This window comes from Zingiber officinale, chromosome 4B, assembly GCF_018446385.1.
Source record: "Zingiber officinale cultivar Zhangliang chromosome 4B, Zo_v1.1, whole genome shotgun sequence".
Lineage (NCBI taxonomy): Eukaryota > Viridiplantae > Streptophyta > Magnoliopsida > Zingiberales > Zingiberaceae > Zingiber > Zingiber officinale.
In genome coordinates this window covers 2,263,377-2,333,294 of record NC_055993.1, presented here as the reverse complement: position 1 = coordinate 2,333,294, position 69,918 = coordinate 2,263,377, and the positions used below count along the sequence as shown (strand labels likewise).

Sequence of the window (69,918 nt, the reverse complement as noted above, 5' to 3'; positions counted from 1 at the left end):
CCATTTATCACATGATTAGGCAAAATATCAATCAATATAGATATTACCTTTGAATTTGCCTCCGATCGTGAGGTTTGCTCTTCCGTCCAACGTCGTGGTTGGAGTCTTTTTCCTTTCTTGTCTTTCGGGACTTCAAACGGTTCTTTGATCACCATCATGGTGTCCCAATCCGTGTTGAAGAAAACCTCCATCCTCATTATCCAATACGTGATGTCCCCAAGGCTTCCTCCTTCAAATTTTAGAGGGACAATCAACCCGGCCATCTTCTTATATGTGTTGCTCTTCTCGGCGGTTAGTCCGGTGAAGTGCATCCTCGCTCTGATACCACTTGTTGGAGGATCGGTCGGCCGGCTTGAAGGGGGGTTGGATAGACGGCACCCCCAAGTAATCGCTTTCTACACTATTGTTAGTATGCGCAGCGGAAATCTAATACTAACTACAAATATGAGTACAAGGAAACCTTAAGACAAGAATAAGAAATGCAAACCAAGCTAACACGTTCGATGTAACGTGGTTCGGAGATGATACTCCTACTCCACGGCTGTCCGTAAGGTGGACGATCCCGATCCTTCGGTGGATTAGCCCCCGGCAAACTCCGGCTACTCCTTGTGGGTGGAGAAACCTCACCACAACACAAACCAAGAACACTTGGACACAAGAGACCTTGAGCACTTTGGTGACTACTAATTAGGCTTTAACCAAGTCTAATTTCGTCGCCTTGGCCGGCCATACCAAGCTCCTTCTTATAGAGCTTGGGGAAATCAGCCTTGCTGATTTGCCCGTTACCAGTCGACTGGTCCATGCACCAGTCGACTGGTGCCAACCCAACGGCACTCCAACGGCTATCTATCAGTCGACTGGTCCCATGACCAGTCGACTGATCCCAGCCATTTCGGGCACAGAATGCTTCTGTGCTCACCACCAGTCGACTGGTCCCAGTACCAGTCGACTAGTACAACCCTAAACTTAGGGTTTCCCATCCCGACTACATTTCACTCGCACTCGGACCCTCACGACTCACTTGACTCTTCTTTGCAGCCTTGACCTCTTGCCTTCAAGCCTACTTCCTTTGGCTCTCATCCCTCGAATGCATCCAAGCCCGCGGCTTGTCTCCAATGCCATCCTTCGCGTATGCCTTTAAGTCGCTTCCCTCAGCCCTTGTCCTTGCTGCCTTGTCCACGATCCCTCAGATGCATTCAAGCCCGCGGCTTGTCCTCAATGCCATCCTTCATCGGACCCGAAGCCATCAAACTGAGTCACATGTGTCACCTGCAGTCCTGCACAACTCAAGTACACATATCAAATAACAAGGGTAAACTTAACTTAAACCCTTTGCCCAAACACCCAAAACACATGGTCCCGCGGACCATTGGGATTGCTCCAACAGTATCTTCCATCGGCCGTAATGAAGCTGACATTCTCTTGGTCCTCTCGGGTTAGCGACACTTGATGGTATCCTTGATGTGCGTCGAGCATGCAGATCAACTCGTAGCCTACCGTCAAGTCCACCAGTTGATCTATCCTAGGCAGCGGATAGAAATCCTTCGGGCATGCCTTGTTTAAGTCACGGAAGTTGATGCAGACCCATCATTTGTTGCTTGGCTTGGAGACTAGCACCACATCGGCGAGCCAGCTCAGGAATTAAACTTCCCTGATGTGGCCGGCCTCCAACAACTTTTCTATCTCCACCTGGATGATCATGTTCTGCTCGACGTTGAAATCCCTTTTCCTTTGCTTGACCGGTCGAGCATCCGGTCGAACATGCAACTCATGCTGGGCCACGCTTTGGGAGATGTCGGATAGTTCATGTGTCGACCATGCAAACACGTCATGATTTTTCTTAAGGCAGAGGATAAATTCCGCCTTCTGCTTCTCCTCCACATCGGCAACCACGAAAGACGTGTCTTCCGACCGGCTTGGGTGGATATGTACCTCTTCCTTTTCTTCATATATCAAGGTAGGAGATTTTTCAGTAATAGCGTTTACCTCTAGCCGTGGAGCCTTTCGTGCTGCTTTGGCCTCGGCCTTGACCATCTCCACGTAATATCGCCGAGCGGCCAGTTGATCGCCCTTGACCTCACCCACCTAGTCATCTCCTGGGAACTTTATCTTCTAGTAGTAAGTGGATACTACCGTACGGAATTCATTGAGGGTCGGTCGGCCCAAAATGACGTTGTAGGCCGTTGGTGCGTCCACAACTATGAAGTTTGTGGTCCGGGTCCTCCTCAATGGCTCTTCTCCCAGCGAGATGGCCAGTCTTGCTTGGCCAATGGGAAAAACTTCATTGCCCGTGAACCTGTAGAGCGGGGTCGCCATGGGCAGTAGTTCGCTGCGATCGATCTGCAGTTGATCGAACACCTTCTTAAAGATGATGTTCATCGAACTCCCCGTGTTGACGAAGGTCCGGTGAATGGTATAATTGGCGATCATCGCTCGGATGATCAAAGCATCATCGTGAGGGATTTTGACCCCTTCTAGATCGCTGGGGCCAAAACTAATCTGAGGCCCTTCGGCCTTTTCCTTGTTGCATTCGACAGCATGGATCTCCAACCGCAGGGCGTACGATTTCCTGGCCCAGTTGGAGTCTTTGTCGGTCGGCCCTCCAACGATCATGTCAGTCTCTCCTGGGGAAACATTATTTCCGTTTTCCTCTTCCCGGGCAAACGACCAATTCCGTTCAGACAAGATTCTGGAGGGATTGGTTTCCTCCCTTTACTAATGGTGATGGCACTTGGGCTCCCTTCTCTCTTCTCACCGCTCGGTCGAGCGACGGCGATCCCGTCGATCGGGAGATGGAGAGCGATGACGATATCCCTTGGGGGCCGATCAGCTGACGATCGGCGTCAGTCCCCGACAGTCCTGTATGTTGTGCGTTGCTGACTGGTGAAACGAACAAAATATAGACATCCATACCTTGCCCTTAGACGCCTTGGTCTGACCAGACGCTACGTGTTGCACGACGTGTGCTCTGGTCTCTTGATGCAGCCATGATCCTTCAGCCCTTGATCCTTTGGGCGGCATATGGCTGCCAGTCGGTCGACGTTCGGTCGACGCCGAATGCTCGGTCAACACCGAATGCTCGGTCAACACCTCTTTCCTTCTGGATGCTTGGGCCTCTTCCACGTTGATGTATTCGTTGGCCTTTTTCAACATGTAGTCGAAGTCCCGAGGTGGCTTCCGTATGAGCGACCGAAAGAAGTCTTCTTCGGTGAGTCCCTGGGTGAAGGCATTCATCATGGTCTCGGACGAGACTGAGGGGATATCCATGGCCACCTGGTTGAAGCGCTGGATGTACGCTCGGAGCGCTTCCTTGGACCCTTGTTTCAGGGCAAAGAGGTTGACACTTGTCTTTTGGTAGTGTCGGCTGCTGGCGAAGTGGTGCTGGAAGGCGCCTCGAAAATCTTTTAAACTTCGTATCGAGCCGTCCGACAGTCTTCTGAACCAGCGTCGCGCCGATCCGGAGAGAGTCGTGAGAAAGACTCTGCATTTTACTCCGTCTGTGTACTGGTGCAACGTAGCCTCATTGTCGAACCGATCCAGATGATCATCTGGGTCGGTCATCTCGTTGTACATCTCGATCGTCAATGGGGTGTAATGTCGAGGCAGCCTTCTGAACCATCGCTGCATCGATCCGGAAAGAGTCGTGAGAAAGACTCTGAACTTTACTCCGTCTGTGTACTGGTGCAGCGTGGCTTCGTTGTCGAATCGAACCAGATGATCAACTTGGTCGGTCGCCCCGTTGTACGCCCCAATCGCCAACAGCGTGTAGTGCCGAGGCAGAGAGTCTTGTAAGATCTCCTCCGAGAACTGCCTGTTGATATGTTCGGGGGAAGCGGCGCTTTGGGGTGCTTTTCCTTTCCTCGCATCCCGAACAGGCGCCTCGTCAGAACATGATACCTGCTCTTGATGGACTTGGGCTATCTCCGAGGGGGTTTGGAATAGAGCTCGATGGAAGGGGATCGACGCGGGCAGTGCTTTCCCTTGGGTGTAGGTTGGCCTTCAGTTCTGCCCCCATACGGAGAGTTGCTCTGCTCGGTTTTCTTGCCCCGCTCGCCTATCAGCCACCGAGGTCACCGGTTGCGGTGTAGGCCAATCGGCTATGGCATGTTGTTGTTGCTGCTCCATCATTTTTGCAGCTCGTGCTTGCACGAGCATCTCCAACTCCTCTTGTGTGAGCGTCACGGTGGTTAGCCGTCCAACGTCTTCCATTTCCTCGGCTCCGATTCAGGTGAAGTTCCTATAGACGACGCCAAATATGATCCTGTCCGAAAGTTGAGGAGGTGGATGCTAGGGACGTGACACTCCTACTGACCTCTGAGGGACTTCGCACCTGCCTGCAACATAAGCAGCGTCAGTGCCGAGCCAGGGAAGGGGTCGCCGACGATGACCCTCCGACGCTCAAGTCAGTCTCCGATGAAGCAAGAAGCAAAGGGAACTGTAGCACAACTCTAGAGATCGCGAGAAAAGCATACCTCCGTCGATGCCTGGACCCCCCTTTATATAGGGCTCTTGTAGTGTGTGTGCACGCTTCTTAAAGCGGGCAAGTTGTCCCAAGCTTTCCTTGAGGGGGCATGTCAGTAAAGTGTCCCTAACAAAGCACCTTAACGAGTCGAACATATCTCTGAAGTGATAGTGGAAGCTTTCACCGTACGATCTTCTGGCTGACCATGCCGCCTATCGGCGACACTAATTCCCAAAAGGATGTTGAAGGATATCCCGCTATATCTATTGCTTGCCGAACGGAACGGCCGCTTGGCTAAGAGTCCCCCGTGCTGTCGTCCGTTGCGGACCGAGTGGGATGACCGCTCAACAAGGATCCCACTGTCGCACCGAGCGGGAGAGCCGCTCGGCTAATTGGCCTTCATCCATGTCGTCCGTCTTTGTGCTGAATGGAAGAGTCGCTCGGCTCGGCTTCTCGGTGTCCCTTGAGCGTCGATTTTACTCCATGCCAGGGACGGCGGGTCGACGCTTAACTCCCGGTCGGGTTATGTCCCACCCGACCAGCAAAGACCCTCCATCCGTCGACTATCTTGACTCTGACCTTCGTTGACCTCCACTGTGACAACGAGGCGGGGCCCCTCCTTATCGCCGCATCACATCCCATTTTCAAAGAATGACACAAAACTCAAACTCATTGAAAACTTCAATATTTTTCTCAAGTTTGTATATAACTATTCAACGGTGATTACTTTCAACAAATAGTCTTCACTAAAGTTTTTCGAAGTATATTTAAAATCATTTTCAAAATCAATTTCCAACCATGATCTTTAGGCTAAATGCATATGATTTGTACACTTGCTTTCCCCGTGATTGGATAACACATAATCTATGTGTTTTGGTGAAATTAAAAATAAAAAAGATACACTAAATTAACATCTTGAGTTTTATTCATCCTCCTAGCATCTCACTTATATCTAATGTATATTCAAATACATACAAGTAAACTTATAGTCCTTGTGAGATGTAGATATTGATTTTTCCTAATCTAATGTATATACATATATATATATCTAGATATTTTAAGTTTTGATTATCCACTTATGATGTCATTGAATAATTAATGTCATTGTCCTTAATTACAAGAAATTTAAAATAATGTATGATAATTTTTAACATACATTAAAATGAATAATTTAAAAAATATACTATAACTATAAGATGTATGTATTGTAGGACCGTTGCGGCCGACTAGAAGGGGGGGTTGGATAGCCTACAAATTCAAAAATAAAACCAACCCTTCTTGAACTCTTAAATTAACACTTGCATAAAATAAAAGCAATAAATAAAATCAGAAAAGTAAAAGGCGCACGAGATTTACTTGGTTACAACCGGGGAGGTTGTTAATCCAAGAAAGCGTAGCACTAGTGTCTCCTTCAGGCGGAGAAGCCTTTTACAGCAATGAAGCGCACAACAGAAGCTAAACTACAGAAAAGCGTACAAGTGTAGAAAGAATGCTTGAGTTCTGAATTAATTTGAAGCTTCTGGACCAAGGTTATATTTATAGCCTTGGTCGGGGCGCCTGGAAGGGTTCCAGGTGCCCTAGGGGGGATACAAATTTATCCCCAACGTTCAGATCGAGTCAAACCTCGATCTGGTAAAAAACCAGACTTCGGGCGCTCGAAATGGTTCCGAGCGCCCGGATGGTCCGGGCGCCCGGAATGCATCCGGGCGCCCGGACTGCATCCGGGCGCCCGGACCATTAAAGTCAACATTATTGACTTTTTGGTCCGGGCTCTCGGCTCCGGTTCAGCTCGTCTTTGGTCCGGGTCTTCTACTCCGGATCCGCTCATTTGGGTGATCTCTGCCATCTGGAATAGGGCCACCCGAACTCAACTTCCGGTCTTCTCGAGCGGGCTTCCCTCCGGATTCTCGTCCCTCGGAATTGCCGTGTGTTTCCTTCTCGTCCGCCGGCGTACTCATCCGTAGCCTTCGTCGCTTGGACGCACTGCGTGTCGTCCTTCTTGCTAGCTACGTCTCTTGCTCCCCGAGCAATCTTTCACTCCGGATTTCGTTCCTCAGAACCACCGCACGCTTCCTTCTCGTCCGTCGGTGTACTTTTCCGCAGCACCTCGTCCCTCGGACACACCGCGTGCCGTCCTTCTCGTTAGCTGCATCTTCCGCTCTAGTACTTGTGCTCCTAAGATCATGCACACTTAGACACAAGGTTAGAAACACACAAGACCTAACTTAACTTGTTGATCACACCAAAACAACCTTGGGGTTCCAACATGTATGATATGACATATGATATCCTCATAACAATATGAATGTAAAATATGATGTCATGATATATGATGGGCAAGCAACACAAAGCATGACAACTTTAGCATAAATAAAATACCTAGATTATCTTCTAAGTGATTCTATCCCTAAACCATTTGCTAAGCCAAAAATAATCTTAGATTGCCCTCATCTCATAAGAAAATATCAAAAATCATAACTTGACATTTCTTTGATTTATCCTATTTGTGCCAATTTTAATTAAGTCCAAATCTTCAAATTTTAACACATTTTACTCTTTCAAAGAGTAAACATTAACCTCTCATTTTCAAGGAGTAGCAATACCTTTAAAATGCCCTCAAAGTGTCAACTTCATTAATAATTGGATTAACTACCATTCCAATTAGAGTTGATAGTCTTGAAACAAATATGGGGTGCATAGAACATACTCTTATGAACCCAAAACCTATCGGTGCTCCTCGGGTGCTCTAGGTACTCATTAGGGATAACTTTTCTTAATACCTTCCTAATGACTTTCTTAGATTTCTTAGAAACTTTGGTCACACTAGACTCCTCATGGCCAACTCTAGGAATGACTTCCCTTGTGATCTTCTTAGTGACTTTCTTAGGCTTCTTAGAAGTCTTAGTCACACTAGTTTTTTCAAGATTAATTTTAAGGATGACCTACCTTGTAATCTTGGCTTGACTCCTAGACGTAGGGTCGATTCCATAACTATATGAAACCCTATGATATGAAGTCGCATCCTTCATGGCTTTAAGCTTGTATCCCAAAGCTCTGCTACCATGTGATGGCTCTTGTCTTCCTAAATCTAAGCTTGAATTCTTTGACCCTTTTACACTAATTGCCATTTTCTCTAGGGTCCTCTCCAATTTTTCATGTCTTTATCTCAAAACTTATTTTTCACTCCTTAAGTCCTCAAATTTTGATTTTTGATTAAATCCTTCATATTTCCTTTTCTTAGACGTACATCTAATTACCTTAGAATTCTTGCCTAAATTATTTTCTACCATTATATTTCTAGGTGAGGTAATTCTAGCATGAAATGAAACATATTTTTCTTTAAACCTATCATTCTTATTTTTATGATAAATGATATTAAAATGATAGATATTAGACCTATCATGCTTTTTATTATAAACAATAGAAATGTCATTAACTAATGGTACCTTAAGGTTATTCTTGGAAGTTCCCCCTTGATTTGAGCTTCCTCCTTTGACCTTATTCGGTTTCTTTCCCTTAAGACATTGACTCCGATAATATCCTCTTTTTTTACAAGAAAAGTACATAATGTGCTCATTGCCTTTTCGTACAACAAGGCCGACTTCCTTGGGGTTCTCCTTGCCCTTAGGTGTCAATTAACTCTTCTTCTTGATTAAATTAATGCACTTGTTTTTATAGTGTCCGCTTTTCCTACACTCAAAGCAAATGATGTGATCTTTATTTTTACAAATTAAATTTTTTTATACCTTTACTTGTAGGGATGCCACTTTCTAGTTTTGATCCGGATGTAGAGGCTTCTCCTTGATCTGACTTTAATGATCTACACTCCACCTAAATCCTTTAGGTGGATGCCTCTTCATCTTTATCCTCAGATATTGAGCATTCCTCAACCTTCGAATCCACGTGCACATCAAACAAGGAGTATGCCCCTTTGTCTTTGTCTTTGCACTCTTTTGAGGATCGATCTTCTTAAATTTTCTCCTTGGATGTTGAGCATCTCTCAACCTCCGAATTCTCTTCCTCTTGGTCCATTGAATTTTCCTCTTTGGATTCTTCTTGATTTGGTACAGTGGAGGGATTTTCATGAATCTTTGTTAATTTACTCCAAAGATCCTTGGCATCTTTATGCTCTCCAATTTGACTCAATATGTTGCTAGGCACTAGATTGACTAATAATTTGGTCACTTTGTCATTAACCTCGCTTCTCTTGATTTGTTCCTTGCTCCATTTGCTCTTCTTTATGAGCTTACCTTTGTCATTTGTTGGAGCTTGAAAGCCTTGTATTAAAAAAAATCATTGCTCTATCTCTATCATGAGGAAATTTTCGATCCTTGATTTTCAAAGATCGAAACTCCCAAATGCATATGGTGGAGGTGCTCGTGTATCAAATCTGAGTCTATCTCAAAAATCCATCTTGAAGTTGAGCTTTTTAATAAAGTCTTTGACTTTGTTGACTTTAGGCTTCAACTTCTTCTTCTTCCTCTTGCTTTTTACCCTTCTTTATGATGAGTCTGGTGAAGATCAACCTTGCTCTAATACCACCTGTTGGGATAATTTGGGAGCTAGAGGGGGAGGGTGAATAGCTCGCTCGCTTCGTCGATGATGATCTTGCAGTGAAAAACTGAAAAGAATACCCACCAATGCTAACACAAAGGATTTACTTGGTATACACCTCAACAAGGTGACTAATCTAATGATTCACATATGAGAACGCTCTCCACTATCAAAAACACTCCTTCTTGAAAACACTCCGGAGATAGAGAAATCTCGTACAACACTCTCAACACACTCAATAAGAATACAATACAATGCAAGAAGCAAATACAAGATTACAAATGAAAGATCTCTTCTTGCTTAGTCTCTTGTTGATGTAGAAGCCTTTTGTAAGTTTGGAAATGCAGCAGCATGATAACTAGCATTTTTATGTAATATTTTAGCTCTCGTACTTAGCATTTTATTCCTCTTATTCACTTAAATCTTGCTTAATATTATAATTCATGAGTTAGGATATATTTGTGAGTTTTTTATACTCTTTCCCTAATTTTGCTATTATTTCATGATTTTTATAGGGAATTAAAGAGGAGCCATAGATATGAGTTGAGTCAAATTAATTGGACCCCATGCTAAGTTGAGCATGAACCAATTTGAAGAGCTTGATTCATTTCAAGCGAATTTGGATCAAGCAATAAGAGTCCAATCCAATTACAACAATCCACTTATCTAAAAGCCCAACTCATGAAAGAAGCAACTTCTTTAATTAGATCCAGATCTTTTCCCTTAACACAAACCTCAACTCCACAACCCGATCCACTAAAAAACCTAACCTCCTCTCATTTCACACGAACGACATAGTGCCCAGGACATCATCTCTACTCGTGATTTCTGGGGTTAGGGCATGTGACACATCCCTGGCTAGCGGCCACTCTTCCCTTACCTTTACTGTCGCCGGTCGACCAACCCTTTACACCTTCTCTTCTTGATTCCAGCGGCGACGACAGAAGCACACTCGGCAGGCGGCAGCAAGCTTTAACATCAGACTCCGACCAACTTCACCTCGCCGGAGGGGTTCTAAAGTATGATCTCTATCGTCCGATTCCTTCTGGCAGCTTCACCACCTGGGGTTCAGGCGGCAGAGCAAGGAGGCAGCGACGGTGGTTCATTCCATTTCACAGCATCTCCATTTTCGGTCAACTTCCAGCGAGGGGGTTCTTCAGTGGAAGATTCATTCATCACATCATTGTTGTCGAAGCGTGCAGCAACCGACAGTGAGCTGCTGTTCACCAGCTTTGGGGGTTCCGGAGCTGGGTCCTCGTGTGATGGAGAAAGGTAGTCCTTGGTAATTGAGAGTGGATGTGTGAATTGTGATTGGATTAGCTTAGTTTTATTGATGTTTGTTAATTTAGATTGAATGCTTGTATTAAGTTTAATTCCATGTTTGAATTGCACTAATTTTGCTTAATTTATTTCATGCATAGTAGGTATTCGGTGAAATGTCTCTTTAAATAGTTAGGTTCAATTTGATGCATTCTACTTTATTTAATTCTTGCTTGTCTTGCTCTTCCAATTTCTTTAAGTTCCAGTTTTTCATTTGAATGCAATTAGGATAGATTAGCTTAGGTTTCATTTCATGTTTTATGTTTCGTTTTATGCTTTACTTTATATTGTCTTTTATTTTCTGCAATTATAGTTAGGTTAGACTTAGCTTTTATTACTTGCATTGTTTTTCATTTACTAGATTAGGTTTCATTTAATGCTTTGTCATTTCATTCCTTAATTTAATTGTGTTAATAGTTTATCCATAGCGTAGTGTGACAATACGTTGTGGATTAATTATTCGCACTTAGTTAGATTTCATTCCAGCATTAGATTAGTTTCGTACTTACTTTACTTTTCATTTGTTATGTTTAGAATTAAAATCCAAAACTCTCATTTCTATATTAAAAATCTCAAAAATATGAATAACAAATAATCCTAGATTACCATCCTATTGTCACTTTCGTTGGGAGACGACCTGAGTCGTTTCTATACTTCATTAGTATAGTTAGAGGGGGTCCAGAACTTAAAAATTCTTTTTGATATCGTTTTCACGGTGATATCACAACACTTCCACCCTAAGCTCCCAAGAACTGGTGATGAGTTGTTGTGAAAAAATGGAGAGAAGGACTCCTTAAGAACAGTCACAAAAAACCCTTTTCTAGGACTTCTTTGGGTGTCGTAATCGATTAGGCATTCTCCTAATCGCTTACCAAGTTATTATCTCAATATGAACCTACAGAACGACTATGTTTTCGAACCTTAAATGATTACTTCAATCACTTAAGCAAGGCATAATCGATTACGTCTCTTTTTGTTCTATTGCAAAAGAGTCGTAAGCGATTAAACTTTCCTACTTAATCACTTACCAACCTTTTTATTTCTTACAAAAAGGGCCTTAAGCGATCAAGATGATCGCTTAAGACATCCTGAATCGCTTAGTCTAAGCGATTCAGGTTGCTTTTGTGGTCGCGATTTTTGAGCCTTAAGCAATTAAGTTGGAGTTTAATAGCTTAAGCTCTTCCAAATCAATTGTCCCAATTGATTTGGAAATCCTAGCTCTTAAACCCGAGCCCTAGGGTTCCTTACCTAACATCCAGTCAACCGTGACCTATTGAGACTCCTCATTGCCTAACATTCGATCATCCTTGACCTGCTGAGTTTCTATCAATTCTTTGACCCACTTAGACTTTTCTTCTTGTACCAAGTGTCTAGTCAATCTTGATCCACTTGGACTTACCGTCTCATGCCAAGTGTTCGGTCCTCCATGACCCACTTGGACTTCCACTCACCGGATGTCCGGTCAGTCTTTTAACCCACCTGGATTTCCATTGATGCCAAGTATCCAGTCCTCTATAACCCACTTAGACTTCCAAACACTAGGTGTCGAGCCAGTCCTTTAACCCACCTGGATTTCCATTGTCTGACTTCACTCACTAGGACTTTCCATCACCTAGCTTTACTCACTAAAATTTCTCACCTGACTTCACTCACTAAAATTTTTCATCACCTAGCTTCATTCACTAGGATTTTCCACTTACCTTCACTCACCAGGACTTCCATTTGCCTAACTTCACTCACTAGGATTTTTTAATTGTCTAGCTTCACTTGTTAGGACTTTCTTACTACCTACACTCACTAGGACTTTCCTACTGTCTGGTTTTACTCACCAAGACTTTTTACACCAAGTGTCCCGTCAACACTGATCCACTTAGATTTTCTTCTTCTGCCAACCTTCCCATTGATTTTGTCCTTACCTAACCTCCAGTTAAGAATTTTTCAGTCAAGTATCATGTCAACCTTGACTTACTTGACTTTTGGTCAACCTTTGACCTTCAATCTTCAGATGGACAATTACACTAGCAATCTTCATATATTGTTAAACATCAAAACTCAAATGTCAAGACTCAAGCTTAAGTCAACCTGGTCAACTTTGATCCAGGAAAAATTACACCAACAAGTTAGTTTTCCGGTGTCGTCCATCTTCACGTTCCTGATTAAGTAGAGAGATTTCCATAAACGACGTCAAATTTAATCCTGTTTGGAGGCAATGATAATGGATCACTGGTGATGTGGCGTGCAGATTGACTGGCTCCGAGAACTCCTGAGAAGAGAAGGAAATCATCAGTAAGAAGGTCGAGAGGTTCCTGGAGTAGCTACTCTGACGATTAATTCAAAAAATAATGGTGGCTCAAAGAAAAGCAAAGATCAACAAAGAGGAAGAGATGTGTGTTGGTGCAGTTAGCACTAATAGTCAAACTCAAATTTTGATAAATAATAAATAGATTAAAGTTAGGTGTTATATTATCAAACCTTGTTACCAATTGTGTAGGAATTGACGGGTCTAGAGGACATGATACCAAACTGAAGTCTAGTTAGGTCTGAGGACTTGATAACTGACACGAAGTCTAGATAGGTCAATGAGTAACCTGATATCTGGCAGAAAGTCTAGCTGGGTTTGCAGGATCTGACAGCTAGTAGAAGTTAGTTGGGTTTGCGGACCTGACAACTAGTGAGAAGACCTTATGGGTCAAAAGTCAAGTCAATTGACTGTAAATTATAAGTGAGATAAGTTACTAGAGGAGACAGATCTAGTTAGGACAAATCCCGGTGGGACTATAGACGTGGTTCAGCTTAGAGCCATTTTGGAAGTCTAAGATGAGACCATAACAAGATCCTGATCTTGGGGAAACAAGATCTAATTAATAATGTTATATCTATATTGTGCTAATTTTATCTTACAGGTTATATTTTGTTGTGCTAAACTTGTGATGTAAGAAATCATGTGGTTGAAAAAGAGGCTCCAGACACCCGGAGGTTCAGGTGCCCGGAGTTATGTTCAGGTGCCCGTAAAGGGGCCGAATGGGCAACTACCCGAGTTAAGGTGGCACACGTTGATTGGTTAGCCTACGTCATAATCCGGGCACCCAGACAGGTCCAAGCGCTAGGAGATGGATAAATTTTTAGAGATAGAGTTTTTATAAGGTGCAACCTTGTCAGCGATCCAGGCGCCTAGAGGTGGTCCTGGCACCTGGAGGAGGATAAGTCAGCGAACTTCCAAGCCTCGTTGGAGATGCCCAAGGACGGTCTAGACGCCCAGAAAGGGTCTATATAAAGGAATTCAACCAGAGGCTTCAGTAGATCACTTGCTTCGACTTCCATACTCGTACGCTGTTTCGAGAAGACTCCGACGACACCGAAAGGCTACTCCGACAGCCAATACTTAAGCAATTACTTCTTTTGTTGTCAGTATTTTTATTTAACAATTCTTTTACTTAAATTTTATAAATATTTTTGAATTGATAGCGATCGCCCAATGAAATCACTCTACGAATGCGAACCTTAGAGCAAGAGTCGTCGAAGGTTCCAAACTAAATAAAAAAACTTGTGTTAGTGATTGTCTGTGTGTTCTTGTTTCTTTCTTTTCCACTGCGTTGTTTTAACTTATTATTCTAGAAAAAGTGACAAACGTTATTCACCCTCTCCCCCCCCCCCCAACATCTTTTTGATCCTATAATGTGTAGGTGTGCGTGTGTGAACCTATGCCAATGGAGGAAAACCCTCTTTTATAATGCTCCTCGCAATCTCCGCATTAATGAGGCATTATCTTGCAGTCAATCAATCTGTCCCATCGTTATGCTTATACCGTATTCATCAATCACATCGGTATGTAGGTGGTGTAAGCATATATGCATAGATATGATTTTCTGACAAACTCACGTGTTGTATTAATGATAGTAACTAGACTTTTGGGCTAGAAGGCCTCTTGGGTTGCTACTAGAAGATTGGGTTCTCAGGGAGCCCATTTATGTATATGGCTTAATTGGACCGTAATGATATCCTCAAAGGAAGTAGCGGTTTATGGGTCGTCTAACAAGTCAACATTGACTCTTTTATAACATGTCCGATTGGCAAGGCCGATCGAGAGAGTGAGAACAAAGAACCGAGCAAATCTGATCCAAGCCGGGAATGTGGCTCACGGATAGCATTTCCGATCGGCAGGGCTGACCAGGAGAGAGGGGAGCTGAGTCCTGAGTGACTTCGATCCACGCCGAGAGTGGGGTCCACATGGAATCTGTCTGATCAGTAGGGTCAATCGGGAGTGAAGAGAGGTGAGTCCTGAGTGAGTCCGATGCATGTTGTGAGTAGGGTATATAGAGGACCTGTCTAATCGGCAGGACTAATCGGGAGTGAGGGGAGCTGAGTTCCGAGTGAGCCCGGTCCGCACCAGGAGTGGAGTCGACAGAGAACCTGTCCGATCGACAGGGCTGATCGTAGGAATGGCAATGGGGCGGGGCGGGGATGTGTTTATCATCCCCATCCCCGTCCCTAAAATTTATCCCCGCCCCCATACCCGATTTTTTCTAATCGGGGAATCCCCGAACCCGGCCCTGCGGGGATTAAATCCCCATCCCCGATTTTTTTATCGAGGAATCCGATCCCCGCCCCGTCCCCGACCCCATCCCCGATTTTAGGAAAAAAACTATTATATCAACTTACTTTCATTATATTCTATTCATCCTATTGTATAATCAAAAGAAAATAAATAATACAGCAATGCAATAGATTCTCAAAACACCACCAATTCACAACAATATTTTCACAAAAGTATCGATGAAACTGTCTACAACAAGAGTTATTTCCTTGCAAGAATAACGACATCACAACTCGTCCGCCGAGATGCTCACAAGTCACAAGTTCCCTTTTGAACTATTGTCTCCATGTTAATCTGAACAGCAAAGAGCCAAGAGTGAGTAAAATAACCAAGTGCAAAACAAGAAAAATTTAATGAGTAAACAGGAGGAAAATCACAACAAGAAAGGCACGAGTATTTGAAAGCAGTTAGAACAAGAATTAGTTTCACTGTGTTTTGATAGTTACATGAAGAGAATTAAATAGCAAAAATGCATCTGCATTTTAAAGCAAATTATATCTGCTAGGGGAATTACTTTAAATCTGTGAATTAGTTTAAAGTGTACCATAATCAATTAAGAGAAATGAAAGATTAGTAGAAATATATGAGAGTTAGCTTTTGTACATACAGATATTTATCTTCTCGTTCTCACTTTCTTTTTTTAGCATGTATATTTCTAACATAATCACCCATATCTAACGTTGTTAGAGATTAGATGATATTTAAGAATGGTTAACAAATTTCACATAGCGACTTAGAACTAAGAGGTAAAGTATCATTTCTCCATTTCACTCACTCCCTTTTAACATGCTGATTTCTAACAATATGAATCAAGCACTGTGTATAGTACTTGTACATGAAACCCTATGGGACCAAGTTTTCAGATCATGCTCTCGATAATGAGGGCATCAAATATGTGAGTATACTGCACTATACTTGATCATTAGTACATATCGACAACATCATACAATATTCTTGGTTATTAGCTATACAACAACAACAACAACAACAACCAAGCCTTTTCCCACTAGGTGGGGTCGGCTGTATGAATCCTTTTACGCCATTGAGCTCTATCTCCTATTATATCATCATCTATATTTAAATAAATTTTATCTTGTTTTATTGTTGCTAACCAAGTCTTTTTTGGTCTTCCTCTTCCTCGTTTTATATGCATGTTTATCATAGTTTCACATCGCCTAACTGGAGCATTTATTGGTCGTCTAAGTACATGTCCGTACCATCTTAAACGTGTCTCTCTGAGTTTTTCCTCAATAGATGCAACTCCTACTTTCTCTCTAATGCTCTCATTTCTTATTTTGTCCATCCTCGTATGTCCACACATCCACCTTAACATCCTCATCTCTGCAACTCTCATCTTCTGCTCATGTGCTCGAGTCATAGCCCAACATTCAGCTCCATATAACATAGCAGGTCTAACTGTTGTTTTATAGAACTTACCTTTAAGTTTAAGAGGTACTTTACGGTCACATAAAACACTCGACGCACGCCTCCATTTCACCCATCCTGCTTGTATTCTATGTAAGACATCTCTCTCAATCCCTCCATCATTTTGCAAAAATGATCCTAAATATTTAAATCTCTCGGTTCCGGGCAACTCGTCCTCTCTGATCTTAACAATTGTTTCATTACCTCTAATATTGCTAAACTTAAATTCCATATATTCTGTCTTTAATCTACTAAGCTTAAAACTTTTCCCTTCTAGTGTTTCCCTCCAAGATTCTAATTTAGCATTTACTCCTTCAAGTGTTTCATCTATCAAAATAATATCATCTGCAAATAACATGCACCACGGTACTGTGTCTTGAATGTGCGCAGTGAGTTCGTCCATAATTAATGTGAAAAGATAAGGACTTAGAGCTGATCCTTGATGTAACCCTATTTTTATTGGAAATGCTTCAGTTACTGTGTCTCAAGTTTTTACTCTGGTCATTACATCCTCATACATATCCTTAATTAGTTCAATATATGTTAAGCTAACACCTCTCTTTTCTAAAATTCTCCATATAATTTCTCTTGGGACTCTATCATAAGCTTTTTCTAAGTCAATGAATTCATATGTAGATCTTGTTTTTGCTCCCGATATTTTTCAATTAATTGTCTAAGAAGATGTATAGCTTCTATTGTCGACCTTCCAGACATGAACCCAAATTGATTTTCTGTCACTGTGGTCTCCTTTCTTAATCTTTTTTCTATTATTTTTCTCAAAGTTTCATAGAATGACTTATTAGTTTAATACCCCTATAGTTTGCACAATTTTGTACGTCTCCCTTGTTCTTATATAAGGGAACTAGAGAACTTATCCTCCATTGATCATGCATTTTTTTTGTTTTCAATATCATATTAAATAATTTTGTAAGTCATTCAATACCTTGTTTCCCTAAGCACTTCTATACCTCTATCGGAATGTCATCTGGTCCAACGGCTTTTCCATTGTGCATCTCATTTAAAGCTTGTTTTACTTCTAAAGTTTGAATTCTACGATAAAATTAAAATTTTGATGCTCATTTGACCTAATTAAATTACCTAAGTTAAGTTGGTCTCCTAAACATTCATTAAAAAGTTGATGAAAATACCTCTTCCACCGCTCTTTTATTTCTCCATTGCTTACTAATACCCTATTACATTCATCTTTAATACATTTTATTTGGCTAAGATCTCTTGTTTTTCTTTCTCTCGCTTTAGCTATTCTATAAATATCTTTTTCCCCTTCTTTTGTATCCAATTTTTGATATAACCGTTCAAAAGTTTCATTTTTTGCTTCACTCACTACTTTCTTAGCTTCTTTCTTGGCTATTGTATATTTTTTTAAATTTTCCTCGTTCTTACAAATATATAATTCCTTATAAGCTATTCGTTTTTCCTTCACTTTCTCTTGTACTTTCTCATTCCACCACCAAGATTCTTTACTTAGCGGTGCATGCCCCTTTGACTCACCGAGGATACTCTTAGCTACTATTTTCAACTTTGATACCATCTTATCCCATGTTGTATTAGAGTCATCGTATATTTCACCTAATGCTTGTACTTCTACCTTCTCTTTAAATATATGTTGCTTCCCATCCTTTAACTTCCACCACTTAATTCTAGGAATTGTATATATTTTCTTTCTATTGATACTATGTTTGAGGCGTATATCCAACACTACTACCCTATGTTGGGTAGTTAAGCTTTCTCCAGGGATGACTTTGCAATCTTTACAAATCTTTCTATCCTTCTTCCTAACCATAAGAAAGTCAATTTGCGATTTATTATTCCCACTTTTGAATGTGACTAAGTGTTCTTCTCTTTTCTTAAAAAATGTATTAGCTAATATAAGGTCATATGCTATCGCAAAATCTAATATAGTTTTCCCTTCCTCATTTCTCGTTCCAAACCCATAACTCCCATGTACTCTCTCATATTCCTCATTTTTCACTCCGACATGGCCATTTAGATCTTTAATTTTGAGACGTTACAGTCGGACCCTGTAACGCGAACTCTTGCATATTTATCACTACACCCGAGTTCTGGAGATGTAGCGGTCCTTGCCGAGACGTTACAGTCGGACCCTGCAACGCGTTCCTTCCGGGGAACAACCTAGCATTAGCACAATAGTTTAATGGATTCATTCATGAAATTTTGCCATAGTTTGACGCTGGCTGGCAACCTAACGCAACCCTCCTCCTTTATCCGGGCTTGGGACCGGCCATGACTGGTCATCATGGGCGGAGTTTTTAGCTATGCAAAATAGAATTTTTTATCTTCTTGTTCTCACCACTTGGTAGAGATGAAGGACTGAATATAACACCATGTTAAGTTACAAAAGACAACCTAGTCCAACCAAAAATGAAGGCACTTACTTGGGAACCACTTGGTATTCAAGCAAACTAAATTATCTTCGCTATGTGGGGGTAAGAGCCTCTATTGGAGTCCTTGATCTGATCCAATTTTTGAAATCTATTTCTGCATAAATGTTGACAGGGAATTTGAATGAGATTAAATTTATCATATTATCCAATAAAAGCAAATAACAGAAACTATCACATTATCCAACAAAAGCAAATAGAAAAAAAGACATATAGATTATAGAGTTACTATCTATGACCATCACATTAAATTCTAACATTCTATGGAGTTACTATCTGTGACTGTGTGTGACAATGACTCCGACTCCTACAAAATAATAAGACATAGAGAAAAAGATTAATTAAATTTTAAACACTTTAATACAATAATAAAAATAACTTATCTCTATATCAGCATCATTATCAAACTTTTGATCACTTGAAATTGTAGAATCTAATAAGATAAAATGAATAACAAATATTATAATGAAAACCGATAAAGAAATAGAAACAATTTCATTTGAAAACTATTTAATACCTTGAATTTCACTCCATAACGAATCTCGAGCACACATCAAAGCTTCAACAGTTTTAGAATGAAGTCTACTACGGTGAGCATTTAAAATTCTCCCACTAGTACTGAATGTTGATTCAGAAGCAACGGTCGTCACGGGAATGGCCAACACATCCTTAGCAATATCATCACTACAAGAAAAACCCTCATAGACATCGGTGGAACAACAACAGTTTTAAGCAAAAACCGATGTCTTTGAGTATTTTACACCGGTTTTTCCAAAAATCGGTGTCTATGTGCACAGATTTTCGCTCATAGACATCAGTTTTTTAGCCGATGTCTATGAGCGCCTTTTTTTGTTAATAGACACCGATTTTAACAGCGGTTTTTAAAACCCGGTGTTAATTAACCAAAAAATAATAATTTAATTTTTTCACCCGCCAAAATTTACAACACTTCACAAAGTTCCCTCCAAACCTAAACCAATATCGCGCCCCTTCTCTCAACCTAAACCTAAACCTAAACCTCCGACCATCTCTCTCAGCCTCATCTCCCTCTTCCCCTTCCTGGATCTCTTCCCCTTCTTGGATCGACGCCCCTTCCTCTCCCGATTACGATCAAAACCACCTGCTTCGGTCCTAAGCAAAATCGCAGCATAAATCGTTCCATTCTACCTCCTCATCTGATCCTCTCTTCCTCCTCCTCCTTCCTCTCTTCGCTCTTCCCGGCTAAGGTAGGGGCTGACGAGATCCGAATAGCGAGAGGACGCCCACGACCACCATGGCACGGTTGGTCGGTAACGTGAGGGAATCCGAAGGAAGAGAGAACAACACTGAGATCTCTGATCTTGTGTAAAGGGGTCTCCTTCTTCTGAAGCAGAGAGATCGAGTGCAGTACGAGAATAACGAAGTATGTCTGCCTGCTAAAACCCTAAAATTGCAGGCATAAAGGGCTCTCCGTGCTTCATTTTCTCCTTCTCGGCCTCTTCACTCGCTGGGTACATGGTCATCTTCAAAACCTCTCGTTTCCTCTTTTCATTCTTCTTAATTGTCTAATTGCTAAAGGTTGAGGATGGGGAGGGGGAGGGTTGAGGTGAGGAGAATAGAGAACAAGATCAATAGGAAGGTGACCTTCTCCAAGAGGAAGGCCGGGCTGCTGAAGAAGGCCTACGAGCTCTCTGTTCTCTGCGACGTCGAACTCTCCCTCATCATCTTCTCCAGCCGCGGCAAGCTCTTCGACTTCTCCATCGCCTCCAGGTTTTTGTAATTCAATTTCCACCCTCTAGGGTTTTTTTAATTCAGTTTTCGATGCCTAATTCCGTAACTATCGCGTTTTTTTTTTCTTTTCAAATCTCTGATTCACCATCTCGAATATATCCGTCTTTCAGGATCGTCTTAAACTGTATCTTTATTTTGCTGCATTGATTCATGGTGGTGATAAATAGGGTTGGGTGTTGTTCATGATCCAAGGCGTTAGATAAAAAAAGAAAAGATATAAAGGAGACACCGATGCTATTAAGGCTTAATTAAAAATCCCTTTCTTTTTTTTTACATATTGCATCTGTTTCATTCTAGTTATCATTTTTTTTACATTCTCAATTTTAATTTTGAAATAGTAAAGAAATAGAAGATGGAAAAAATATCAATATGTAATCAAATTCAAAAGCGTTCATATAGACTAATATTTAAAAGCTCAATTTATTAAATCACAATCATGTTTTATTAATTAAAGAAAGAAAAACTCTCGGATGACCTACAAGATAACTCACATAAGATCTTTACACATTTGTTGCACTTCATATCTTCTTGTGAATGTTTTTCAGTAAAATTATACAACCTGATTGTTTTTCTTATTTATTTACTAGATCTCTGATGTTTTTAATTTTTTTATTCAGAAAATTGGGTTATCTAGTCAAAGAAATGCCTTAAGGTACTTCTATAGATTCTTCCAGTCTCCTTTGAAGGCTTCAGAAGTGGAGAAACGATGGACGCTGAATGATTTTGATATCGGGGAGTCCCTTGGAAGAGGAAAGTTCGGCCATGTCTACCTGGCCAGGGAAAAGAAGGTATGAAAGTCAACTCTGACAGATTTATCTAACGCTTTTCTTAAACTAATAATATTGTCAAATTAAGAATGGTGAAAGCTTGAATTTCCAATGTCGGACCTCTTTAATTTTGTTAGCTTCAAGTGACTGCTCAAATGCATAGCATACTAGAGTTCGTTTTCCTGGTACCTTCATTATGTTATAACTGATTTCTTTGTGTCATTTTGGCGAGGCAGAGTAACCATATCGTGGCATTGAAAGTGCTTTTCAAGAGCCAGCTCAAACAATCTCAAGTTGAGCATCAACTGCGACGTGAAGTTGAGATACAAAGCCACCTCCGGCATCCAAACATATTACGCCTATATGGTTACTTCTATGATCAGGTTCGACTCTATCTTGACTTATAAAGATTGTAGGCATATTGAACCTGAATTTTGTTTATGCCACCTCAGTTGACCTAGATTCTCCTTTGTATCATAGACTCGAGTTTACTTGATACTGGAATATGCAGCTAAAGGTGAACTCTACAAGGAACTACAGAAGTCCAAATGCTTCAGTGAGAGGCGAACTGCTATAGTGAGTTCTTTGTAAACACACACTAACGGTTATCAGTGTATGAACTTTTATCTATTATTGCCAATGAAGGACTAACACTCTAATCATGTACCCATAGAATTTGCAGTTCCTTTCTCACTGTATGTACAAGTGTTGTGCATTTGCAAATTTAATGAGGCTAGTGTGTCTGCGAATTTGAACAAACGTTCTGATAATTTATAAGCTTTATGTGTTTTTTTAGAAATGCCTTAAGGTACTTCTTAATGAATTTTCCCATGTTGTCCAGGTACTTCTATAGATTCTTCCTCATGATATTTTTGTTTAGTAGTTCGTAAATATTAAAATCTTGCTATACCTTGATTCATCATAGCATGGGAATGAAATTTGAGGTTTACAATCTTCGACCACCTGTTATCAATATGGCATCACTCAAAGTATTTTATTAAGATTTTTGAACTTACGCATCACCTTCAGATTTAAGTTAGTTACTTTATTTTCATTGTCTTTGAAGGACTACTATTATTATATATTTTCCTGGTTTCTTGTCATGGTTATTCCTTATCCTCTATCCTTTATGTACTTTCTTTTGCTTTAGATGCTAGAACAAAAAGCAAACTAATGCTTTGATTGAGGTTATGAAAATTCATAATTTTTTGTGCTCCAGAGACAAATTAATTCTTAGCGATGGATTTGGGTTCAATTCCATCAATAAGAAAAATGAAAAGCAGTACTAGACATGATTTTTGTTTAAAAATTCATGCGGGCTATGAAGAATGCTCCTAAACAAGGAGACAACAACGTTAAACAAACATGTTAACAACATTCAACATCAAAATAGTGTTGTAAATACAGAAATTGATTTTCCTCATTATTATTCTTCTTCTCTAAACTTGGGATAAAAGCTACTGAGGTTCCTACACAATTGGGAGACTTTGCAAAACCAAAGTAACTAATTTATTAGGTTGAAATGATAGATAGATGAGTGATCTCAGTCTTGGCATGGCTAACATTTTTTTAAAATTTTTTTATGTTCGAAACCTTTCATTTTGTTTTGTATGGTTCTCTCTAAGAGCATGGACCTAGTTATCTTTTGATAGCTGAATATGATTCTTTTACTTCATTTGTAACTACAAATTCAACTTTCTGATACCTTGTGAACCACTGAAGATCCTTATTGCAAGCATTGAAATAAGCATGCCTTGTTTACTTGTGCTACTTGAAAAACTATCAACATGATCACTAACCGAAGGTAACAAATTGTTTGATTCTTTTCAATTATTAGGTGATTGAAGAGTTTGCTAAGAAACCATGTTTGGAGCACTACAAGAACCTTGGAGCAACTTAACATTTCGAATAAGATGTAGTAGGAGCATATAGAGCCTGCGTTGTGTTCTCTCTATAGAAAAACGTTCTACTCTTAATTTCCCTTAATACTGGATATATGATGTAGTAAACTAAATTCTTGAGTAAATAAAAAAAATATTTAAGTACTAATGAAGTGCAGCTAGTTTGATATATTCCGAAGAAGACATTTGCACGAATGTTCCTATGATATAACATGGGAAAATACGACTGCGATATTGGAATTAACATGATATGGGAATCCATCAATGTAAGTAACATGATACTTTCTTATGTGATACATTTTTTTCTTTTCTTTTATTTATTTACTTATATATATGGTTGCATCTATATATGGTTGAAATTCATGTTGACTAGTTAGCATTTTAGCTATTTTCCCCTTGAAATAAAAATCTGTTTTGATGTTATTGTATCATTGGAAATCATATAAATGAATTGATGTTACTCATCTTTATTACTGCTGAGGAATTTATTTACTTTTCATGTACTCTTAGTGATAAACAGTTATGTCATTTGGGTCGACTACTAATGAATTGAATTTCCATGTACTCTTAGTGATAAATAGTTCCCAGGAATGATAGATCTATCACTATATGATGTGGTTGAGATAATTGATGAATGTTTCTCTTTTTAAGCATTCCAATTAGTCATCTTGTTACCTGGTGCTCTTACTGCTTTTTCAACTATGATTTTTAGTCTTGGTTTACTAATATATTATTTATGTGTTTTTACAGTTTACAAATCTCAAGTACTCCAGAGTTGAAATTGATGAAGTGCGGTTCGAGTGGGCTGAATGCATGCTAGATTACATTTGAAGTGTGGTTCTACCTTGATGTGTTGTTAAAAGAATGTTCTACCTTGATTCTGATATCTATTAGCTTTTGATGTAAAAAGAATGTTTGTGTATTTTATGGATACTGTTGTAAGAAGAATATTTATGTAATTTGTGAATATTTGTGTATTTTATAGATACTGTTGAATGAAGAATATTTGTGTAATTTGTGAATATTTGTGTATTTTTTTGGTTACTGTTTCGGAAATCAAATCTGTACTATTAAAAAATACTGATATTACATCGGTTTTCCACCGCTACAAAACCGGTGTTATTAACTAATATTACATCGGTCGTATACCGATGTTAAAACTGGTGTTATTAACATATAATATTACATCGGTTTTACACCGTTGATGAAACGGTATCGTTAAGTGATACTACACCGGTTAATAACCGATTCGAACACCGGTGTCGTTAAGTGATACTACACCGGTTTTAAACTGATGTCTAAAATGGCAGACTTTTTACATCGCCTTCATAAACATCGATGGAAAATGTAATAGACACCGGTGGAAAACCGATGTCTATGAGGGTTTTTGTTGTAGTGCATGCAAAATGGGATATTTGATCTCATTTGTCTTCCACCAACATAAGATATCAAACTCACTTGTTCTTGGCAAAAGAGACTCTTCTAAATAATAATCCAAGTCTGACTTCTCATGTTCAGTACTATTATTAGAATCCATGAACATCTCAAATTTATCAGCATAAGTACGACGCTTAGGAAGTGGAGGCCTTAAAGAAGAAGATTGTGAATTTTTCACTTTCTGTGATTGTTTGGATTTCATCTCATACTTTTCAACCATGTCACACAACTTTTTCTTTAGTTTTTCAATCTCATAAGAAGACATATCACCATAAACAAGAGGATAATAGAATTGAACTGTCTTCATCTTGTACCTTGGATCTAAAATACTCCCAATTGCCAATAAACAATTCATTACATCCCAATATTTTTCAAACTTTACTTTCATATTTGTTGTCATTGTTTTCACCACATTATCATCCGAGAGAAGCCAATCACCAATTGCCAACTTAATATCGCAAATAATAGAGAAGAAAAGATTTATAGTGGGATACTTGGTCCTCGAAAATAACTCTGTGGCATCAAAAAACATCTCCAATTTAGAAGAAATCTCTCTCACTTTTGACCAATCTTCTTGTGTGGGAACTCTTTTATATAAAGTTTCACATTGTTTCAAACGAGCAAACACAGCTTCATATTCCAATGCAGTGTTAAACATTAAATATGTAGAGTTCCATCGTGTTTTGAAATCAAGTTCTAGTTTCTTTGTGCTTGGAACCTTCAATTGTTGGGCTATTTCAATAAATTTTTCATCTCTTTTTAGTGTTACTGTCCAAAATGCGACACTATAACGAATTGTTTCAATGCTATCATTAATTAATTTTAGTCCATCCCTCACAACCAAATTCAAAATATGGGCACAACACCGCATGTGAAATAATTTTCCTTCTAAGATAAGTGAACTCGGAGGAAGCTTGTCCAGAATAAGCTCAATCATATCATCATTAGTTGTGCAATTATCAACGGTTAAAGTAGATAACTTACGATCCAAGTTCCAATCCAATGGGCAATCAACAAGTACATTTGCGAGAACCTCAGCAGTATGTGGACACAGTACATATATAAACCTAGTAAAAAAAATATAATGCATTTTAATGATAATAGTAATATTATTAATGGTAAATGCAAGTATAAAGTTCAAGAGAAAAAACTTTACCTGACAAGCCGACTTTGTAATTTCCATGAAACATCGATGAAATGTGAAGTGATGGCCATGAATCCTCTTTGCTGATTACTTGCCGTCCACATATCAGTTGTCAACGCAATTCGACTAGCATTTGAGTCTAATAATTTCATTGCTATATTTCTTTCATACTCGAATATCTTCATGATGTCAGTCTTGATTGTGTTTCGGGAAACAACTTTAAATATTGGTTGCAATGCATGAGAGTACCTTCTAAAGCCAACATGATCAACCATAGATAACGGGTACTCATTCAATATAATCATATTTGCAAGCTCTATCCTCGCTTGATCTTGGTTGAAATGCTATGTCCCAAGCTGCATTGTCCCATCATTGGATTTTGCTGGCTGCAATAGAGATTGTTGTATGGTCTTCTGTTTTTTGTGCAAGCATGTTTTCATGTGGTCAAGTAAATGCTTGGTACCATTCTTAGTATCACCACCTAAGGTTTTCTTACAACCATTGCAGATCGCTTTCCATTTTCCTCCAATTAGTTTTTTCTCGAAATGATCCCATGCAATAGATCTAACTTTTCTTTTTGTTCCAACATCTGTACCCGAAATTTCAGCATCTAAAGTGTTATTTAGAGTTGCTTCGTTTGCCTCAATTGGAACACTCTGATTTTGTGAATGTGATGTTGTCAATGCAAGAACTTGACTTCCCATAGTTGGAATATTTTGCATAGCACCCTCAACCTCGTTATCATTAATTTCCATCTGAAATGATATATCATAACATCAAAAAATCATAGTCTACTCATCCACATAATCCCTACATTAACAAGAATTTGTAAAGCAAGCCAAAAATAGATAGCATCATAATTCATAAGCATCAGATCATCTCAAAAGACACCAGCAAAATATCATTTGTATTTGAAAATGAAACAAAATAAGGTAATATTTTTTGAAATAGAATTCATGAATCTAGGAAGAAAAAGAGAAGAGAGAAATTGACACAAACAAAAACTTAAAATATGGCTCACCTCACTGATGATGGGAGCAAGTGTTGATGACATACGAGGATTGTAAGATGTGCAGGCCAACAATATCGACGGGAGACTAGAGAGGCACAGGGCAAAGATCAAACTTGGAAGGGAGGCACTGGCAGGGAGCGATGACAGGAGACTAGAGAGGTTGGAGGGTTTGTCGCGTCGAACGGAGCGGCATCGATGGAGATCTACACAATGAAGGGAGTGACATCGGTGGAGATCGACGAGACGAAAGGAACGGCGGCGTCGAACTGTCGAAGGGAGTGGCGACGAAGGAAGCAACGACGAAGGATTGAAGGAAGCGGCGTCGAATGGCAAAGGGCAGAAGACGTAGGGTTTAGGAATTAGGGATTTCTTTTTTACCTTATATTATTAGTATTAACATTATTATTATTGTTAAAACCAGGGCGGGTTCGGGGATGGGGATAGCATACCCATACATGCCCCGATTTAATTTCGAGGATTTTAAAAATCCTCGAACCCAAACCCATACCCGAATTAACTCCCCAAATCGGTCCCCGTTTCGGGTTTTCCCCACGGGGCCCCGAACCCGTGGGAAAAATTACCACCCCTAGCTGATCGAGAGTGAGGGGAGTTGAGTCTTGAGTGAGTCTGATCTACATCGAGAATGAGATCCACATGAACCTTTCCAATCGGTAGGGCCGATCGGGAGTGTGGGACCCTACTAGGTCAGCTATTCAACTTTCTAATCTATCGTGGACTTTGACTGCCACCTATACAAGCTCATTGATCCTTTTTCCTTCGGCCGACCTTTTCCGTATTCACCGTATCAATTTTTAATGAACTTGTTCATTTTAACCGGTTGTCCTTAGTAAAAGTTAAATGGGGATCATGTTGTAGGAGATATTTAATAGAGATAACAAAAAATATAAAATTTAAAATCGCTGAATGCAAGCGATTTAGTCTTACATGATATGTTGAGATTGTTGACTTACATAACTCAAGCCGGGAAGGCTGGATGATTGTGTTGTCTAGGAAGGCTCACCCGTGAGAGAGAGATGTCATAACTCAAGCCGGGAAGGCTGGATGATTGTGCTATCTAGGAAGGCTCGCCCGTGAGAGAGAGTACATCTCTCCTCATACACTGTGCAAAAAAGGCGGGTCCCGCCGCCTAGCGCTCCCTAGGCCTGGCCCCACAGGGATCCTAGGAGGAAGTAAATCAGCGGTGAATGCTGGCCCGGCTAAAGCGTGGTGTCTCCGGAATTTAACACAACCGGCCCAGATTATTCATCCAGTGCGCGTCCGTGGACCTTCGACCCTATAACTCATTGTGCAAGGATGCCACATCTCTCCTCATACACGCCCATGACTTTAATGGTTAATTTACTCAGGAGAGCGAAAATTAAAATTAAGAAAAAATTTCTATGAACAAATTTTCGTCGTTTATTTAATAAAAATTTCCAGATGGAAAAAAAAATAATTCATCAACGAATGATTTTGAAGCTAAAATCGATCACTTTAAAATCGGGTGGAAAATAGCGGATGGAAAAAAATGACGCATGTACCCCTTTTCATTCATAAAATTATACCATATATCAAAAAAATAACACATGTACCCTTTTTAACTCAAAAAATTCCATCATATATCTAAAAAAAATGACGTATGTACCTTTTTTATTTACAAAATTACGTTGCATGCATCCACCTTCCTCTATCAAGATAAATAAACATGCAAAAGAAGGGACTTCTTCACCCTTTCTCTTCTCTTTCTCTATGGATAATTTTCCACTATAAAATCCTTTTCCTTTCTCATCCGCACTTTAGAGTAAACATAATATAAATGTTACAATTCAATATAAACTTACCTCATACCACTCGTTCCTCAACGTGGGACTAAATTCCCTTGCAAATGTAAGTCCATTTTCATCCATCTCTCTTATTTTCCATCAACCATATTGCACCTTTCCTAATTTGTTTATTATTCATCCACTTCAAATAATAGTGGCGATGATGGATGGAGTGCATACTCCTGTCCTGTCCATTATCCTTACAAATGTTTTTAAACAAAACCAGGTGCTCATCTATTCAGCAATCCATGTGCCAACATGTGTTTTAATATGTATAATTGAGGAAGAAGATATGGCAAGGTTTATTTGGTACATGTAGAAATGGAGCTTAAAGACATCTAAAAGAAAGGGAAATGGACATCTTAAGAGGGAATATACTACTGCATTATTGGTAGATGTTGATAGTGCTCTCGAAAGAAGAAAAAACTATTAAACTGTCTTTTAGAGTTTTTTTGGGTACCCTTTTACATCTGTTGTAGAAACTTGTCATTTCTTCGTGAATAAGTGAGGTCTCAACTAGGCATTTCTTGTGCCATGTTTGTGCAAGTATTCCTTAATTTCTTAATATACCATTTTGCATGTTTGTTCTAGTGTTTTTTGTCGTTAGCCATTTTGTGTTGAACCTAGAGGAAAATTTAAAGTATACGCTTGATTATAATATAATGTAATTAATAGCATGGAAGCCTCAAAAACTTCTTGCCTACTTTCTCTGGAGTGATGGAAACAGACAACATTTCAGTCAGAGTGCAATTTTTTCTTTTTTAAAAAAAAAATGCATATTGTTACAGAGGCTATAATTGTTTGTTGTCGTCCTTCATTAATAGATTTCTTTGCCTTCTGGCAATCCACTTCTATTTTTTTGGATTTTTATTATTAGAATTCAATCAAAAATTTTATATTAGGAAAGATTTAATAAAAATTATGAGTTAAAAAGATATATAATATCTTTATTGACATGAGGTCTTTTGAAAAAAATTCAAAAGTAAAGTCATGAGGACCTAGGTCCAAAATAAATAATATCATATCATTATAACATTATAAAAACTCCTGCAAATAATGACGGGATTACCGGCTGAATTTAAATCCGTCGGTAATTACCGACAGAATTAGTTATTCCATCGGTAATTACAGACTGATTTTTAAATTCATGTGGGAGGGTCATGGTCCAAACCAGATACCATGTGGGAGGGCCTTGAACGAAGTTGAGGGTGGGCCCGGAGTAGGTCAGGATGATCGTATGTTCATGGGAAACTCGAAGTAGGTCAAGGTGACCAGATGCTTGCGGAGAGGTTCGGAACAGGTCAGGATGACAGGATACTCGCGGGGAGACCTGGAGCAGGTTAGGATGGTCGGATGCTTGTGAGGAGGCACCGAAGCAGGTCAGGGTGACCGGATACTTACGGGGAGGCTCGGAGCAGGTCAAAATGACTGGATTCTTGCGGGGAGGCCTGGAGCAGGTCAGGGTGACTAGATGTTCGAGGAAAGCTTAATGCCGCGGAATAGGTCAAGGTGAATAGGTTAGGGAGGCCCGAAGCAAATCAAGGTGGCCGAATGCTCGCGGAAAGGCCCACCGTAGCTTAAGGTGACCGGGTGCAAATGTTTGCGGGGAGGCCCAAGCATGTCAAGGTGACCAGATACTCGCGGGAAAGCCCGGACCATAAGAGTAATTGTGATTCTTCATTTGAGGGGAGGATCAAAGTCTCATATTGGAAAAATTGTGTAAAGATCATAGGGTTAAAAGGATGCATGATATCTCTATTGGTATGAGGCTTTTGGGGGAGAGCTCAAAAATAAAACCATGAGGGTCTAGACCCAAAGTGAACAATATCATATGATCCTGTCCGAACGATGAGTCGACGGACGCTGGGGACGTGGCGCTCACCTCTTTCTACGACCAGCTGCACGAATCTCCGGCGAACCTGCAAAGAAGTCAGGCAGGGAAGGGGTTCCCGGCGACGACCCTCCGACGCTCAAGTCAGGCAAGAGGAAAACGATGAAATGGCTCTCACGATGATAGATCGCCTACCTCCGTCGAAGTCTAAGGGCTCTTATATAGAGCTGTGGGGAGGCTTATGCACACCTACCGAGGCGTACACGTGTCCTTTACCATACCGTAGCATGGGCTTCACAGAGAAGCATGTCTAACACCATACTGCTACAGTCCGGGAACCTTTCTGATGGGACGGTAAAACCTTCCGTCATAAGATTATGCGTATAACTTGGTCGTCAAACATGCCCGTTGTCAGAAGATGTTCCCCAATGTCCCCTTGTCCTTTTGTCTCTTCTTTCCCCGCGCCGAGCGTCCATCCGCTCGGCAGACATCAGTCCGACCGGGAAGATTCCACTCCACGTTCTCCGGTCGACTTGAGATGTTTCCTCCATTGCTGCTTTACGCCTTGGCCGAGCGGGCTTTCCGCTCGGCCCGGGGACCTTGTTCACCATGAGCGTCGGAAATCTGACTCACTGTCAGACTGTCTTTGATTCTGCTCGGAGCCGTTCGGCCGATCGACCCACCCATTCTCCGATCGGCCGGCACTCATGCTGGCCCCTTTTGACCTTCGACCTCCACGTGGTGTTGACTTCCCTCCAAAAAGGGGGTCCTCCGACTTTATTGCCGGATCATCATATTATTGTGTAGATAAGTAGACATCTTTTGGACACAACATCCATCTTATTTTTCACCATGGAATTAGGTCATGGGCAATGGTTCAGCTAGCTGTTTCTGATGCTGCGTGGAAGATGTTCGATAAAAAGGCCCAATGAGGCCTAACTAAATTACGGAATACTCCACTTAGTGGTGCCACCACCATGGTCGATCGATCACTATCTCGATGACGACCGGAGAATGACTATAAAGAGACTGCCGCACGGCGTGTGTCTTCCACACTGCTTCCCTGCTACTGCCTCCCCTGTCTCCACGCGGCAAAATTAATCCATGGCCAGCGTCGATGGAAGCGGCATTAAGCTTTCTTTTGAAAGTCTCGAGGAGGGGGCGGTCGTCGCTCCAGCCGGCGCCGTCGTCGAGGTCCGGGACGACTGCTCCCGGCGCGCGCAGTGGCTGCGCGCGGCGGTGCTCGGCGCCAACGACGGGCTCGTCTCCACCGCGTCGCTCATGATGGGCGTCGGCGCCGTGAAGGACGACGCGAAGGCGATGGTCCTCTCGGGCTTCGCGGGGCTCGTGGCTGGCGCGTGCAGCATGGCCATCGGCGAGTTCGTGTCAGTGTACTCGCAGGTGGACATTGAGGTGGCGGCGCAGCGGAGGAGGGAGAGGAAGCGGAGGGAGGCGAGCGAGGAGGGGAAGATGGAAGAGGAGGGGCCGGAGCAGCTTCCGAGCCCGCTGCAGGCGGCGGCTGCGTCGGCGATGGCGTTCGCGGTGGGGGCGCTGGTGCCGCTGTTGGCGGCGGGGTTTATAGGGAGTTACAGGGTGCGGCTGGGAGTGGTGGCGGCGGCGGCGAGCGCGGCTCTGGTGGCGTTCGGGTGCGTGGGTGCTTTGCTGGGGAAGGCGCCGGTGGCGAGGTCGTGCGCTAGAGTGGTGGCGGGCGGGTGGGCGGCCATGGCGGTTACGTTTGGGCTCATGAGGCTCGTGGGCGCTAAAGCGCTTTGAGCGTTACAATCACTAATCATCGTTATTATGAAGTAATAAGGCAGATCTTAATATAAAAAAAAATACTAAGATTATATTTGAAAATGGAGTTGCATAATTATATATGTAGAAAAATCAATGCTCCCATGAACGTCTCAACTGAGAAATTGTAGTTTTAATCACTATTGCATCACTGAAGATGGAATTATGAAAGCATAATAAAATGAATTTATATTTATATTTTCTTTAATAAAAATCAATTATGAAAGCATAATAAAATATAGCTTTAATTAGCAAAATGGAAATTTCACTGTGCTATAGCTTTAATTAGCAATCCAATAATATGTTAGATGAAATGATAAAAAAAATAACAAATCAACGCCAAAAACTTCAAGACTGACAAGTAGTACAAAAGCTTCAAGACTGATAAGTAGTGCAATATCGTCGTTGCAACTCTTGATTCCAAAATAGAATATGGTGGCTTTGATTTGGACTTTCACTGCCTCAGAGTTTGTAAGATGTATTCAGCGTAGAGATCCCTGAATAATTGCACATAGAATCATTCGATATCACTGTCAATGCTTCAATTCATTCGGTAGTTAGAAATTCAAGCAAGGCACGGAGAGTAACTCACATTGAGTGATGGATGGCTTCACGAGCACTTTGCCCCGGTAAGAAATCATTGACCGCAACCTCTTTGTTCTCATTCTTTTTGTCTGAACAGTTTCGTCAAGGTTGTTATCTGTTTTTGTTTTATTAATGTGTATGTTCTTTTTTTTTCAAAAAAAAATAAAAATTAAATCATGCATTGAGCCTCAAGAATATGAAATCTAATATAACATCTCTTCGATAGGATACAGTCTTCAAAGAAGCGTCGGATCTCCGCGAGCCGATGAGGAGGTAGCTCACTGATATCATTGTAGTGACGGTATTCAGGATCGTCGGCACAAACTGCAATGATCTTATCATCTTTCTCTCCCTTTTAGAAAAAACAATAAGCATTAGTTGCACAACTTGAGGATTGGCATTGCATGTAAATTACTAATTATCTGCATTCTTGCCTGATCAATCATAGGCATAAGTCCAATGGCCTTGGCACGAAGGAAGCATCCTGGAATAACTGGTTCCTGTACAATCATTTGATTGGCAAAAGTTCAGTTATCTCTGTGATTATATTTCGTCCTTGATGGCACCAGGATGGAAAAAATATGATACCAAAAATTTCAGGCAAAGCAATCATAATGAGAAGCATCACCAATTTTATGAATCAAAGAGCAACATATAAGGTTTCAGTCAACCTGCATAAGAACCAAAACATCCATGGGGTCATTATCTTCACATAGTGTGCGAGGAATGAAACCGTAGTTCTGTGGATAAACAACTGACGAGTACAAGATCCGATCGACCTGTGAGTGAAGCCACAAAATGACATTAGAATGATAAGTTTACAGAAAATCAAAATTTTCTTGCATGCATTGTACAGGTTGTTTCAATTTTAGAATTAATAAGACAATAGGAAAACACACCTTAATCAATCCTGTCTTCTTGTCAAGTTCATATTTCACTTTGCTCCCTTTGGATATCTCGACAACCTTTGATGATTACCAATGAAAATAGCATCAATAATATTTAAAAGAAAACGTTTTTTATTTGTCATTAGTCAAACTTATTATTAAGGTACAAATTCACATAATTATATTAAAATTAATCATTTACCAAATGAAAATTACATCAGAGAAACACTCATCTCTTTTTGCTAGAATGATTAACACTGATGGTGATTGGGATAGTTGCAGATGCAATTGATCTTATAGTTTGCAAATGATTAACACTAATGTTTCTTACTAATACATTTTTGCTAACCAAAGGATGATTGTCCAGAGAATACTTACAACATTGAAGATTGCAGGAGCAGCAGGACCTGCATGAAACATCATGATATGGTTAATCCTTTGGTAATTTCAGTTGCAAAGAAATGAGTTTTGTAATATTGAGTCGCAGTACCTATTTCAAGATCATGCCATGGATGTGCAGCTACAGATCTCTTCGACAGTGAGGATAGGATTCTTTGATTCAGCCGTGGAATCAGGCTTTTGTGTGTTCCATTCGTTCCCTCTTGTGGATTCATAATTCTACAACAGGCCAATTAATGTCATTACTATGCACAGGGCTCTTGAGAAATCATAGTTAATTCAGTTAATGCTTGGCATTGAGTAATTTATATTAATGAACCCACAATTCCACATAGTATCATCATATTCATCACATAATGAAAATGTATTTCCATGTTCTCCCAACAATTTGGGATCTCCTACATTAATCTTGTCCTCCACTGAGCTATAGAGTAGGTCAAATTGCTAATAATATTCAGAACAATTAATCTTTTTTATTACATTATTTTCTTTTTAAACTTTCTTTGAACCTTGTATATATTTCACTCCAATCAACTCAATTTTTACTAATTAGATTTCAGATAGTAAAAGGTCGGGAAAGCAATGAAAATGGTAGAGAACCTAAATATTTAAACAAATCAACCTATACGTCTTTTACCATCCATTTATTTTCTTCATTTGTGTATTTGGTTACTTCCTTCAACCAGTTTGGAAAAAAAAAAAAAACCAGGAAGCAAAACTCGGGATTTCTCATTCAACGTGAAGAAGAATAACTGATAGTAATTCAACCTCTTGTCTCTTCAAACACAAAATTGAAGCACGCACCCTTTAAAATTAAATCCTATCATCAAATGGGATCTTTTTTCACAGTTAAAAATAGCTTTCAAACGAATTAATGCGGTATCCCCTTCGCCGAATCAGCTACTTGTTACCAACAAAAGTAACGAACAACTCGTGTGGATCACTGGATTCGATCAAAAAGTGCTTCCAAACGAGTCAGTGTGAGATCCTTTTCGTTAGAAACATCTAGCATTTTATCAGACAACTGGTATTCCATTTCCCACTCAATACGATCAAATGAGAAGCAGATGTTTCTGTAGTCCGCAGAAACAGAAAGATAAAATGTCTCGACGAAAACGGATACAAATCCCCTCCCCAAAAAAAACCATGACCGAGAATCTTCAATAAAATCCAGAGTAACTAATCAAATGGGAGGATGAATCGAATGCAATCACGAGAAGAGAAGAGAGAAGCACACCTCAAGTAAAAAGGCGACGGCGGCGGCCGGATCGGTGCACTGCGAACTGGAAGAAAGCCCTCGGCCGGGTACACGATGAGATGGGAGGCACGATCCTCTTCTTCCTTTAAATAGAGAGCGCAGATCGAGGTAGGGAAGCGGCCCCGGTTTTCGGAGTGGACCCATCGCCAAGGGATTGACTCGGCCGACTCGTTCGCATATCCGAGTCAGTGACAGCACGAGGCGTGGAATATTCGGCAACACGTTGGTAGGAGATCGTCTCGTTTCTGATCTGGAACGAGACTCGACTACGGCCGAGTCTGGATGGCGATCGTGCTTGAGACACGTGGATCTTCGTTGGCGTGGACGGATACGATTCCCTGACGGTGGAATTTAAAGGCGATGAGTTGTTTCCAACGTTGTAGCATGTCGCAGTTGACGAAGAAAAGTAGCCGCAGGACGCGGGATTACCTGTTCAAAAGAGCATAAATCAAAATTGGACGAAAATAAAGGGACATTTTTTTTTATTTGTAATAAAAAAACGTCCAACTTTTGGGACAAGAAGATCGTGTCTTCGTGTATCAACGTAGTTGATACTAGTATAAATTTTTTATTTTAATAAATTTTAAAATTAATTTTTAACTGATATAAATATTAAATGAATAATTATGAAGATGGGAACCCCGCATACACAGCACCAATGGAACAGACAGCAAAAAAGAAACGAGTGGCAATGAGTTGGCTTCCGTGATTTGCTGAAGGAAACGAACTGAAAATTGTTTATTTAATTCGTCTTTAAGCAAGGACTCAAAAAAAAAAATAGTGATTTCTAATTGTTAAAATTTAAAATCGAACTTATTAATTCATCCCCTTTATGTAGATCAATAAAAATAGTTTATAGTCGACCAACAATTTAATCAATGGAGCTAAACTAGAAGAGAAGTTGCTGAGCTATAACAATAACACAGAGGTATATTTCTCTGTTAAATTTTGCCAACCACAGTTAGAGTTTCCTTAAAATCCTCTAGTCTATAAATTAAGTAGCACTGCACTTGCTTATCTGTCTTCATTCCCTGGATATATGCACCATCCACAAGTTTATTCATGAATCCATGAAGCTGTAAAGGAAGTACAGAGGACTCTGCTCTGTCATCTACAAGCTTGTGCAACCTCCTTACTTATGGACGTCGCCAACTCGTGAGCAATTCTGGTTTCATTAATGGAGAGTAACTAGATACAGTGCTCGAACATGGAAGAAGAAAGGCAACGCCATAAAGGTGTGGCACCATTCAGTTCCATATTTAATTTCCCTGTTCTATCTCACTGAGCAATTGACAGGTCAGTGACTGAAACTCGATGAGTTCTCAAAGCACACGTACTTTTCACCGAACAGAGGGAGGATAAGATAAGCTTGAAAAACCTATTGCGACTTGTCTCATCATTCTAAAGTTGATGAGGACTTCGAAGCTGCACAGAAATTTTTATATATCAGCTCGTTGAAAGACGTGCACGAAAGCGATTTTCTTCCCCGAATTGAATAGCATCTGCGTCTCTCATGCATCGATCTGCTCCATTACTTTATCTGCAAGCATTTTTATATCTATTGATTGAGAGGTTAACTTACGTAGATTTGCTCCAAAAGTTGGCTCTTTTTCTGAGTCACAGAGTTTAGTAGAAGCCCTTTCCTTTATGTTTTTGCCTGAGTTTCACTTTGCTAATATAGACGTGCCTGTTCTGACAGGAATAGTTGGCGTCAATTATGGGTTTTCCAGCAGGGCATGGTGTCTTATCAACAGGCTCGTGTGGTGGATTGTTTGTCAATTGATGGACTAAACCTGTCTTTAAAGCAACGGAGTAAGAACAATCAAATTATTCATCCGTATCTTCCGTTCTTCGCAACAACCCACAACATGAGTTCTGACCGTTGGATGCGTGTCACGGTAGCAACGACCGACATAAACTCGATCGTTCCGACACGCCGTGTCGGAAGCCAATAACGCTCGCTTTTTCCCGAAAAACCCGCCATCTTTTGCTCCCGAAATCTGATGCGAGTGATTAGGAAAAAATTTTATTTTCCTTTTTAATTTAATATTATTGAAGGTAAAATCGTGACGCCGGATAGCCTAAATATAGATATTTAAATTTTAGACCATCTTATTAGATTATAAAATTAAAATTTAACATATATTATACCAATTACGGTATAATGAATTTTAATGTAATTAAATTTAGTGTGATATGACAATTGGAATATTCTTCCTCTTGCCAAACTGTTCCGGAGGAACTTTCGCTGACGAATGATGACGTCGACACCGCTCCACTCTCCGAGTGGCTTCAAGTTCACGCGGCACGAGAGAGCAAACGGAGCCGTTATCAGCAAACGGAGAGCCACGCAGAAAGCACAGGAAGGGCTAGCTCCGCCGTGATGGAACGGTAGGGACGCAAACCTTTTCATAGCACGAAATCGTACCTGCCTTGTTATTGGGCAACGGTTCGTTCCCCTTGATGAGGTACATCGATGGGCGGGTGCCTCTGCTCGCTTCCTCTTTGCTGGATTTATGCTTTTTGGGCTTCGACCTTTGAGTTACGCCTTTGCTGTGCGCGTGCGGGTTCGAGAAGAGGGAAGCGAGAAGCGGCAGCGAGAAGGAAGGGATCTGCGGATACAGAGAGGGGGTTGGTCTGGGGATTCGTTGCTTGTGGGCGAATCAAGGATTGAAGGTTGAAGTGCGGAGGTGGGTTTTGCTTCTGGATTCGGACACTCAAGGTAAATCATCGATTCCGCTCCTTTCTTTGCTGTCGAGCAAGGAAGCTCTGCGCGTTTTCATTTGCTTGCACAGAGTGGTTTTAGAGGAGACTAGACTGGCATCTCTAGTTTCGTCTAACGTAGTTTGTTTTTGGAGCGTGAGGGGATTCGATTTTGGGGGTACAAGCTCCAAAAAACAGTTTTTTTTAATGGTAAAGGTTTATGCTTGGAGCTCCTTCCCATGTTTTCCGATGGAATTGTTTGTGGCTTCTCCGATATTCCTCCGATGTATCATGACTTTGGATGTTGTAAATTTGATATTTTTATGATTTTATCCCCGTTTTATGCCGTGAAGCCAGAAATCTGTCAATTCTCCCTAATCCATCTTAGTGTGATCGATTTACTGCCTGTTTTATGGACGGTTTATTTCTGGTCAAGAGTGGGTACGTACATATCTCTGTCTTTGCTTCTTTGTTCAAATTAGCAGGTTCAAACTCGGTGTCATTGTGGCTGGGGGATGAGACATTTACGTTTAAGCCAATTATTGCGAAAGTATACTTGTAATTCACTTGTTTACTGAGATGTTCATTTAGTTTTACCAACATTGTTTTTTCGTCGTAATATTGTTTGATTCCACGGAAAATTAAAGAAGAAGCACTGTGAGAAGAATTCTCTTTCTTTCCTTTTTAGTTTTGATCTTATGCTTTACACATCTATGCAATTCGTGAATTCTGGTATTTTAAAATAAATTTCAGGGAAAGGAACCCATATTGCGGGAATGTTTCTAGAGTGTTCATTTATAAGTATTGGGAGAATATTTTTTTTTATGTTTCCTTTTGAGTTGTGCATGCTATTATATCTTAGCACTTTATGACTTCAGATGTCGTTGATGAGTTTCACGGAACTTTAAAGAAAAAGACTCCATCTCGTTGGAATATATTAAAGCAGTTTACTTTAATTGATATTGGGCGAATATGTTCTTTTGGTTTCTTTTTAGGTTGCACCAACTCATGTTTGTAGTTTTATGTATTTATTGGTTGAGATGAACTATTTCATACCAGTAGTATCTTTTAAAATAATATTATTGTGTTAGTTTATTTAATGGTTATAAAAAGACTAGCTAACTAGCTTAAGCTTTTGAACTGTATGTGTTTAAAGAAGCCCATTTGTCTTTTGATGTATAGAAGATCTATTATACGTGTTTAAGTCCATTAAAAGTTGATGTGTCAAGGACTTCTCATTGGTGATCTATAAATTTTTCTTGAAGTCATATAGTTTTTTCAGATTTATATTTCATAGTCAGGGGCAAATCCATGAATAGAGCCGAGAGGGAGGTCAATAAATATACTTCAAAAAAAATTTACACTGAAATTATAATTGTTTACGACGAGAAGTCATGATCTTGCATAATAGCTTCATTGCCAATTCCATTAAAAATATCTTTCTCAATGTACGGAACCATACAAGCATTAAGCCAAAAATATATAAAATTATTGTAGCAAAGGTGATTACGCTCACTCTAGGCACCCCTCACAATTTGTCCTCAGGTTGTATGAAAGGAGGTAAATCACGGGATCAGTTTATAGCCGACCGCCACGTGGCTAGAGGGCAAGAGGAATTTTTTTTCCTTGAGGACATGCGTCCGCTGGGAATTGACCCCTTAAAAAAACTATAATAAGGGGCAAAATGTGTAAATAGGAGGGGCAACATTATAAACTATAATGATACCAATAAAAAAAATTGATTTGAAGGGGACAGCTGAAATTATAAACTATAATGATTTTAATAAAAAAAATTTTTGAAGGGGGGCAGATTCGCTCTTGTTCATAGTTGTTCATTTTATTCAGGATTTCTTGTCAATTTATACAGTTAGTTGATTTTATGTGCACTGGCTTTCTGCTATCATTTATTTACTTCTTGAGTAGCATTCTTTCTTGCTTCTATCATGGTTCAGCTAAGCCAGATGTCATTTGACTCATTCCGGAGCATTGTTCGTGATGTGAGGGATAGCTTTGGTAGTTTGTCAAGGCGGAGTTTTGAAGTGAGGCTTTCAGGCTTTTCTGGCCATCATAAAGGGAAATCTCAAGGTTCTGTTTATGATGCCCATGAACCCCTTCAAGTTGTTCAGCAAAGTCGCTGGGCTACTCTTCCTTCGGAGCTACTTTTTGATGTGATTAAAAGGTTAGAAGAAAATGAAGCTACATGGCCATCGCGCAAGCATGTTGTGTCATGTGCAGCTGTGTGCAAATCATGGAGGGAGATGTGTAAAGAGGTAGTAAGAAGTCCAGAGTTTTCTGGGAAGCTCACTTTTCCTGTATCTTTAAAACAGGTAATCTTTATATTCTCACTTAACGACGAAGATATTATAGTTGGAACATTTATAGCACATTAAGAAGTCGATGCATTACCTTTATTTCCTCCTAAAGTTTGATTCATTACTGACTTTTAGATTATTGTTTGATTTTGTATATAGCCTGGAGCTCGAGATGGGGTAATCCAATGTTTCATCAAGAGGGATAAGTCAAAATCAACTTATCATCTCTATTTATGTCTTAGTTCTGGTAAGTTGTCTTATTCCTGGTAAGCATGCTCTTTGTTTGCTAAATTTGGCCAACAAATATCACCAATATGAAGTTTTCGTATTGTGTCCATATTTTCCATTCTTGATGTGCAAAAGGCATGTTGGATTGTCTTAATAATTTTGTCATGGAACACATATAACACTGCACTACAGTAAATTTTCTTGCTTTTAAACTCTGACTTTTGAAATTGCAATACTAATTTTTCATTCAAGTTTTCTCAAGTCACACAGTTGATCAAGGTCCAAATTGAGCAACCATGGAAGTTGAATTGTTTTATTTCATCTGTTTAATTTTGTGCATCAACGTAGGTTCTGTATTGAATCACAAGTTTTTGTGATTATCCGTATGCATTCTGACTTAAATATCAGAATTGTTTACATACCCAAATAACTCTACTTCAGTTTATTTTCTATCAAAATGTTCGAAGAACAATCTATTTGCAAGATTGTTTGTGCGTTCAAGGTACAGTTGTAGTTATTGCTATGCTCGTGTATGCTAGATTGCTAGGATTAACAATGCTGAAGCAAATCAGGAATTTAGTTTTATTTTGGTTAATTGGTCTTTTCTTTGAATAGCATTTTGAATTTCTTTGAACAAACAATCAGATGTCTATTTCTATTAGTTAACAACTCAAACATTTCTGGATGTTCCTCTGTAGCTGTGCTTGTTGAGAATGGTAAATTTCTCTTATCAGCTAAGAGAAATCGGAAACCAACTTGTACCGAATACACCATTTCGATGGATGCTGGCAACATATCACGCTCAAGCAGCACCTACATCGGGAAATTGAGGTGTTTCATCTTTTGTTTGTACATCTTTTATATAAATTTTAAATAAAACCGAGTAAACTGAATACTGCTACTTCTTTCCCTGGCATTTTAGGTCAAATTTTGTAGGGACAAAGTTCAGGATCAATGATACTCAGCCTCCATACAACAGGGCTGCTATTTGCCCTACTGGTCGAACCAGCCATAGATTCTACTCAAAGAAAGTTTCACCCAAGGTGCCATCAAGCAGCTATCCCATAGCTCAGGTGACATATGAATTGAATGTTCTCGGAACTCGAGGACCACGACGGATGCACTGTGTCATCCACTCTATCCCAGCATCCTCCCTTGAGCCCGGTGGCGCGGTCCCTGGACAACCTGACAGTCTAGTTACTCGCAACTTTAATTCTTTCCGCAGCCTTTCCTCCGCGTCCTCTTACATGGACCGCTCCTTCGATTTTAGCAGTTCGCGGTTCTCTGATATTTCTGGAGGAGCTGAAGAGACCGATGCAAAGGAGAGACCGTTAGTACTCCGAAACAAACCACCTCGTTGGCATGAGCAGCTACAATGTTGGTGCCTCAACTTCCGGGGCCGTGTGACGATTGCCTCTGTGAAGAACTTCCAGCTGATCGCCGCTCCACAACCCGCTGCTCCCAACCTAGCAACCACCACACAGCCAGCTGCACCGGGTCATGATAAGATCATACTTCAGTTTGGCAAGGTTGCGAAAGATATGTTCACCATGGACTACCGGTACCCGCTTTCAACATTCCAAGCTTTTGCTATCTGTTTGAGTAGCTTCGATACCAAATTGGCCTGTGAATAGAATGAAGAGAAAACAGGAAACGATAAGCAATCACCCTGGTGCCGTTTTGTTGCTATTCTTGCTGGATATTGTAAAACTGCAGCATCTAATTCTTAAGTATTAGCTTGTCATAGTTTTACAGTTCACCATTAAGATAGTATTAGAATTTGAATCTTAATCCTCTCTGAAATCTACTTTAATTTATATCTTTGTATAAGTAATAAAAAGAACATTTAAATCAAAATAAACAATTAGTATTTGATTTGATTTATGGTGGCATTTGATTTAGGGGATTGGGAAAAGGGAATAGATTTATTCCTGAATTTTGAGTTTGGTTGATAAAAATTGAATTAAAATTTTAAAATGAAATCAGAAATTTGAGTATTAATGAAATTCATCTTCTTTTTTTTGGATTTTGATGAAAATGGGAATGATAATTAAGTTTTGAATGAAAATATTTTTAATATATCTGTTTGAATTTTTTTTATATCTTTCTCCTTATTCTTTCTTATTATATTTTTTTTTCTCATTCTATAATTATATTTTTTCTATCTTCAATCTTTGCGTACTCTTATTTCCTTATTTTATTATTATATTTTTTTTCTTCATTTTCTCTATTACTCTCTCTTATCATGAGTTCAAATCCTCTGTCCCCAATATCACCTGTCCCGGTGTCCCACTCATCACCCCAGCCCACTGTCGGCGGCCTCTGGCCGTTGCTCCGATTAATACTATAACCCTTGGGGAAGGTGAACCCAAGAGGGTCGCCATCGGCACGATCGGTGCCGGAATCCGACCAGATCTGAGCAAACTTTCCTCTACCGTTGATCTAAATCCCTGCTTTGATCTGGTCGGATTCCGGCGTCGATCGTGCCGATGACGAACCCCTTGGGTTCACCTTCCATAAGAGTTATAATATTGATCGGAACGGCGGTCGGAGGGCGCCGACAATGAGCTAGGACGATGTGTGGAACACGGGGACTGAGAAATTTGGGGACAGAGGATTTGATTTCTCTTATCATACTTTCTCTCATATCACAATTTCATTCCTTATTTTTTTTTCATCACACTTTCTCTTTTATCATATTTTCTCTCTCCTCAATCTCTCTCATCACATATTCTCTTATCATTTTATTCTCTTCGTTCTCTCATCATCCCCTCTCATCATATTTTTTTTTCTCATCCTCTCTCATCATGTGTTTTCCTATCACACTTTGTTTTCTCATTTTCTTTCTATCATATTTTCTTTCTATTTATTATTTTTCATCATATTTTCTCTTTCGTCACATTTTCTCTCTATTTATTATTTTTTAAAAAAAATTATTTTAATAGAAAATATTTTCCTATTCTCAGTTAGATTCTTAAGAAACAACAAAACACCTCTTAAATTTCTTATCATCAGTAAATCAAAATGCGTTTGGCTTGTAAGTGTATATAATGGAGCTCATCCAATCTGGGTTGGATCTTACGTCGGCCCAATTAGAGCCCGACTTATGCCGTCTCACACTCTCACCTGGACCTGGGTACCCTCACCCTGTAATTCTCAAAGATAACAAGGGCATTTTGGTAACAATGATTTTCGATGCACATTATAAGCGCTGGCCATTCGTTAGGGTTTCGTGTGGTGTGGTGCTCCGGCGGCCTGCAGGCACTCTGGTGCGGGAAACGAGAGGCTACTTCAAGGTTCTACCTCCGTCATTCCTTCTGCGCGCTTGAGTTGTCTCACTATTGCGTTTTTTCTTTGCTACGTACTTTTACTACTTACGAACTTGTTTTAGGATTAAAGGACAGAATGATTGCTTAACGTAGAAAGAATTGCTTTGTTTTGATTTTTTAATTTGTCGAGAATCATGCGTGATTTAGTGTTTTTTTGTTGTTGTTGTTTTTAGGCGCAAGATTTATTTTTAGTATTTTTTTGCCATTGTTAAATTGTATAAAATTTCATGTTTTAATTTTGTTTCCTCCTTTCCTTTTTTTCTCTTATTAATGGCTAAAGTCATCTTTTTTGCGCATTGTATGCTGAAGGTAGGTAGGAAAGATGTCTCATCGGAAATTTGAGCACCCGAGGCATGGGTCGCTAGGGTTTCTCCCGAGGAAACGAGCTTCTCGTCATCGTGGAAAAGGTATCATGGAAACATTGTCAGCTTGCTTTGTGCATTCTCTGATATTTTTCCATATATTATGTGCATTCTAATATCCTTGTTATCAATTCACTTTTATTGCTAGATTCAATTGTGGTATTGTCTATGCCGTTGTGTAACTTCAAATTTTGCTCTTATATTTCTTTTGCATTTGTTTGAAGGCCATGGCTAACCATAGGTTCTGCCGGACATCATTCTTATGTGGTTCCTTAGTTGAGTCTGTGTGGCGTATTGGCATCTAGACACATTGAATATGTTGTTATTTGCATGGTGAAACTTGAATTGTGTGTAAGACTGATGATTAACAGTAGGCTACTTTATTCTATTCTCTGAATTCTAATATATTCAACATTTATTATTAGAATAAATGAAGCTTAGAAGCTTGTATTTTATACACAGTAATGCACATTCACTGTTATCAGGCCTGCATTATTGGATGCTTGTGCAATTTGAATGTTTTTAGTTATCTTAATATTTTACTAGTGCCCCTGTGTAATGGCAACTCTCTTAATAGTTTTTTTTTGTTACTAGATTAATTTGCCTTTTTTTTTTCAAAACATTGCTTCTCCAATCTTCTTGTTTTGATTGAAAATTCAATGAATTCCAGAAGTAAATTCTTTGTTTTAACTTAACAATGTTATATTTTTTTGGTTATTTTTAAATGCAGTGAAGTCCTTCCCCAAGGATGACCCTACCAAACCTTGCAAGTTAACTGCATTCCTTGGATACAAGTCTGGTATGACCCACATTGTACGTGAGGTCGACAAACCAGGATCAAGTATGTGTTCATTTGTCTGGTTTCTACACTCAGATTGAAATTTTGATAATTTATTCCTTTCTGTTGTCATCCATGAAGGTAGATCTGTAAACAAGTTGCTGATTAAAACTGACACTTTAGTAATTGTTATATCCTTTGGATTTGTTCTTTTGTTCCTTCTATATTGATGATCATTTGTGCAACTTAAAAAATATTAATTTGTGTAGATATAGCTAAAACTGTAACCAATGACCTTATTGTCGAACACTGTAAAATGGAGCAAAAAACTTATTTCAGAGGCCATCAATTTCTTGCTTTCTCTGTCTTATGATATTATTGTATGCTTATTTTAACAACTGTGGAAATGTCATATTAATTACAATTCATTGTATGCGTAGCATCAGTTGCTTTTGTATTCCAATTTCTTCTCTAGATTCCTTTCACATTTTTGCCAGCCATTCAACATCTCCATACTTGTTGATTTGAAATGTGAAACTCATATGAAGCATGTGACATCTCTTCTTGTTCTCAGAGCTTCATAAGAAGGAGACTTGTGAAGCTGTTACTATCATTGAAACTCCACCAATGGTGGTTGTTGGACTTGTTGCCTATGTTAAGACACCACATGGTCTTCGTTCTCTCAACACCGTGTGGGCTCAGCATTTAAGTGAGGAAGTGAGGCGGAGATTCTACAAGAACTGGTACAAGAGCAAGAAGACGGCTTTTGCAAAATACTCTAAGAAATATGAAAGTGAGGAGGGAAAGAAAGAAATTCAGTCACAACTGGAAAAGATGAAGAAGTATGCCTCTGTTATTCGTGTTTTGGCTCACACTCAGGTGCTTATATAGGATTCACTTGTTATAAAAGATGATCATCCACATCATAACCTTTTACAAACAGTGTTATTTTTTTTATAAATGTTACCAGAATTAGCTCATGTTCCTTTCTGTTTTGATGTCCCAGATAAGGAAGATGAAGGGCCTCAAACAGAAAAAAGCTCATCTGATGGAGATCCAAGTTAATGGTGGCACCGTGGCACAAAAGGTGGATTTTGCTTACGGCTTCTTTGAGAAGCAAATACCCATGGATGCTGTCTTCCAGAAAGACGAGATGATTGATATTATTGGTGTTACAAAAGGTAAAGGTTATGAAGGTGTTGTCACTCGTTGGGGTGTCACCCGCCTTCCACGGAAGACACACAGGGGTCTCCGCAAGGTTGCCTGTATTGGGGCGTGGCATCCTGCCAGAGTATCCTACACTGTTGCCCGTGCTGGACAGAATGGTTACCACCACCGCACTGAAATGAACAAGAAGATTTACAAGATTGGCAAATCTGGAGATGAATCCCACACTGCTATGACTGAGTTTGATAGGTAACTTATCCATCTTTTATTGCTATCACTGATTTTGATATGTAATTTAATTCATTTATCATTTATTTCGTCAATTTTTACTCGTGCTTTCACAATATATTCCATTCCAATAATCTCATTCGAACTGTTTAGTTCACTTGCCAAATGCAAGCTTGAATTGTATCCCATCACACCAGAAAGAACACACAGCAATCTGACCTGTTATTTCCTGCTTTTTGGCAGGACTGAGAAAGACATCACACCCATGGGTGGCTTCCCACACTATGGTATTGTGAAGGAAGACTATATTATGATTAAGGGGTGTTGTGTGGGGCCAAAGAAAAGGGTCGTCACTCTTCGACAATCCCTACTAAAGCAAACTTCTCGCGTTGCCCTCGAGGAGATCAAGCTCAAGTTCATTGATACTTCTTCCAAGTTTGGTCATGGACGTTTCCAAACAACTCAAGAGAAGCAAAAGTTCTATGGCAAGCTGAAGGCATGATTTTAGCAACAATTTGTGCAAGCGCTGAGTCTGAAAATTTCTGTTAAAGAGATCTGTTTAGAAGGATTTTCTCTGCGTGATTTGAACTTTGAGATTCCTTAATTGTTAGTACTTTTCAATTTTCTAAAATTGTTATGGCTATGACAATGCTTTTTTGTCACTTCAAACAATTTGGTTTTTATGGGTTTCTTTTCGTCTGAATTGCAATGTTGCTTCTCGGTATCATTTTACTACTTTCTTACATGATTTACCATCAATTCTATAATCATTTTTTGTTTTTCAGTGGGTCCTCGTTGATACATTTTACACGATGAGTTGCATGGTATGAAATTTGGCATTTTACCAAGTTAGACTGTTATGTAAATTTATGGAAAACACCCTACTGTCTTGTTTATTTGGAAGGAGGGGAAGGGGGAAGGAAAAGAAGGGGAATTATTTGGAAGGAGGGAAAGTGGGAAGGGGAAAAGAGGAATAGATGGTGAAAGAGAGAAGTTGAGGGGGAACAAAAAAACGGGAATGACCAACAAGTCGCATTAGCTTTCCTCCCTTTCTTCTATTTCCTCTCGATCTAGTTAATTTTCTTTTCTTATTTTATATGTCTCATATACCTTGGGATCCTAAAATAAGTAATAGAATATACTTTGACTCCTTACAATCCCATAAATTCATGAGACCTGAAATAAATATAATTGGAGATTTCTAAGTCGATCAGTTAGTTTTGAATTTATATAAACTTATATCCATTCGGTAGGGTTGAGTCAAAAGAAGATAAATATGAATCAAATCATGATTCTGGTGAAAAGAAGACTGTGAGCATGGTGTGGAGAGAATAGTACCACGTTGGCATGATATGAGAGGATTGGACCAAACATAGGCCTTCTTTTATATGTCTCACATACCTTGGGAGCCTAAAATAAGTAATAAAGTGCATTTTTGGACTCCTCACAATCTCATAAGTCCATCAGGCCTGAAATGAATAAATCTGAGCTCTCTAAGTCGATCAATTAGTTTTGAATTTATACAAACTTACACTTATTCTGTAAGGTTAAGTTAGAAGAAGATAAATATGATATCAAATTGTCATTCTGGTCAGAAGAACACTGTGAGCATGGTGTGGAAAGACTAGTACCACGTTGGGCATGATATAAGAGGATCAAACCCAGTGTAGGCCTGATCTGAGCAAATCAGGCCCATGTTGGTCCTAGTCTCTAGGAGACTAGGCTTAAGTATTTTCACTGAAAGTTAGGATGATACTGAAGCACCTATGGGAGTCCGAAATAAGTAATGGAGGATAACTTTAAATTCTTTGCAACCTCAGAAATTCACATGACTTGAAATAGATATATCTGAGCTCTCTAGATCGATCAGTAGATTTTGACCGACTTAGGCTATTTGAATTTTTATAAACTTGCATCCATTCGGTAGGGTTGAATGAGAACAAAGTAAATATGCTGTTAAATTGTGATTATGATCAAAAGAACACTGTGAACATGGTGTGAAAAGACTAGGATCATGTTGGGCCTGATTCTCTCATATTAGGCCCAATGTGATCATGGTCTTCCCACACCATGCCCACAGTATTCCTTTGACCAGAATCAAGGTTTGATACCATATCTATTTTTCTTTCACTCAACTCTACTAAATAAGTACAGGTTTATAGAAATTCAAATAGTCTATGTCTATCAGTAGATTTCGATCAAAATTTACTGATCAACCTAAAGAGCTTAGATTATATTCATTTTAGGTCATGTATATTTTTGAGATTATAAAATATCTAAATGTATCCTCTATTATTTGTTTTAGATTTTTCATTGGTATTTTAGGATTTGTTTTAGATTTTTTATTGGTATTTTAGGACCGGTAAAGGAGGAAAAAACAATAAAAAGTTTAATTGGAGGAAGAGAAAAGAGAGTTCCATATAAATAATGGAAGAAAGGGAATAAAAAATTAGATTTAATAAGAGTTATAGGAAAGGAAAACCAGATAAATTAATAATTTCTTTGATAATTATCAAAATACGATGTGTATTTTCTTCAATTCTCAACTCTACGAAAATAATTTGAATATTTGACTCTATACCTTCCTTTTAAAAGGAAAGAATTAAAAGGCAAATATCTATTTTTTAATTGTTTAATTTTTCTTTTCACTTACAGTCGGATAAAGCAATAAAAAACTAACACGACCGCATAAAAAATTATAGAATAATTTTCTCTGTTTATATACTTACAACTTAAAATTATATATTTCACTTGACTTAAAACTAACAAAAATCAAAATAAAATATTTAAAATTTAAAAAATCGAAACTTAGCCATTAGGTTTGTTAATTTATGTTTTTGACTTTGAGGTTCATATAACATAAAAATTGTATTTTTTTTATAATCTGAATCACTCTAATTAGTTTTTTCTTAGAACGATGCCTCACTGCTTCAACTATAAATCGTCCTAAAACAACACGACAAAAAACTTTTATCTCTAATGGCTTTTAATGGTTTTGTTTGTGAGAAAGATTATGTGAGTTTCTCCTATCCGCTACTTTATCTATGGGGCAAAAAAAAAAAAAGAAGTTGAGGAATAAAAAAAAAGGTTGAACGATATTAATATTTAGGATAACTTTAATGTTATTAAAAATAATAATTTAGCTAAATAAAAATTCTTTCGCCCTTTTTTCTTTAATTTTGATAAAAGAATATTTACAACAAAATCATATTCGCCCACGTTAGTTTGTTCCAAGTAGAAGAAATAAAATATGTTTTTTCACTGAGAATTGTTCTTATTTAATTTTACTCCTTTCAATTGACCTCCGGCCCCTTCAATTTCAAATTTCCATCAGTGACAGCCAGTTTCCAAATTTTCTTGTACTTAAATTACTCATTTCGGTTGAAAATTGTTTCAAAAATCAATTTTCTTGAAGTGAATTTGCGATCATTTAAATATTCGTGATTTCATATCCATTTACGGCGACATTTTCATTTAAAAACCCAAGGGAATTCACAACCATCTCAACCATACATTCCAGGAACATTCTTATCCTAATGGAATGGTTACTTAAACAACTCAGTAGTCTGGAACAAATTTGGACAAAGTAAACACTCACACATTTGAAATGTTGTGCGAACTTGTTTCCATTTAAATGACATTTTAAAGATACTTGAAAATTTCATTTTCGCCCAATAAGCTAATTTTGAAATCAAACAGTGTCAACTTTATTGGAAGGAAATTTGAAAAGGAAGAGTACAAGGGGAAAAAGGCATTTTGCAAAGCCAGAAGCCTGTATATAGGAGTATTTTGCCAATAAATTCTAAAACTAAGGAGTACGATTTGATACCTCTGGTGGTGTTGCAGTGAATATGCTAGCTACAAGGTAGTATTAAGCATGCTAGGAACTTCTTACCCAGCCATGTGAGATGCAATTTGCTTCCAACCCTGTTTCATCTACTTTTAGCTTCAACATCCTGGCAATCGATCTACAATCTTAGACATGACTAGTGTTTATACCTGCAACAAACTTAAAGAAAGAGAGCACAACAACTCAAAACAAAGGAAAGGCCGGGTTGTGTAAGGCAAAGTAATAACATCTCTAAACTGCAACAATTGTAATCCAGGAACACACAGTCTTAGGTGTAGGTGTGACGTGTAGTTGGTTGACGGTAGTAATCTTCTATATTTGCACAAACACTCGCTCAACATTTAGAAGTGTTTACAACACACAATGATGCATGCTCAGTTCAAGCTTTACTAGCTAGGAAGTGTAATCTGGCTCCGGCTCACTAGGAAAGTGTGAAAGGCATGGCAAAACTGCAGCAGTGTGACCCTTGGAAAAGCACATACAAAGTTTGTGAGAAAAAGAAGAGGGAAACAGATCTGCAGTAGCAGAATGGCTTTGACACGCTTTCACCTTAATTTGTTATTCTGTTCAATCTGATGTTCTGGTTTTTCCGGGGAATCCCTTCCAGAGGAGCAATTGCCTGTGGCATTGTCATACCCCCCGAAACAATAATCTCTACAACAAGATCAAAATATAAAAATTTGAGAAAGTAATCATATATATTGCTCATAACTGAGCACATATCTGTAAAATGATTAAAAGTCCAGAGATGAAAAGGAGCCAAACCTATGCCTTCCCGAACAGAAAGGTTGGGCCTAATGATTTCTTCAGAGTTGACCAAGAATATATCACCGATATAAAGATGGTTGGTTGGAACATAAACACTGCATAACTCTTCATCACCTTTGTCATTCTGCAATGTGAAAGAATATTTTGTTTTTGAAAAAAAAATAAATCATACAATTCTAATAACATTTGCAACTTGGCATGGATGAGTATGGAAAAATTACATGTAAAGATAAATGAGTGCGACAGATATATGCTCGAATAATAACAGACCTATGATATACAGATTTATTGCTTATCAAACAAGTGATACATCACAAAGACTTTTCTAACAAGAAATGGAGTGATATAAAAACTGTAAAGCATAATAGGAGACTAAAAAGGTATGTTAGCTAGAAAAGCAAGCAACATAGAGGTACTTAAATGAAATGTCATTGATCGTGTCAAACACACCCATCTAACCAATTTGTTGCCAGAAAGTTGCAAACTTAAGCTATGACCAAGAAACTGCTATAATTTTTAGTAGTTGACTAGCCAAAGTCATTAATGTGAATTAATACAAGGAATTAAAATACCTGAAGAACCACTGTTGATGTAATAAAACCAAACGCATACTCCCCAACACGTGGATGACGAATAATTGCGACCTCTTTAAAAGCTGTGGTATTTTGATCTGTGCAAAAAGAGTAATGGTAAGTTAAAACATGGATTCATTCAATGCTCAGTTGAGTTGTCAATAAGAACATTTGTTAATTTGAAAGACAATTGTACAAAATGTAGAATTAGACCATGATTAATCAGATGTAATGCACAAACAAATAAATACTACATGCTTGAAAATTATGACATTAATAGTGGAGATACCAAAATCACAACAAGCCCAGCTAATTCCAAGTATTTGTAGTTTGCTACATGAATCCTAACCCACCTAATTGAACTCCATTCAAGGCAACTTGAGTCTTGGCAAAGTAATGGACAAGTTGAATCAATTTGAGTCAAAAAATTTAGGAAATATTAGAAATAAACTTGCCACGTGAAGAAATTTGTCAAAATTCCCATACAAACCAAGAAAATAACAAATTTGTTCCATTTGCAAAATAAATTAAGATAAAAAGGTAAATTATCTAGCAAAATAATACAAAACATCATGACAATGACACATGTATTGGGTTATTGTTGGAACAAAAGCAGTAACAAAATCATTTAAGGGAGGCAGAAAATTTATTGAGAAAATGTTCCTTAAAACCAGAAATGCCAATTTTGTATGGTACTAGTTAGCTCCTATGAGTGGGAAAAAGATACTGCAAATACAGTAGTTATTACAAGCAATCAATATGTAACCGCTGCCAACTGTATGCCTGATAGTTTTTCATAAAATAAAATGAAATATGGACCTTTTACAAACAAATGAAGTACCTGGAGAAATTGCAGTGCTAATTTGCTTTGATGCTGAATAAATGTGCCTTACAAAAGGCATTTTTTTTATAAACCACTCTCCCAACCAGACAACTGTTGATCCCAACCATGATGAAGCAAAGATTCCAATGAGAAATACGAATGCCAAAGATGTCAAGAATCCAAGGCCTGAAATTTGGAGAAGAAAGAAAATTCATGTTATAATGAATCCAGCCTCTGCTTATGTAAAAACATTAAAATAAAATTATAGTAAACAAAACTCCAAAATATAAGTACCAGCAACACAAGCAAACAAATTTTAGGTGAATGGTTAACAAACTATTCAAGGCACCATTATGCCCAGAGCAGATTATCATACTGCAGCACAGGTAAGTGCACAGAAAAAGAATTGGAAAATGGGTCACAAGATTTTAGCGCAATAAATCTTCAGCAACAAATTCATATAATTGTATCAATTTAACCACCCAAAGTAGAAGCTTCAATAAGCACCACGGTGCCCCCAGGGCGTAGCATAGACGGTGGGCGCATGATATCTCTGGCGTAATGGCCAGGGGTCGATTCTCAGGAACTGACGACCTGGGGTTTACCCCGCCATGCGCCTATGGCCTGTGTACCTGCATGAACCTCCCTCCATATCCGTGGGGCCGGCACTAGGGGGGCTGCTAAGGTAGCAGATCTACCTTTTTTTTCAATAAGCACCACGGATCCCCGGGGCTATGGTGCCGTGGTAAGATATCCAGGTTGTCACCAAAGCACCCGCAGTTCGAACACCAACTACAGCGTATTTGCAGGAATTTTTCCTCCAAATGGGGGCGTAACCAAAGGATGTTAGGCTTCTGGGCTGGTCATCGCGTGCGCTTCCTGATTACCCTGGTGACCGGTGGGAAACTTTCGTAGGGTCGGGCCGGTCACCCCCAGAGATATAGTCAATGAGGCCAACTGGGATTATCATTTTTTTTCAATAAGCACCACAGGGTCCCCGGGGTTATGGTGTCGCGGTAGGACATCCAGGTTGTCACCCAGGCACCCGCGGTTCGATCCCAGCTATGACATATTTACAGAAAATTTTCCTCCAAATGAGGTCACAATCAAAGGATGTTGGACTCTTGGACTGCCTGTCGCACGCGCTTCCCGATTTACCCTGGTGGTCGATGGGAAACTTTCATAGGACCGGGCCGGTCACCCCCACGGATAGTCAATGAGGCTAACTAGGATTGTCAAAAAAATTTTCAATAAGCACAACGGGTCCCCGGAGCTATGATGCCACGGTAGGACATCCAGGTTGTCACCCAGGCACTCGCGGTTTGAACCCCAGCTATGGCGTATTTGCAAAAGTTTTTCCTCCAAATGGGGAGCGCAATCAAAGGATGCTGGGCTTCTGGGCTGGTTGCCGCGTGCGCTTCCCGATTTACCCTGGTAGCCGGTAGAAAACTTTCGTGTGGTCGGGCTGGTCACCCCAGGGATAGTAAATGAGGCTGACTGAAATTATCATTTTTTTTCAATAAGCACCACGATGTCCCTGGCGCTATGGTGCCGCGGTAGGACATCCAGGTTGTCACCGAGACACCCACGGTTCGATCCCCAGTTATAGCGTATTTGCAAGAATTTTTCCTCCAAATGGGGGGCGCAATCAAAGGATACTGAGATTCTAGGCTAGCCGCTGCATGCGTTTCCCGATTTACCGTGATTGCCGGTAGAAAACTTTCATGGGGCCGGGCCGGTCACCCAGGGATAGTCAATGTGGGATTATCATATTTTTTTCAATAAGCACCACAGCGCCGTGGTAGGACATTCGGGTTGTCACTCAAGCACCCGCGGTTCAATCCCTAGCTATGATGTATTTGCAGGAATTTTTCCTCCAAATGAGGCGCAACCAAAGATTTATTGATTGCATGCACAATCGACAAAAACAGTTAATAAAAGTCGAGTGGACAAATATTCTTGTTAATAATTTAAATATCTGAATTTATTATTTAATTTTATTATTATTATTATTATTATTGATAAGGTAGGTATGCAACTATTTAAGTTGGTTAATTTTGAGAAAGGGTCGAGTCCTGACAAAGACCGAGGAATTACCCTCCCATGTGATGGCTAACTTCAGTTTACTGATTTACTCCCTCCCAGTGATGTGGGGCAGTCGTGGGAGGTCGCAAAGTGATGGATTTCACCTTTTGTAGAATTCAATAAGCACCACGGTATAGCCCCCAAGGCATAGCTGAGTTGGTTATCACATGGTAGGTTTGCAGAATTGAGAAAAGATTAAATCCCGACAAATTACCATCCCATGTGATGGTTAGCTTCGGTTTCCCAATTTACTTCCTTCTAATGGTGTGGGGCAGTCGTGTGGGGGAGCCGCTAGGGTGATAGATTTCACCTTTTATAGAATTCAATAAGCACCATGGTGGCCGGTCACCCCAGGTCCGGTGTTACCTGGTTCATCATTTTTTTTTTTCAATAAGTATCACGGGAATGCTTCTCGATTTTTTACCCTAGCAGTCGATGGGAAACTTCCATGGGGTTGGACGGTCGCCCGAGGTTCAGTGTTACCTGATTCAACATTTTTTTTCAATAAGCATCATGAAGACCCCCACGGGTTGGCGCAGTTGATATCTGCATGGTGGTTGATCCAATATGTCTTCAGGTAAATTCGCAGCATGTGCAAAATACTTTGTTGGATGCCTAACCTCCTTGTGTAAAGGGTTGTTATGCTAGGGCAAATACCCCTCGTGATTTACCCCCTTCTAGAGAGTGTGGGGTTGCCCTGGAGGGACCGTTAAGGTGACGGCTTCACCTTTTGCTCCAATTCAATAACCATTATGAAGAAACAAAATGAATTCAAAGAAGAAAACAACAATAATATTTTGAGATGATATAGGCAATAGTAATAGCTCTCACATTACCTATTTGTTTAAATATTAGACCTAGAATTGAGAAATATTTTTCAAAGTTTCTGCAATATATTTAAAACAACCTAGGGGAGGAAGAGTGTTATGGACCTACAGACTAATATTCAGCTTCATGATAATTCAAAACCTTGGATAAAAGGTTGCATGTTGATTTATAGTGGGTGCAGAACTTGAGATGTTTTGATACCATGTGAAAGATAATAAGGAGTGTCCAAAATCATACACCAGCAATCAGGTAGTCCCGTTCTACCCATACATATATTATACTAAAGGAAACCTACAAATAGACTTGCATACACTATATTCAAAGGTAGGTTCTCAAAAGTTGAATATAAGTTCAAAAAGGATTTTATTTAATTATAGAATAACTCCAATTCCTACTACAATTAATAAACAAGTTTCCACAATATGCATTAAAGGGAAAAGAAAGGACTCACCAAAGATATTGAATCCCAGCTTGTCATATATTGGACTGAAAAAACTATCAACGAACTGAATAAACCACCATGTAATGTAAAAAGTGATTGCAACGGGGAAGAGAACTACACTGAAAAGAAACAAGTGTCAAAAAAAAAAATTTAATTGCAAGAAGAAGAAGAATAAATATGAGAATGGTACCATCCGGTCATAAACTTCTTTGACACCCAGCTCTGAAGAACAGCGCAACAAGCCTGTGTACTAACAAGGTCAAAGTCTGTGAGTAAACTACATATGATAAGCTAGCTAGACATGATTAAAGATGTAATGCATGTCATTGTTTGTTACTCCATAAACAAGAACAACAAGAAACAATTTTAACTTCTCAGTTGACTAAACAAACAAATTGTAAACTTTAGTGACATGTATGGAATGCAAATTTTTCATGGAGTATGAAATGCATGTCTCTTGAGATTAAGAAGAAAAAACTTCCTGTAAGGTATCTATTGAGTGCAAATTGAACAATAAGACCATGTTTTTCACAAGAGGAAGGAAAAAACTTAGAAAAGAAAGAGGGTACAAAAAATAATTCATAAAAAAATAGTAGGGAAATATTTCCACAGTTTTTATTTCCTAGAGAGAAATAAAAAGAAGGAAATCATTTCATTGGAGGGAAAAATAAGAAAATCAGGTCATTTATTTTTTTTAGTTAAATGAGATGGCATTCGGACCACATTGGTAATTTATTTTTTTAGTTAAATGAGATGGCATTCAGACCACATTGGGAGAAAGCCAATTCACTACAATGGGGAAACAATTCCCCAACCATTTCCTTCCCTCCCTCCATTTTCGCCCAAGGAAACAAAGAAAAAGGGTGGGTACCTAAGAAAGCGATTCATTACAGTAGGGAAAATAATCTCCCCCACATTTCCTTCTCTCCCTCCTTTTCTTCCCAAGGAAACAAAGGGAAAGAGTATCTGAGATATCATTACTAAGTAAATCAATCATGTATGCTGTATGCATAGCATCCACGTGCAAAGATAGCAAGTTAGACCCCTATCGTTCTCTCAACTTTGTTACTTGATAGACAAAAATCATAATACACGACTCGTATGGGTAACACAAATAATGACTAGTACAAATTTATATCTTATAGTGAAGAACAACTTGAAGAGGAGCCTTGGCACAACGGTAAAGTTGTTGCTTTGTGACCAAAAGATCACGAGTTCGAATTCTGGAAACAACATCTTGCAAAATGCAGGGTAAGCTGCTTATAATGGATCCTTCCTCGGGACCCGCATGGCGGGAGCTTTGTGCATCAGGCTGGACTTTATAGTGAAGAACAACTTATGTGATTTTATGATATTTTCAGTCTGTTATGTCCAAAGATTAATATCATCTATCATCCCGATATTTAATATTAGTTCCACATGCTTTTTCTCAAAAAGAAAAGAAAAGAATAGCCATCATCACTCTATAGCCGAAAATAGGTGAATTTTTTTTAAGTGAGTTTCCTTTGTTTAGGAAAGTAAATGTGATGTCACATTCTATTTCAAGTAGCACATATATTGATATTAAAAAAAATCCATCATTTGAAAGTAAAATTGTACAATATATATAGTTCCCTTTATTGAAGTTTGCATACAAAATTTAGGTTTAGCCAGTTACTAGAGATGTTTGTACAATTCTTAGATGTTGGATTAACTGCAACTTGAGCTGAAACATACAAATTGTATTCACCAAGGCTTTGCTATCTGTATACTGTTGTAATGGCATAGCCATAGAATGTGTGTCTAAGCCTACTTGAACCCAGAAATCTATTAATTTTCATACCAATTAATAAGTTAAAACTACGGCCTTTTATATCCCTTCCATAGATGATCGCTCTATTTTATGTATCCTGCATCGGCTCATTTTTTCAAATCGATTACTTTGCTCAAAACCAGTTAACATTCTCTGTCATCCAGCTAACTAGGAAACAATTGATTGAATCAAACTATAATCCTAAACCAACATATTACCAAACTCGACTTATCCAACTGAAAGGGCGCACAACTCGATACAATATGCATCTAAAGCCAACCAAAACCCCTCCTGCTATAATATTGTCCCACATTTTCAATAGATCTAAATCAGAACCCCAATCAACCGCAATCAAAGCTAACAAAGCCACAATCAATTCACATGCTATCAGATCTGACAGACACGCACCTTCCTGGTGGAAGAACTCGGCGAAATTGGGGGCGCTTTGGCTGGATCTTCCGGGTCCGCCGCCTGGCTAAGCGGAATCGACGTGGAATCATTCTCTTCCGCCATTTTCTCCTCTCCTCTCCTCTCCTCGCTTCCCCTCTCTCTCTCTCCCCCGATCTCGACGCCTACGCCGAATCGCGAGACTTGACCTAACGCCCCCCCCTGCTGGAAGCGCAGGAGTAGACAGCAAGGAATGCTGATGGGGAAGGGCGTTTCCCAACGGTGGTTATAATCAGCGGCAGAAAAAATCAATTTAAATGACTAAAACACCCTTATCCATTTGAGCTAATCCCTGGGGCGGAGTCAAACAAGACGCCAGCCGAGTCCAAGTTGGAGACCAACCACACGCTTCCTTGACTAGTGACTTCATCGTAAATATAAATACATTAATTAAATAATTACAAAATATATACATTTTCTTTGACGGAATAATCTAACATATTTTTGGTCGTTAATAAAACACGTACATTATTAACTTTGATAAAAAAAAAAAAATAGTCAGTGGATTCGCACGATCAGAGGGCAAAAAAGAGACTAACTGAGATTTGCAGGTGTTACGACTAGAAGCAATTAGTCTAAATCCACTTTAAACAGTCTAATGTAACTCAGTTTTAGAGCAATGCAAGATTATAGGCATCTCATGGCATGGTCTCAGAATTTCATGGCGTCAGATTCAATGATATCTGGCCTGGTAAATCTTGTAGTTGAGGAAATGTACTCAGAGTGTGTATTTGATTATCGTAATTAGCAGGTAATCATATAACTAATATAAAGAATAAAATATAATTTATATTATTTGATTCAATCTTTAGAATGCACTGATTTTACTATAATCTTCCTTGATAAAGGAACCTGCTGTATCAAGTGCTGCTGCAAACAAAGGAACCTGCGACTCCTTTGCGCCATTAATCCGCCATAAACATCTATCTTGAGGCGTCGATCCTCACCTCTGACGTGTCCAGCGTGCACAGTAATGTCCGGATCTGCTGCCGACCAAAGGAGCCTTTTCTTTCTTCCGCCGCCGACAACAAGAAAAGGGGATGAAACCCTTTTTCATCACAGCCTCCAGCAATTAGCGGTGCCGCCTGATACTTGAAAATTTCATTTTCGCCCAATAAGCTAATTTTGAAATCAAACAGTGTCAACTTTATTGGAAGGAAATTTGAAAAGAGTACAAGGGGAAAAAGGCATTTTGCAAAGCCAGAAGCCTGTATAAAGGAGTATTTTGCCAATAAATTCTAAAACTAAAGAGCACGATTTGATAGTGCCTGAATACCTCTGGTGGTGTTGCAGTGAATATGCTAGCTACAAGGTAGTATTAAGCATGCTAGGAACATCTTACCCAGCCCTGTGAGATGCAATTTTCTTCCAACCCTGTTTCATCTACTTCTAGCTTCAACATCCTGGCAATCGATCTACAATCTTAGACATGACTAGTGTTTATACCTGCAACAAACTCAAAGAAAGAGAGCACAACAACTCAAAACAAAGGAAAGGCCGGGTTGTGTAAGGCAAAGTAATAACATCTCTAAACTGCAACAATTGTAATCCAGGAACACACAGTCTTAGGTGTAGGTGTGACGTGTAGTTGGTTGACGGTAGTAATCTTCTATATTTGCACAAACACTCGCTCAACATTTAGAAGTGTTTACAACACACAATGATGCATGCTCAGTTCAAGCTTTACTAGCTAGGAAAGTGTAATCTGGCTCTGGCTCACTAGGAAAGTGTGAAAGGCATGGCAAAACTGCAGCAGTGTGACCCTTTGAAAAGCACATACAAAGTTTGTGAGAAAAAGAAGAGGGAAACAGATCTGCAGTAGCAGAATGGCTTTGACACGCTTTCACCTTAATTTGTTATTCTGTTCAATCTGATGTTCTGGTTTTTCCGGGGAATCCCTTCCAGAGGAGCAATTGCCTGTGGCATTGTCATACCCCCCGAAACAATAATCTCTACAACAAGATCAAAATATAAAAATTTGAGAAAGTAATCATATATATTGCTCATAACTGAGCACATATCTGTAAAATGATTAAAAGTCCAGAGATGAGGAGCCAAACCTATGCCTTCCCGAACAGAAAGGTTGGGCCTGATGATTTCTTCAGAGTTGACCAAGAATATATCACCGATATAAAGATGGTTGGTTGGAACATAAACACTGCATAACTCTTCATCACCTTTGTCATTCTGCAATGTGAAAGAATATTTTGTTTTTGAAAAAAAACAAATCATACAATTCTAATAACATCTGCAACTTGACATGGATGAGTATGGAAAAATTACATGAAAGATAAATGAGTGCTACAGCTATATGCTCGAATAATAACAGACCTATGATATACAGATTTATTGCTTATCAAACAAGTGATACATCACAAAGACTTTTCTAACAAGAAATGGAGTGATATAAAAAACTGTAAAGCATAATAGGAGACTAAAAAGGTATGTTAGCTAGAAAAGCAACATAGAGGTACTTAAATGAAATGTCATTGATCGTGTCAAACACACTCATCTAACCAATTTGTTGCCAGAAAGTTGCAAACTTAAGCTATGACCAAGAAACTGCTATAATTTTTAGTAGTTGACTAGCCAAAGTCATTAATGTGAATTAATACAAGGAATTAAAATACCTGAAGAACCACTGTTGATGTAATAAAACCAAACGCGTACTCCCCAACACGTGGATGACGAATAATTGCGACCTCTTTAAAAGCTGTGGTATTTTGATCTGTGCAAAAATAGTAATGGTAAGTTAAAACATGGATTTATTCAATGCTCAGTTGAGGTGTCAATAAGAACATTTGTTAATTTGAAAGACAATTGTACAAAATGTAGAATTAGACCATGATTAGTAAGATGTAGTGCACAAATAAATAAATACTACATGCTTGAAAATTATGACATTAATAGTGGAGATACCAAAATCACAACAAGCCTAGCTAAGTCCAAGTATTTGCAGTTTGCTACATGAACCCTAACCCACCTAATTGAACTCCATTCAAGGCAATTTGAGTCTTGGCAAAGTAATGGACAAGTTGAATCAATTTGAGTCAAAAAATTTAGGAAATATTAGAAATAAACATGCCACGTGAAGAAATTTGTCAAAATTCCCATACAAACCAAGAAAATACAAATTTGTTCCATTTGCAAAATAAATTAAGATAAAAAAGTAAATTATCTAGCAAAATAATACAAAACATCATGACAATGTCACATGTATTGGGTTATTGTTGGAACAAAAGCAGTAACAAAATCATTTAAGGGAGGCAGAAAATTTATTGAGAAAATGTTCCTTAAAACCAGAAATGCCAATTTTGTATGGTACTAGTTAGCTCCTATGAGTGGGAAAAAGATACTGCAAATACAGTAGTTATTACAAGCAATCAATATGTAACCGCTGCCAACTGTATGTCTGATAGTTTTTCATAAAATAAAATGAAATATGGACCTTTTTCAAACAAATGAAATACCTGGAGAAATTGCAGTGCTAATTTGCTTTGATGCTGAATAAATGTGCCTTACAAAAGGCATTTTTTTTATAAACCACTCTCCCAACCAGACGACTGTTGATCCCAACCATGATGAAGCAAAGATTCCAATGAGAAATACGAATGCCAAAGATGTCAAGAATCCAAGGCCTGATATTTGGAGAAGAAAGAAAATTCATGTTATAATGAATCCAGCCTCTGTTTATGTAAAAACATTAAAATAAAATTATAGTAAACAAAACTCCAAAATATAAGTAACAACAACACAAGCAAACAAATTTTAGGTGAATGGTTAACACATTATTCAAGGCACCATTATGCCCAGAGCAGATTATCAACTGCAGCACAGGTAAGTGCACAGAAATAGAATTGGAAAATGGGTCACAAAATTTTAGCGCAATAAATCTTCAGCAACAAATTCATATAATTGTATCAATTTAACCACCCAAAGTAGAAGCTTCAATAAGCACCACGGGGTCCCAAGGCCATGGTGCCGTGGTAGGACATCCAGGTTGTCACTCAGGCACCCGCGGTTCGAACCCTAGCTACGGCGTATTTGCAAGAATCTTTCCTCCAAATGGAGGGTGTAACCAAAGGATGCTGGGTTCTAGGCTGGCCGCGGCGTGCGCTTCTCGATTTACCCTGGTGACGGGTGGGAAACTTCCGTGGGGCCAGGCCGGTCACCCCAGAGATAGTCAATGAGGCTAATTGGGATTATCATTTTTTTTTTCAATAAGCACCACAGGTCCAGGCCGGTCACCCAGAGATAGTCAATGAGACTAATTGGGATTATCATTTTTTTTTTTCAATAAGCACCACGGGGTCCCTGGGGTTATGGTGCCGCAGTAGAACATCCAGGCACCTACGGTTCGATCCCCAGCTATGACATATTTGTAGGAATTTTTCCTCCAAATGAGGGTCGCAATCAAAGGATGTTGGACTCTTGGACTGCCTGTCGCGCGCGCTTCCCGATTTACCCTAGTGGCCGGTGGGAAACTTCCATAGGGTATGGTTGGTCACCCAGGGATAGTCAATGAGGCTAACTAGGATTATCAATTTTTTTTTCAATAAGCACCACGGGTCCCCGGGGCTATGATGCCACGGTAGGGCATCCAGGTTGTCACCCAGGCACCCGCGATTCGAACCCTAGCTATGGTGTATTTGCAGAAATTTTTCCTCCAACTGGGGGGCGCAATCAAAGGATGTTGGGCTTCTGGGCTGGCCGCCGCGTGCGCTTCCCGATTTACCCTGGTAGTCGGTGGAAAACTTCTGTGGGTCAGGCCAGTCACCTAAGGATAGTCAATGAGACTAACTGGAATTATCATTTTTTTTCAATATGCACCACGATGTCCTTGGGGCTATAGTGCCGCAGTAGGACATTCAGGTTGTCACCCAGGCACCCGCGGTTCGATCCCAGTTATGGCGTATTTATAAGAATTTTTTCTATAAATGGGAGGCGCAATCAAAGGATGCTGAGAATCTATGCTGACCGTCGCATGCGCTTCCCGATTTATCGTGGTGGTCAATAGAAAACTTTTGTGGGGCCAGGCCGGGCCGGTCACCAAGGATAGTCAATATGGGATTATCATATTTTTTTTCAATAAGCACCACAGCGCTACGGTAGGACATTCGGGTTGTCACCCAAGCACTCGCGGTTCGATCCCCAACTATGACGTATTTGCAGGAAATTTTCCTCCAAATGTGGCGCGCAACCAAAGAATGTTGGGTTTCTGGATTGTCCGCCGCGCGCGCTTCCCGATTTATCCTAGTGGCCGGTGAGAAAATTCCGTGGGACCGGACCGGTTACCCTCGGGCTAGTCATGAGGCTAACTGTGTTTATTATTATTATTATTATTATTATTATTATTCAATAAGCACCATGGCGCCCCCAGGATATAGCCGAGTTGGTTATCACATAGCAGATTTATAGAATTGAGCAAGGGTTGAATCCTAGCAAAGACAGAGGAATTACCCTCCCATGTGATGGTTAACTTCAGTTTACTGATTTACTCCCTCCCAATGGTGTGGGGCAATCGTGGGAGGCCGCCAAAGTGATGGATTTCACCTTTTGTAGAATTCAATAAGCACCACGGTATAGCCCCCAGGGCTAGCCAAGTTGGTTATCACATGGTAGGTTTGCATAATTGAGCAAAGATTAAATCCCGACAAATTACCCTCCCATGTGATGGTTAGTTTCGATTTCCCAATTTACTGGGGCAGTCGTGTGGGGGTGCCGCCAGGGTAATAGATTTAACCGTTTATAGAATTCAATAAGCACCACGGTGGCCAGTCACCCTAGGTTCGGTGTTACCTGGTTCATCATTTTTTTCCAATAAGCATCACGGGAATGCTTCTCGATTTTTACCGTAGCAGCCGATGGGAAACTTCCATGGAGTTGGACGGTCGCCCGAGGTTCAGTGTTACCTGGTTCAACATTTTTTTCAATAAGCATCATGAAGACCCCCACGGGTTGGCACAGTTGATACCTGCATGGTGGTTGATCCAATAGGTCTTCAGGTCAATTCCCAATATGTGCAAAATACCTTGTTGGGTGCCTAACCTCCCTGTGCAAAGGGTCGTTATGCTAGGGCAAATAGCCCCCGTGATTTACCCCCTTCCAGAGAGTGTGGGGTTGCCCTGTAGGGACCGCTAATGTGACGACTTCACCTTTTGCTCCAATTCAATAAGCATTATGAAGAAACAAAATGAATTCAAAGAAGAAAACAATAATAATATTTTGAGATGATATAGGCAATACTAATAGCTCTCACATTTCCTATTTGTTTAAATATTAGACCTAGAATTGAGAAATATTTTTCAAAGTTTCTGCAATATATTTAAAACAACCTAAGGGAGGAAGAGTGTTATGGACCTACAGACTTATATTCAGCTTCATGATATTTCAAAACCTTGGATAAAAGATTGCATGTTGATTTATAGTGGGTGCAGAACTTGAGATGTTTTGATACCATGTGAAAGATAATAAGGAGTGTCCAAAATCATACACCGGCAATCAGGTAGTCCCGTTCTACACATACATATATTATACTAAAGGAAACCTACAAATAGACTTGCATACACTATATTCAAAGGTAGGTTCTCAAAAGTTGAATATAAGTTCAAAAAGGATTTTACTTAATTATAGAATAACTCCAATTCCTACTACAATTGATAAACAAGTTTCCACAATATGCATTGAAGGGAAAAGAAAGGACTCACCAAAGATATTGAATCCCAGCTTGTCATATATTGGACTGAAAAAACTATCAACGAACTGAATAAACCACCATGTAATGTAAAAAGTGATTGCAACGGGGAAGAGAACTACACTGAAAAGAAACAAGTGTCAAAAAAAAAAAAATTAATTGCAAGAAGAAGAAGAATAAATATGAGAATGGTACCATCCGGTCATAAACTTCTTTGACACCCAGCTCTGAAGAACAGCGCAACAAGCCTGTGTAAGAACAAGGTCAAAGTCTGAGTAAACTACATATGATAAGCTAGCTAGACATGATTAAAGATGTAATGCATGTCATTGTTTGTTACTCCATAAACAAGAACAACAAGAAACAATTTTAACTTCTTAGTTGACTAAACAAACAAATTGTAAACTTTAGTGACATGTATGGAATGCAAAATTTTCATGGAGTATGAAATGGATGTTCTTGAGATTAAGAAGAAAAAACTTCCTGTAAGGTATCTATTGAGTGCAAATTGAACAATAGGACCATGTTTTTCACAAGGGGAAGGAAAAAACTTAGAAAAGAAAGAGGGTACAAAAAATAATTCATAAAAAAATAGTAGGGAAATATTTCCACAGTTTTTATTTCCTAGAGAGAAATAAAAAGAAGGAAATCATTTCATTGGAGGGAAAAATAAGTACAAATCAAGTAATTTATTTTTTTTTGTTAAATGAGATGGCATTCGGACCACATTGGTAATTTATTTTTTTAGTTAAATGAGATGGCATTCAGACCACATTGGGTGAAAGCCAATTCACTACACTGGGGAAACAATTCCCCAACCATTTCCTTCCCTCCCTCCATTTTCGCCCAAGGAAACAAAGAAAAAGGGTGGGTACTTAAGAAAGCGATTCATTACAATAGGGAAAATAATCTCCCCCACATTTCCTTCTCTCCCTCCTTTTCTTCCCAAGGAAACAAAGGGAAAGAGTACCTGAGATATCATTACTAAGTAAATCAATCATGTATGCTGTATGCATAGCATCCACGTGCAAAGATAGCAAGTTAGACCCCTATCGTTCTCTCAACTTTGTTACTTGATAGACAAAAATCATAATACACAACTCATATGGGTAACACAAATAATGACTAGTACAAATTTATATCTTATAGTGAAGAACAACTTGAAGGGGAGCTTTGACACAACGACAAAGTTGTTGCTTTGTGACCAAAAGGTCACGGGTCCGAATTCTAGAAACGACCTCTTGCAAAATGCAGGGTAAGGCTGCTTATAATGGATTCTTCCTCGGGACCTCGTATGGCGGGAGCTTCGTGCATCGGGCTGGCCTTTATAGTGAAGAACAACTTATGTGATTTTATGATACTTTCAATCTGTTATGTCCAAAGATTAATATCATCTATCATCCCGATATTTAATATTAGTTCCACATGCTTTTTCTCAAAAAGAAAAGAAAATAATAGCCATCATCACTCTATAGCCGAAAATAGGTGAATTTTTTTGAAGTTAGTTTCCTTTGTTTAGGAAAGTAAATGTGATGTCATATCCTATTTTAAGTAGCACATATATTGGTATTAAAAAAAATCCATCATTTGAAAGTAAAATTGTACAATATATATAGTTCCCTTTATTGAAGTTTGCATACAAAATTTAGGTTTAGCCAGTTACTAGAGATGTTTGTACAATTCTTAGATGATTAATCTGCAACTTGAGCTGAAACATACAAATTGTATTCACCAAGGCTTTGCTATCTGTATCCTGTTGTAATGGCATAGCCATAGAATGTGTGTCTAAGCCTACTCGAACCCAGAAATCTATTAATTTTCATACCAATTAATAAGTTAAAACTACAGCCTTTTATATCCCTTCCATAGATGATCGCTCTATTTTATGTATCCTGCATCGGCTCATTTTTTCAAATCGATTACTTTGCTCAAAACCAGTTAACATTCTCTGCCATCCAGCTAACTAGGAAACAATTGATTGAATCAAACTATAATCCTAAACCAACATATTACCAAACTCGACTTATCCAACTGAAAGGGCGCAAAACTCGACACAATATGCACCTAAAGCCAACCAAAACCCCTCCTGCTATAATATTGTCCCACATTTTCAATAGATCTAAATCAGAACCCCAATCAACCGCAATCAAAGCTAACAAAGCGACAATCAATTCACATGCTATCAGATCTGACAGACACGCACCTTCCTGGTGGAAGAACTCGGCGAAATTGGGGGCGCTTTGGCCGGATCTTCCGGGTCCGCCGCCTGGCTAAGCGGAATCGACGTGGAATCATTCTCTTCCGCCATTTTCTCCTCTCCTCTCCTCTCCTCGCTTCCCCTCTCTCTCTCTCCCGATCTCGACGCCTACGCCGAATCGCGAGACTTGACCTAACGCCCCCCTGCTGGAGCGCAGGAGTAGACAGCAAGGAATGCTGATGGGGAAGGGCGTTTCCCAACGGTGGTTATAATCAGCGGCAGAAAAAAACAATTTAAATGACTAAAACACCCTTATCCATTCGAGCTAATCCCTGGGGCGGAGTCAAACAAGACGCCAGCCGAGTCCAAGTTGGAGACCAACCACACGCTTCCTTGACTAGTGACTTCATAGTAAATATAATACATTACATTAATTAAATAAATACAAAATATATACATTTTCTTTGACTGAATAATCTAATATATTTTTGGTCGTTAATAAAACACGTAGATTATTAATTTTGATAAAATAAAAATAGTCGGTGGATTCGCACGATCAAAGGGCAAAAAAGAGACTAACTGAGATTTATAGCTTGGCGTGTTACGACTAGAAGCAATTAGTCTAAATCCACTTTAAACAGTCTAATGTAACTCAGTTTTAGAGCAATACAAGAGTATAGGCATCTCATGGCATGGTCTCAGAATTTCATGGCATCAGATTCAATGGTATCTGGCCTGGTAAATCTTGTAGTTGAGGAAATGTACTCAGAGTGTGTATTTGATTATCGTAATTAGCAGGTAATCATATAACTAATATAAAGAATAAAATATAATTTATATTATTTGATTCAATCTTTAGAATGCACTGATTTTACTATAATCTTCCTTGATAAAGGAACCTGCTGTATCAAGTGCTGCTGCAAACAAAGGAACCTGCGACTCCTTTGCGCCATTAATCCGCCATAAACATCTATCTTGAGGCGTCGATCCTCACCTCTGACGTGTCCAGCGTGCACAGTAATGTCCGGATCTGCTGCCGACCAAAGGAGCCTTTTCTTTCTTCCGCCGCCGACAACAAGAAAAGGGGATGAAACCCTTTTTCATCACAGCCTCCAGCAATTAGCGGTGCCGCCTGACGCCATCTGTCGGCAGCTCCTACCAGCAAGATTGCAGCACCGCCGACCCTTGCTCTTGCTCCTCTATTGCCACCCAACGAAACTGTGCACCTGCTGCCGCCGGTGCACTTGTTGCCGCTGGCCTCTCTGACCACGGCCCCTGCTGCCAGCAGACATCCGGACAACCACCGATTAGCAGCGGCTGCCGTTCAGTTTCTACCGCCGCCCTTGGTTGTCGCCCCGTCCACTGGACGCTGGCCAACTTCCCTACAACTATATCAAAGTGTTGCTCACGCTGGAGAACCTCCTGTTCCGTCGCTGCCGCCAGTTCCGCAGAAGGTGCTGTCTCGCTGGAACCATCTTTCGTCACGCTGCAGGAGAAGAAAAGGACAATGCCACATAATCGACAACATCATGGTCAAAAACAAAATTCATAAGTCAAATTTATCATATCATTGGAAAAATCAATGCTCCAGCAAATTTAATTGATCATATACTCGGGAGTAAATATTAAATTTATCTTAAAATTGGACATATTAATATTCATTATCCTAGACTATTTAATTTAAATTTTATTGATGTTCCTGCAACTTTAAGACAACCAATCACTTCACAAGTCTATCCTAAAGTTCTCTCGCTTGTCTATTTGTGGTAAACTCTCAGAGTTTTTATCTATTGAATGATATATTGACACTGAAGCAACTCATCATATCACATCAGATTATAATATACTTATAGATATAATGTCATATTACAGCTCAGATACGGTTCAAGTAGTGATAATTCAGGTTTACAAATTGATAATCTTGGAAACACATATATTCATTTATCAAATCATACTGTTCACATGTGCAATGTTTTTCATGTTCCATCTATTACTAAAAATTTATTCTCCACACATCAATTTTGTCTTGATAACAATAATATTTTTAAATTCATCATAATCATTATCTTATAAAAGATAGATGAACAAATACTATTCTATTTTACGGGAAAATCAAAAATAACCTCTATTATCTTCAAAGTTCTTCAATCAAAGTTTTTATTGGTGAACGTACAAATAAACCAGCTTGGCATGCTTGATTTAGTCATCCTTCTTTTCTCATTATTTAGTCAATTATCAATAGATATGGTTTACGTACTTCCTTTACCTCCTCTCGATCTCATTCATGTAGTGCCTCTATGGAATCTTAAAGTCATAAGCTACCTTTCTCTTCATCCAATTATGTTTCTAGTTTTCCACTTGAAATAATTCATTCAGATATTTGGGGCCTTGCACCTGTTTTATCAAACCAAAGTTTCCAATATTATGTTACCTTCATTGATCATTTTAGTAAATATACTTGGCTCTATCCTATGAGAAAGAAATTTGATTATTAGATATATTTTGTAATTTTTTCAAAATCAAGTTGAACGATATTTTAATCGTAAAATACTCTCTTTTCAGTTTGATTAGGGAGGCGAATATTAAGCTCTTCATCGTCATCTTGTCTCTTCTATAATTGTTCATCGAGTCTCTTGTCTCCACACTCTAGGACAAAATGACTCTGCTGAAAGAGAACATAGACATATAGTTGAAATTGTCTTAGCTCTTCTTCATCATGCATCAATTCAACGTAAATTTTGGGATGAAGTTATTAGCACTGCCGTATATCTCATAAATCAACTTCCTACTTCATTACTCAATCATAAGTGTCCTTTTGAAAAGTTTTATAATCAAACTCTTGATTACATTTTCCTTCGAATTTTTGGTTGCACATGTTATCCGTGGTTACGCCCCTACTCTAACATAAAATTGACTCTCGTTCACTACAA

General features: G+C 39.2%; 8 protein-coding genes across 10 annotated transcripts; 4 read left to right on the top strand and 4 right to left on the bottom strand.

Moving 5' to 3' along the window:
* Positions 1-10,037: 10,037 nt before the first annotated feature.
* On the top strand, positions 10,038-21,903 carry LOC121977244 (calcium-dependent protein kinase 5-like). The gene is made up of 5 exons (XM_042529834.1): positions 10,038-10,288; positions 20,333-20,524; positions 21,210-21,333; positions 21,549-21,695; positions 21,793-21,903. Exons 1-5 carry the CDS (start codon positions 10,038-10,040, stop codon positions 21,901-21,903), a joined length of 825 nt encoding a protein of 274 aa, XP_042385768.1.
* A 2,685-nt stretch (positions 21,904-24,588) lies between these two features.
* LOC121977243 (zinc finger BED domain-containing protein RICESLEEPER 2-like) lies at positions 24,589-26,069 on the bottom strand. The gene is made up of 2 exons (XM_042529833.1): positions 25,807-26,069; positions 24,589-25,717 (listed from the first exon to the last, which is right to left on the bottom strand). Exons 1-2 carry the CDS (start codon positions 26,067-26,069, stop codon positions 24,589-24,591), a joined length of 1,392 nt encoding a protein of 463 aa, XP_042385767.1.
* Positions 26,070-31,564: 5,495 nt separating this feature from the next.
* Positions 31,565-32,403, top strand: LOC121977242 (vacuolar iron transporter homolog 1-like). The gene has a single exon (XM_042529832.1). It carries the CDS (start codon positions 31,565-31,567, stop codon positions 32,231-32,233), a length of 669 nt encoding a protein of 222 aa, XP_042385766.1. The 3' UTR covers positions 32,234-32,403.
* A 69-nt stretch (positions 32,404-32,472) lies between these two features.
* On the bottom strand, positions 32,473-35,547 carry LOC121974395 (soluble inorganic pyrophosphatase PPA1-like). The gene is made up of 9 exons (XM_042525432.1): positions 35,363-35,547; positions 34,217-34,344; positions 34,105-34,133; positions 33,739-33,804; positions 33,511-33,618; positions 33,274-33,339; positions 33,071-33,191; positions 32,847-32,928; positions 32,473-32,751 (listed from the first exon to the last, which is right to left on the bottom strand). Exons 2-9 carry the CDS (start codon positions 34,338-34,340, stop codon positions 32,709-32,711), a joined length of 639 nt encoding a protein of 212 aa, XP_042381366.1. The 5' UTR covers positions 34,341-34,344; positions 35,363-35,547; the 3' UTR covers positions 32,473-32,708.
* A 2,297-nt stretch (positions 35,548-37,844) lies between these two features.
* On the top strand, positions 37,845-42,385 carry LOC121974393 (tubby-like F-box protein 8). 2 transcript variants are annotated; one of them, XM_042525429.1, is made up of 5 exons: positions 37,845-38,105; positions 40,039-40,413; positions 40,558-40,645; positions 41,325-41,457; positions 41,549-42,385. In XM_042525429.1, exons 2-5 carry the CDS (start codon positions 40,048-40,050, stop codon positions 42,258-42,260), a joined length of 1,299 nt encoding a protein of 432 aa, XP_042381363.1. In that variant the 5' UTR covers positions 37,845-38,105; positions 40,039-40,047; the 3' UTR covers positions 42,261-42,385. The 2 variants fall into 2 exon arrangements, with proteins under 2 accessions (XP_042381363.1, XP_042381362.1); XM_042525428.1 differs by lacking the exon at positions 37,845-38,105 and adding an exon at positions 38,112-38,296.
* A 1,410-nt stretch (positions 42,386-43,795) lies between these two features.
* Positions 43,796-47,185, top strand: LOC121974394 (60S ribosomal protein L3-like). 2 transcript variants are annotated; one of them, XM_042525430.1, is made up of 6 exons: positions 43,796-43,922; positions 44,265-44,362; positions 45,048-45,158; positions 45,670-45,974; positions 46,102-46,511; positions 46,734-47,185. In XM_042525430.1, exons 2-6 carry the CDS (start codon positions 44,278-44,280, stop codon positions 46,990-46,992), a joined length of 1,170 nt encoding a protein of 389 aa, XP_042381364.1. In that variant the 5' UTR covers positions 43,796-43,922; positions 44,265-44,277; the 3' UTR covers positions 46,993-47,185. The 2 variants fall into 2 exon arrangements, with proteins under 2 accessions (XP_042381364.1, XP_042381365.1); XM_042525431.1 differs by having other exon boundaries at positions 43,827-43,922; positions 44,269-44,362.
* A 3,338-nt stretch (positions 47,186-50,523) lies between these two features.
* LOC121974392 (protein LIKE COV 2-like) lies at positions 50,524-58,309 on the bottom strand. Its single transcript, XM_042525427.1, has 8 exons — positions 58,059-58,309; positions 56,049-56,101; positions 55,868-55,977; positions 52,522-52,689; positions 51,681-51,778; positions 51,106-51,232; positions 50,890-50,994; positions 50,524-50,805 (listed from the first exon to the last, which is right to left on the bottom strand). Exons 1-7 carry the CDS (start codon positions 58,161-58,163, stop codon positions 50,891-50,893), a joined length of 765 nt encoding a protein of 254 aa, XP_042381361.1. The 5' UTR covers positions 58,164-58,309; the 3' UTR covers positions 50,524-50,805; position 50,890.
* Positions 58,310-59,577: 1,268 nt separating this feature from the next.
* On the bottom strand, positions 59,578-67,238 carry LOC121974391 (protein LIKE COV 2-like). The gene is made up of 7 exons (XM_042525425.1): positions 66,995-67,238; positions 64,987-65,039; positions 64,805-64,914; positions 61,568-61,735; positions 60,728-60,825; positions 60,158-60,284; positions 59,578-60,049 (listed from the first exon to the last, which is right to left on the bottom strand). Exons 1-7 carry the CDS (start codon positions 67,097-67,099, stop codon positions 59,946-59,948), a joined length of 765 nt encoding a protein of 254 aa, XP_042381359.1. The 5' UTR covers positions 67,100-67,238; the 3' UTR covers positions 59,578-59,945.
* Between the last annotated feature and the right edge of the window lie 2,680 nt (positions 67,239-69,918).

Bases quoted from the DNA above. Each gene is read 5' to 3' on its own strand.
- LOC121977244 (XM_042529834.1), top strand. From the start codon at position 10,038: ATGATCTCTATCGTCCGATTCCTTCTGGCAGCTTCACCACCTGGGGTT. The intron at 10,289-20,332 runs GTAGTCCTTGGT...TAATTGCTAAAG, and splicing joins TCCTCGTGTGATGGAGAAAG to GTTGAGGATGGGGAGGGGGA. The intron at 20,525-21,209 runs GTTTTTGTAATT...GTACTTCTATAG, and splicing joins GACTTCTCCATCGCCTCCAG to ATTCTTCCAGTCTCCTTTGA.
- LOC121977242 (XM_042529832.1), top strand. From the start codon at position 31,565: ATGGCCAGCGTCGATGGAAGCGGCATTAAGCTTTCTTTTGAAAGTCTC.
- LOC121974394 (XM_042525430.1), top strand. From the start codon at position 44,278: ATGTCTCATCGGAAATTTGAGCACCCGAGGCATGGGTCGCTAGGGTTT. The intron at 44,363-45,047 runs GTATCATGGAAA...TTTTAAATGCAG, and splicing joins TTCTCGTCATCGTGGAAAAG to TGAAGTCCTTCCCCAAGGAT. The intron at 45,975-46,101 runs GTGCTTATATAG...TTGATGTCCCAG, and splicing joins GTGTTTTGGCTCACACTCAG to ATAAGGAAGATGAAGGGCCT.
- LOC121974392 (XM_042525427.1), bottom strand. From the start codon at position 58,163: ATGGCGGAAGAGAATGATTCCACGTCGATTCCGCTTAGCCAGGCGGCG. The intron at 51,779-52,521 runs GTACTTCATTTG...CTTTTTGCACAG, and splicing joins TAGCACTGCAATTTCTCCAG to ATCAAAATACCACAGCTTTT. The intron at 51,233-51,680 runs GTATTTTAATTC...TTCACATTGCAG, and splicing joins CATCAACAGTGGTTCTTCAG to AATGACAAAGGTGATGAAGA.
- LOC121977243 (XM_042529833.1), bottom strand. From the start codon at position 26,069: ATGGTTGATCATGTTGGCTTTAGAAGGTACTCTCATGCATTGCAACCA. The intron at 25,718-25,806 runs GTAAAGTTTTTT...TTTTTTTACTAG, and splicing joins TTACAAAGTCGGCTTGTCAG to GTTTATATATGTACTGTGTC.
- LOC121974391 (XM_042525425.1), bottom strand. From the start codon at position 67,099: ATGGCGGAAGAGAATGATTCCACGTCGATTCCGCTTAGCCAGGCGGCG. The intron at 64,915-64,986 runs GTACCATTCTCA...GTTTCTTTTCAG, and splicing joins AAGAAGTTTATGACCGGATG to TGTAGTTCTCTTCCCCGTTG. The intron at 60,050-60,157 runs GTTTGGCTCCTC...ATCTTGTTGTAG, and splicing joins TTCTGTTCGGGAAGGCATAG to AGATTATTGTTTCGGGGGGT.
- LOC121974393 (XM_042525428.1), top strand. The intron at 40,646-41,324 runs GTAAGTTGTCTT...GTTCCTCTGTAG, and splicing joins CTATTTATGTCTTAGTTCTG to CTGTGCTTGTTGAGAATGGT. The intron at 41,458-41,548 runs GTGTTTCATCTT...CTGGCATTTTAG, and splicing joins ACCTACATCGGGAAATTGAG to GTCAAATTTTGTAGGGACAA.
- LOC121974395 (XM_042525432.1), bottom strand. From the start codon at position 34,340: ATGAATCCACAAGAGGGAACGAATGGAACACACAAAAGCCTGATTCCA. The intron at 33,805-34,104 runs GTAAGTATTCTC...TAATCATCAAAG, and splicing joins CTCCTGCAATCTTCAATGTT to GTTGTCGAGATATCCAAAGG. The intron at 32,929-33,070 runs GTATCCTATCGA...GAAACTGTTCAG, and splicing joins CCGACGCTTCTTTGAAGACT to ACAAAAAGAATGAGAACAAA.